The sequence below is a fragment of the Podarcis pityusensis genome (genome assembly GCF_964106645.2).
Source record: "Podarcis pityusensis genome assembly, chromosome: 8".
In the NCBI taxonomy this organism is placed as follows: Eukaryota; Metazoa; Chordata; class Lepidosauria; order Squamata; family Lacertidae; genus Podarcis; species Podarcis pityusensis.
In genome coordinates, this window is record NC_138033.1 from 2212370 (window position 1) to 2279716 (window position 67347).

At 48.7% G+C, this 67347-nt stretch overlaps 2 protein-coding genes across 4 annotated transcripts in view; both read right to left on the minus strand.

The window, feature by feature from the left end:
- Window positions 1-203: 203 nt before the first annotated feature.
- Window positions 204-39397, minus strand: LOC308484370 (neuroglobin-like). 3 transcript variants are annotated; one of them, XM_081019268.1, is made up of 6 exons: window positions 38978-39397; window positions 29931-30210; window positions 5045-5152; window positions 2490-2610; window positions 1691-1771; window positions 204-678 (listed from the first exon to the last, which is right to left on the minus strand). In XM_081019268.1, exons 2-6 carry the CDS (start codon window positions 30152-30154, stop codon window positions 553-555), a joined length of 660 nt encoding a protein of 219 aa, XP_080875394.1. In that variant the 5' UTR covers window positions 30155-30210; window positions 38978-39397; the 3' UTR covers window positions 204-552. The 3 variants fall into 3 exon arrangements, with proteins under 3 accessions (XP_080875394.1, XP_080875395.1, XP_080875393.1); XM_081019269.1 differs by lacking the exon at window positions 38978-39397 and adding an exon at window positions 35752-35834; XM_081019267.1 differs by lacking the exon at window positions 38978-39397 and adding an exon at window positions 34818-35099.
- Window positions 39398-48195: 8798 nt separating this feature from the next.
- PLEKHG2 (pleckstrin homology and RhoGEF domain containing G2) overlaps window positions 48196-67347 on the minus strand; it is a 68867-nt gene continuing 49715 nt past the window's right edge. The window contains exons 13-18 of the mRNA XM_081016704.1: window positions 66447-66546; window positions 65155-65256; window positions 63645-63661; window positions 62157-62420; window positions 59595-61026; window positions 48196-55624 (exon numbers count right to left, since the gene is read on the minus strand). Coding sequence (XP_080872830.1) covers window positions 53562-55624; window positions 59595-61026; window positions 62157-62420; window positions 63645-63661; window positions 65155-65256; window positions 66447-66546 — 3978 coding nt within the window. The 3' untranslated portion in view covers window positions 48196-53561. The remainder of the gene's footprint in view (window positions 55625-59594; window positions 61027-62156; window positions 62421-63644; window positions 63662-65154; window positions 65257-66446; window positions 66547-67347) is intronic.

Sequence of the window (67347 nt, forward strand, 5' to 3'; positions counted from 1 at the left end):
TTTTTTCAATTTCGTTGTTCCGTATGGGACAATGACAATAAAGATTATCATACTGCATTGAAAATAACTTAGTGAAATTGACTTGCGAGGTGGCGTGTTGTTTGATAAGAGATTGAGTGTTTGGGAGGGGCTCATTTAATTTCATTGTACAAGGTTGTACAATTACAATAAAGGATTATTATTATTATTATTATTATTATTATTATTATTATCAGGAGCCCTCTGAAACAGCAGGGCAACATGCGCTCAGCTGAGCAGGACTCCATTCCTGCAACAATCCCTCCCAGACATAAATACGCATTTATAAAGCTCGTGGGAAGGAGATTGATGGATGATTGGTCCTTTTTTCAAGAAATCCTTGCCTCGGGTTTCTCTTTTAAAAATTATTATTACCAACCCCTGTTTCCAACAGAGACGGAATCACTGCAAAGGACTTTCCCTGCACCTGGGAGTTCCACTTGGAAGAGAGGAGCAAAAAAGGGGGGGAGTCCAGGGTGTGTGTGTGTGTGTGTGTCCATCGTTGAGTCACATCAAGAGCAGATTTTTGTCTTGCTAGTTTTTGTTTGGAGTTGACTCAGTGCAAGCCTTCTTCGAGGAAAGAGACTTGCCGGTTCCCGCAGTCTTCTCCTCCGTGTAGAAGCCTCGCCGCATGGTGGCCGCCAAATATTTGAAGAGGCTCTGGGGGGGGGGGAAGGGGGAAGAGAGAGGCAAACGTTTACTGGGTGAACCCTGCCCCCCAAAAGGGGGAGGAATGGGGGGGCATGGAGGGCTATGGCAGAACCAGGGGGTGAAACGGTAGGACACAGACGCAACACCCGACCGACCCTTGCCATTTTTACATCAATCTGAAATTTGCTATGGCCTAAATCAGATTAGGGGGACACGGGTGGCGCTGTGGGTTAAACCACAGAGCCTAGGGCTTGCCGATCAGAGTCAGCCCAGAGTCAGCCACAACTAGACCTAATGGTCAGGGGTCCCTTTACCTTTACGTCAGATAAACACCAGGTGCTAGATTCAGAAAGAAAACCCGCATGGAATGATTTAAAAAAGACACACCACATTCTTGTTTTAAGAGAAAAGAAGAATAGGATATTTCTATGGAGCGGAAATCTAATTAAGGGCCCATGAAATCAAACTTGATCATGCTTGTCCAACGGTTTGTCGGAAGGTACCCAAAAGAGGTGCCTCCTCATTGCTTTGGAAATAGCACATTGGACAGGCAAGCTCAGTCGCACACAGGTTTAATTGGGGAAAACGGCTTAATCGGGGATAAGAGGACCGGGGGGGGGGGGATAACATAGTTCTGTCCCATGCTGCTTTCATGCATTAAGAAAATAAATGCCCAAAACTGTTTCGTCTCATGCTGCTTGTGTGTGGGGTGTTTATTTATTTATTTCAGAAATACCCCCCCCCCAAAAAATGGTTTGTCAATTTGTACCAAAAAAAGAAAACACTGTTGCTGTAGGTAGGTTTTATTTTATTTGTTTTTTATATTTTGGAAATGTATATCCAGGTTTTTTCCCCTTTACATTTTTTGCCCCCCCCCCCCAAGAGAGTGGGGCCCTAAGCTAGAGCTTGTTTAGCTTTTACGTAAATCCAGCACTGGGCGTGACGGACTTAGCTCTGCTCATTTCGCTGGGTCTGCTCCGAGTGGAACTTAACTGGAGTCAACCCTGCAAGTTTCTCTTACCTGCCAAGCCTTCTCGACCTCTGGAGTCCAGTGTTCTTTTAGAATGGGCTGGACAGCTTGGATGAACTGAGCGCCTACGTACTGGGGGAGAAGTCCAGAGAAGGGAGGGTTATTTGGGGAGGTGAAAAGAGAGAGGAAGAAGAGAAGGCAGGTTGTGTTCCCTATCCAGCCCCATCTTTTGATTCTGGAAACGAGGAGCAGGCAAGAACCACCCAGCTCTGGCAAAATCTGGGGGTCTTTAATTCTCTTTTTCTTGGATGGTTTGGAAGCACAGCGCATAGAAATGGGTGAATCTGTCGTTTACCTTCCCGCCAGAGTGGTACCTATTTATCTACTTGCACTGGTGTGCTTTTGAACTGCTAGGTTGGCAGGAGCAGGGACCGAGCAATGGGAGCTCACCCCGTCATTGCGGGGATTCGACCCGCCGACCTTCTGATCGGCAAGCCCTAGGCTCTGCGGTTTAACCCACAGCGCCACCCGCGTCCCAGTAGCTGGATAGGCGTGTCTAAATGAAAATGTTTTTAGCAGCCACGGGAAAGCGTACAGGGAAGGCACCTGCCTGATATCAATGTGCAGGGAGTTCCACAGATGCCATCACACTGAAAGAACGATTTCTTCCAAATGTGGACCAGGTATTACCTGGCACCTGTAGCAATCCCAGTTCTGACTGAGGTGAAGTATCAATCAAGGATTTCCTGGCTGCTGCTTCCGGATCTAACAAATTCCTCTCCCGTTTTCCCCACGAACTATGTTGATCTGTGGAGCCGCAAAGGGGGCTGCCTGCCCCTGCCTTCCTCACCTCATAGTACTTGGGGGGTGCCTTGTACCGGAAGTGATTCCTGCCCAGCTCAAAGGCCAACTGCTCCAGTTTGTCCTCCTGGTCGAGCCGCGCCACGCTCTTCTCGATGAACGACATCACTCTGGCGACGGAAAGAGGACATGGAAGAGACAGAGAAGGAAGCTTGGCGTCAGAACAGCCACAGGTGGGAGCCCACAACGCGCATTCAGATACATGCTGTCTCTATGGGATGTAACAGAAACAATCTAGTACATTTCCTGTTTGCCCAGAGTGGACATGCAGGGGGGATGTTGGTCCAGCCAGGAGGACTTCCTGTCACACCTGGTCTGGAGCATCCTCAGGTAGAATGAAGCAATGATTCTTCAACATCATGGGTAGGCAAACTAAGGCCTGGGGGCTGGATCCGGCCAAATCGCCTTCTAAATCTGGCCAGCGGACGGTCCAGGAATCAGTATGTTTTTACATGAGTAGAATGTGTGCTTTTATTTATAATGCATCTCTGGGTTATTTGTGGGGCATAGGAATTCATTAATTCTCCCCCCAAAAAAATATAGTCCAGCCCCCCACAAGTTCTGAGGGACAGTAGACTGAAAAAAGTTTGCTGACTCCTGTTCAACATCAACTTCGTTGGACTGGTCATGTTGTGCGGATGCCTGATGATCGTCTTCCAAAGCAGCTACTCTATTCCAAACTTAAAAATGGAAAGCGTAATGATGGTGGTCAACAAAAGAGGTTCAAAGACTGTCTCAAAGCAAATCTAAAAAATGTAGTATAAACACTGACAATGGGGAAACACTGGCCTGCGAGCGCTCCAGTTGGAGGACAGCCTTTACCAAAGGTGTCTTGGGTTTTGAAGGCACTTAAACTCAGGACGCAAGGGAGAAACGTGCTAAGAGGAAGTGGAAGGATGTGTGGAAGGATGTGTGGATCCAGAATTGGCCTCCACAGTCACTTACGGACTCATTGTTAAAACTGTGTTTATGGAAGACAATCTTAGTTGGCTACGAGGGATCGCCAAGAAGAAGAAGAAGAAGAAGAAGAAGAAGAAGAAGAAGAAGAAGAAGAAGAGGAGGAGGAGGAAGAAGAAGAAGAGATGGGTGTGACCCTGTAAGACCCCATAAAAGGGCTGGTCACGCAGCCATCTTCCCTTCTGCTTCTTCGCTTTATTCCATCCTGATGCCTTTTGCTGTCTGCTGGTACTCAGCCAGCAACACATGGGCTCAATCATCAATAGGATGAACCCACACTCTCTTCTGTAACTACAAGCTTAAGCCTGCCTTCAGGATCACACTGTGGACTGAATGTGAGCAAACCTCTTATTACTTTTAAGAGAAGACTGGTGTGTCTTTATTCTTTTGAAGGGGGAACAAAGGGGATTTACTAGGAACTAATCAAATCTGGACAAGCCAGACTGGATTGCTTAAGTCAAGAGATTGTAATGAATTTACCAACTAGTCCATGGGGTCACGAAGAGTCGGACACGACTAAACAACTAAACAACAACAACAAAGTTTATTGTGCAACAGGTTCAAAGAGGAATTTTGAAACCTGAGGATGGGGTGACAAAGACATTTAAAACTTCCCCACCATATCCCAGAATACAGTTCGTACAGCATCATTGCTACATCTCTGATATGTCACAAACGGGGAGGGGTAGACAGGGGTTACACTAGTTTCACCTTGGCAAACATGTCCAGACAAGTCCTTGGTACAAGATTAGCATAAGGGCAAGATCCAGGTATAAGATTAGCATAGGCAAACACCTCTGAAGTCCCACCGCCCAAAGTACAAGAGAACTTCCTTTGTCTGCCCCCTTGGCAAGTGAAATATACTCGGAGTCGAGAGCGGATTTCATGCTCTTTATTCAGCTCATGGTGGTGAGGAGGAATGGAAGTTCCCCCAGAATGTCTGCTTTATACACATTATTTACACAATGGGCCCCACGTGATTGGCTAATTCCGGGATTCTCCTGTAGGCCAATCAGGTTGCAGATTCACTTCCACCTGGAGCTGGATTGGGTGGCTCCTGCGGACCAATCATACTGCTGCATTGTTCTAGGACCAATCAGACTGCTGCATTCTGGGTCCTATTGTTCTAGGGCCAATCAGACTGCTGCATTCTGGATCCTATTCAACTCAGTACTTAACAGCAAGTCTGGTGATGGGATCAGGCTTTCCTTGGCCAACAATCAGCTCAGCAATTGTCACCTCTGGCAACTTCCTGCAGTCCTTTTTCAAGGGGAAAATAGCTTTGGAATGGAGGAAACTGGCAAAGGAGTTGATTTTATATGATTTTTAAAGCTAGGTAACTTCCCTGAGCTGTCAAGTTGAAAGGAAACATTCAGGCATAATATTTGTAACATTTAACAACTTTAAAGATGTGCCCCCCCCTCGTAATTCCCATAACACCTACAAGGTGCTACATGAAGTTCTTCTATTATTATTATTATTATTATTATTATTATTATTATTATTATCATCATCATCATCTGTCCTGAATCTTCCGATTTTCAGCTTCAGACCCAGAGAAGAGGGGCTGTTTTTGGCGCTACCCACCTGAGGCCGTGGGCTTGCAGTTCCTTGCTCATCTTCAGCTGCTGCAGGTCATCGATGTCCCGGAAGAGGAAGAAAACGTCTTTGCACTCGGGGTGGGTCTCAAACAGTCTGCAGAAGGAATAAGAGGAGAAGCTTTAGTTCTCTGGGTTATCCAGAGGGAAGGCTTTCCTCACCGTAAGGCTCGCCCACCGATGCCACACTCCGACCACCAGGGCCGGATTTGGATGGACTAGAAAAAAATGGAAGAGGGTTATAAACAAAACCGAGTGAAGCCAAGGATGATGACGGAGATTTAAAATCCTGCAATTCACAATTTCTCCTCTAAAGGACCAGTTACAGATAGGTAGCCGTGTTGGTCTGCCATAGTCAAAATAAAAAATATTCCTTCTAGTAGCACCTTAAAGACCAACTAATTTAGTTCTTGGTATGAGCTTTCGTGTGCATGCACACTTCTTCAGATACACTGAAACAGAAGTTGCCAGATCCTTCTATATAGTGAGAAGGTGGGGAGGGGTATTACTCAGAAGGGTGGTGGGAATGGGTGATTGGCAGATAGCTGGGATGAGCCTGTTGACGACTCTTAACGACTGCAATAGGTCTTACAGGAAAAGGCAAGGGGTGAGAAGGTGAGAAATGGCTTAGTCATGTATAATGAGATAAGAATCCAATGTCTTTGTTCAAACCAGGTCTCTCCATGGTTTTAAGTTTGGTAATGAGTTGCAATTCAGCAGCTTCTCTTTCCAGTCTATTTCTGAAATTCCTTTGTAGCAAAACAGCTACTTTGAGATCTTGTATAGAATGTCCTGGGAGATTGAAGTGTTCTCCTACTGGTTTCTCTGTTTTGTGATTCTTGATGTCTGATTTATGTCCGTTTATTCTTTGGCGTAAGGTTTGGCCTGTTTGTCCAATATAGAGAGCTGAAGGACACTGTTGGCATTTGATGGCATACACAATGTTAGACGATGAGCAATTAAATAGTCCCGAGATGGTATGTGTGATGTTGTTGGGGCCAGTAATGGTGTTGTCCGGGTGTATGTGGCAGCAAAGTTGGCATCTGGGTTTATTACAGGCTCTGGTGCCAGTGTCGGTGTTAAGTCTGGTTGTAGTATTATTGTGGGTTAGGAGTTGTTTAAGATTGGGTGGCTGTCTGTAGGCAATGAAAGGTCTTCCTCCCAGAGCTTGAGAAAGAGAACTGTCATTGTCCAGGAGAGGTTGTAGATCTCTGATGATGCGTTGTACTGTTTTAACTTGGGAGCTGTATGTGATGACTAGAGGTGTTCTGTTATTTTCTTTTTTGGGTCTGTCTTGCAGCAAGTTCTCTCTGGGTATCAGTCTGGCTCTGTTGATCTGTTGTCTAACTTCATCTGCTGGGTATTTTAGTTCTAAAAAGGTTTGCTGTAGATCGTGTGCATGCAAACGAAAGCTCATACCAAGAACTAACTTAGTTGGTCTTTAAGGTGCTACTAGAAGGAATATTTTTTATTTTCCTCTAAAGGACGTAAGATGTTATGGTTGTAATACCGTGGTGGTTTTTAAAATTGCATAAAAATTAAAATTAACACTGAAAAACTTTTGCAATAACCGAACTTTTTTTAAAAAAATTTAAGAATAGCGCTGCAACTTCATTTTCCTAAAAAGTAATGCTTATTCCACGAAAGGTTTACAAAGTTTGGTTATTGCAAAAGTTTTTCAGTGTTAAAAAATGCACAAAAGTTAAGATTAACACTGAAAAACTTTTGCAATAACCAAACTTTGTAAACCTTTCGTGGAATAAGCATTACTTATCCCATTCTTTGGCGATCAGCCTTCTTTGTGGTCCAGCTCTCACTTCCATACATCAGTACTGGGAAAACCAGAGCTTGAACTATACGGACCTTTGTTGGCAAGGTGATGTCTCTGCTTTTTAAGATGCTGTCTACCTTTAAATACGGCCAACTCCAATCCACACAGAAATACGTGCTCCCAGGAGAGGGTGGTGTTGGATAGCTGATTCCGAGTTCTTTGCAGCTGATCTTTGTTCCTGCCACAAAGTCCTGCTTTGGGGAAATTAACAGGAAATGTCTAATGCGTTGCAGCTGGAATCGGTTCTGGGGAAATATGCAAATAATCCATTTGTTTTAAGAAGCCAAGAAGAGTTAAGTGGGATCGCCACAGTTCTTTTTTTTAAACTCAGCATCCTGACAGGAGCCACCCAGATGTATACTTGGGAAACCTACAGGCAGGAGATGATGTTCTGATGTGTGGAGGCTGCTAGCCATAGTTTCCCAGTGTGGATGTAACAGGAGAGAGAGGGATGGAGCTCCCCCAATGGTGTTCAGTGTGGGATGTGATCCATGAGAAGCAGTCAAGTATAACATTCCTTGTTTTCCTAGAGTGGACATGCAAAGGGATGTTTGGTCCAGCCAGTCAAAACTTCCTGTTCCTCCTGGCTGGAGCATCCTTCCTTTTGCATGTGATAGAAGGTGGGCGTGACCTAACCTGTCCAGGTAACAAAAGAACGAGTCACACAGCACACCTCTCTTTTTCACCTCCTTCATCATTTGATCAGCTTCTAGCTAGGACTGGATTATTCCCCCGATGGGGTAGATCCACATGTACATACAGTAGTACCTCTACTTACGTTCACCTCCGGTTACGTATCCTTTGGGATATGTACACGACAAACCTGGAACTATTTTTCCAGATTTCGTCGTACATGCATGCACAGAAGTGCTCTACGCATCTCACACATGCGCAGAAGCAGCACCTCTGGTTGTGAATTCCTCGGGATCCGACCGGAGCTCCAGAACGGATCCCGTTCGCAACTGGAGGTACCACTGTATTTGTAACTAAGTCTGCCTTCAGGGATCCAACTGTGAACTGATGTGAGTAAATTTATTTTATGACTTTGAATAAGATGGTGGCGTCTTTATTCTTTTAAGAGGGATTAAAGGGAACTTACCAGGAACGTACAATTCAATCTGAGACAGACTGAATTGTATAATACAGTGGTACCTCGGGTTAAGAACTTAATTCGTTCTGGAGGTCCGTTCTTAACCTGAAACTGTTCTTAACCTGAAGCACCACTTTAGCTAATGGGGCCTCCTGCTGCCGCGCCGCTGCTGCGTGCTTTCTGTTCTCATCCTGAAGCAAAGTTCTTAACCTGAGGTACTATTTCTGGGTTAGCGGAGTCTGTAACCTGAAGTGTCTGTAACCCAAGGTAGCACTGTAGTGAGAGGCTCACATGAGCCTGCAACCAGCTATCTGCTGTGCTTGTAAAAAGGGGAATGTAAACTCTGCTAATGAATAAGACTGTGGTGTCTTTATTTTTTTAAGAGGGATTCGAGGGAACTTGCCAGGAATGTACAATTCAATCTGAGACAGAATGAACTGTATAATAGTGAGAGGCTCACACGAGCCTGCAACCAGCTATCTGCTGTGCTTGTAAAAAGGGGAATGTAAACTCTGCTAAGAAACTTGCTAGTGCAAGTTAGGAAGGATATTAATAAACAATATATCCCCTCCTGCCACCCTCAACATTCCCACACTCAGTTCCTCCCTTCCAACTGTACCTTTTCCTGCCCACAACTGCTGAGATTGGGGCAGTATGCTTCTTTCTACCGGCCATCCCAGAGACATTAGACCTTTACTTTCCACGCTTGTCTGCAAATGCCAGGTGAGATTTGGGGACGCATCCTGGGCAAGGGTCACAGTCTGTCTACCGCAGCGCCTGGCCTGCAATTCTACATTCTGACTGACAATGGGGTGGTGCCATCGAGCCAGCAACCAAACAAGGCCAAGCACTGCAAGCAGCCAGAAACACCGCTTCCCTGCAGGCAGGCAGCAATGGCACTGGTGCAGACAACACTCAGGCCGAGGTAGGCAGGCTGGGAGAGAAGAGCAGGCAGGGGCCAAGGTGGTGCAAATGAGTCCCTCCCTGCTTACTCCTCTGCAGGTCCGCTTCCCAGGCAAACACAAATTGTATGGGATGGGGAGGTTTTGCTATGTTGTTGTTGTTTAGTTGTTTAGTCGTGTCCGACTCTTTGTGACCCCCTGGACCAGAGCACGCCAGGCTCTCCTGTCTTCCACTGCCTCCCGCAGTTTGGTCAAACTCATGCTGGTCGCTTCGAGAACACTGTCCCACCTTCTCGTCCTCCATCGTCCCCTTCTCCTTGTGCCCTCCATCTTTCCCAACATCAGGGTCTTTTCCAGGGAGTCTTCTCTTCTCATGAGGTGGCCAAAGTCTTAGAGCCTCAGCTTCAGGATCTGTCCTTCCAGTGAGCACTCAGGGCTGATTTCCTTCTGAATGGAGAGGTTGGATCTTCTTGCAGTCCATGGGACTCTCAAGAGTCTCCTCCAGCACCAGAATTCAAAAGCATCCATTCTTCGGCGATCAGCCTTCTTTATGGTCCAGCTCTCACTTCCATACATCACTACTGGGAAAACCAGAGCTTTTACTATACCTTTGTTGGCAAGGTGATGTCTCTACTTTTTAAGATGCTGTCTAGGTTTTGCTATCGGGTTGCCATATTTCAGAAAGTAAAACTGTTGAGCTTTTTTTAAAAGGGGAAACCACCGAAATTGTTTCGCTTTCTTAAGGAAACCCCCCCAAAAGCCAAAAAGCCATGATTTTCCGGTTGACTTGCCTAAGATCCAGGACAACCAGGTTGCCGGACGTATAGCAACCCTATTTTATAATAATTTTAGCATGAGAATTAGTACTTTTTATGACTTTGGTGGTCAACAGAATGGTCTGTCCTCCAGCTTGAAAGAAAGTGCTCTTATATTTTTGTTTTTGGTATTTCTTGAAGGATAGTTACACATTCTTACATATCAGAGATTTACAGCGCAGCTCCATACATGCCTCCTCAGAAGTATGTCCCCTTGATTTCAAAACATCTCTTCAGCCCTATGAGGAAGATTATTTCTGGTTTCATGGTACTTCATAAACAAGTTCTCACCCAGTATGGTAAATAGCAAAAATATCTCCCTGAGGGATGTATCTGCCTTCCATAATAACGACCAACACAAAGGTTAGGTGGAAACACATTTAGAACCTAAAGCAAAACAAGTAGGACCGGGAGGAAAATCTTCTCTTAATGTATTTTGCTGTCTGCTGGCCCTCAGCCAGCAGCACATGGGCTCAGTCCCCATACGTATAAGTTAAACAAGCTATAGCTTACCTTCAGTAGCTTAGGGCCTCATCAAACCTCAATCCGGCCCTGCCCATAAGGGATGAACTCACACTATGTTCTGTAAGGTAAAGGTAAAGGGACCCCTGACCATTAGGTCCAGTCGTGGCCGACTCTGGGGTTGCGGCGCTCATCTCGCTTTACTGGCCGAGGGAGCCGGCGTACAGCTTCTGGGTCATGTGGCCAGCAGGACTAAGCTGCTTCTGGCGAACCACAGCAGTGCACGGAAACGCTGTTTACCTTCCCGCCAGAGCGGTACCTATTTATCTACTTGCACTTTGTTGTGCTTTCGAACTGCTAGGTTGGTAGGAGCAGGGACCGAGCAACGGGAGCTCACCCCATCACGGGGATTCGAACCGCCGACCTTCTGATCGGCAAGTCCTAGGCTCTGTGGTTTAACACACAGAGCCACCCGCGTCCCTTACTATGTTCTGTGACTACTAGCTAAAGCCTGCCTTCAGGGATCATACTGTGAACTGAATGTGAGTAAACTTCTTGTTGCTTTTAAGGAGAGACTCTTGTGTCTTTATTCTTTTAAGGGGGATAAAAGGGGACACCAGGAATAATCCAATCTGCTTAAATAAAGAGATTCAAAGAAATGGAGGCAGTGAGAGATTTTACTTTCTTGGGCTCCATGATCACTGCAGATGGTAACAGCAGCCACGAAATTAAAAGACGCCTGCTTCTTGGGAGAAAAGCATTGACAAACCTAGACAGCATCTTTTTTTAAAAAAATATTTTATTAAGGGCTTTCTTGTTTTACCTAGACAGCATCTTAAAAAGCAGAGACATCACCTTGCCGACCAAGGTCCGTATAGTTCAAGCTGATCGCCGAAGAATGGATGCTTTTGAATTCTGGTGCTGGAGGAGACTCTGGAGAGTCCCATGGACTGCAAGAAGATCAAACCTCTCCATTCTGAAGGAAATCAGCCCTGAGTGCTCACTGGAAGGCCAGATCCTGAAGCTGAGGCTCCAAGACTTGAGGCCACCTCATGAAAAGAGAAGACTCCCTGGAGAAGACCCTGATGTTGGGAAAGATGGAGGGCACAAGGAGAAGGGGACGGCAGAGGATGAGATGGTTGGACAGTGTTCTCGAAGCTATGAACATGAGTTTGACCAAACTGCAGGAGGCAGTGGAAGACAGGAGTGCCTGGCGTGCTCTGGTCCAGGGGGTCACGAAGAGGCGGACACGACTAAACGACTAAACAACAACAACAACAAAGAGATTCAGACAAATCTGAAAACCAGCTTCCTGCCGTATCGGGGGGGAACTGGTTTGCTACATGGCTCACTAGCGTGAGTGAAGGAAGGGTAACATTTAATCAATATATCCTCTCCTACTATCCTTAACGTTCCCACAAGGACAGATGTAGATTCACTCCCCTTCAAGGGCTGGACTGGATTAAGGCAGAGGCAACTGTTGATTTGGCCTCTTGGCTTTCACTGACAGGGCAGCGTTTAATATCAAAGGCTGGGGAGGAGGCGATAAAACTCTTGCGAATGGCAGGCGGTGTTTGATTCTTGCAAAATCCCCCAAAGATTTGCCGTGGCTTTATTAGCCGTTATCTGTGATTTTTCCAACATGCTCAGGTATAAGTTAAATATGGATAAGGGGTTTACAGCAGAGAAGGCTCAGCAAGCAGGATATAAGCTTTGAAAATTGGATTGGAATTTAATAACGCGTCCTAATTAACTGAGGAGAAGGATTAGCTCAGACCTGAGCGAACGGATTAGATTGAATCAGGAGACAATGTTTGCACCAACCCAGGAGGATTTTGATCAGTGGGGGAAATTCAATCAGTCACGACCGCCTATTAAAATATCAGTTGTATGCCTAAATTCGTGTTATTTTTGCAGGGTCCCCATACGGCGGTAAAATGCGTCTCTGTGGCTGTGTACACCTCATAACTTTAAGGCGCATGATTCCGCCCCCTCCCCCCCCCCAAAAAAAAGAATCAAGAGAAGTGAAGTTTGTTAAGGGTGCTGGGAATTATAGCTCAGCGGGGTTGGTGCAAGCAACAGTTCCCAGCAACACGAGGTACTTGCAGACTGTCAGTTTTTGCAGGGGTGGTGTCAGGGACCGTGCTGAGGAGGGCTGCACTGAGGACAACAGTATAGATTTGGAACAGCGGTTTGCAGAGGGACATAGTTCAGAGGACAGAAGCTGGGAAATACTGGATGGGGAACAGCTGGGAGAAGAAACACTGGAAGATTCACAGTCTCTGGACAGCATTCCTCCGCTCTCGCAAAGGTCAAGAAGTGCTCGGAAAGTGGCAGAACAGAAAGCACACACAGCACAGAGGGAACAAGATCAGATTACAAGATGTAGACGTGACGTAGATTAATAGGGACGTAAGGCGGTGAAATCCTTAATTGGGAGCACCGCCATTCCAAGGAGATTAATAATAATAATAATAATAATAATAATAATAATAATAATTTATGTATACCCCACCTATCTGGCAGGGTTTCCCCAGCCACTCTGGGCGGCTTCCAACTGAATTTTAAAAATAATACAGCATCAAACATTAAAAACTTCCGCCTTCAGTTGTCTTTTAAAAGTAAAATAGTTGTTTATTGCCTTGACATCTGCTGGGAGGGCGTTCCACAGGGCGGGTGCCACCACCGAGAAGGCCCTCTGCCTGGTTCCCTGTAACCTTACTTCTCGCAGGGAGGGAACCACCAGAAGTCCCTCAGAGCTGGACCTCAGTGTCTGGGCTGAACGATGGGGGTGGAGATGCTCCTTCAGCTATACTGGGCTTTTGAGGCCGTTTAGGGCTTTAAAGGTCAGCACCAACACTTTGAATTGTGCTCGCAAACGTACTGGGAGCCAATGTAGGTCTTTCAAGACCGGTGTTATGTGGTCTCGGTGGCCGCTCCCAGTCTAGCTGCCGCATTCTGGATTAGTTGTAGTTTCCAGGTCACCTTCAAAGGTTGCCCCACGTAGAGCGCATTGCAGGAGTCCAAGCGAGAGTTAACCAGAGCATGCACCACTCTGGCGAGACAGTCTGTGGGCAGGGAGGGTCTCATCCTGCGTACCAGATGGAGCTGATAAACAGCTGCCCTGGACACAGAATTAACTTGCGCCTCCATGGACAGCCTTGAGTCCAAAATGACTCCCAGGCTGCGCACCTGGCCCTTCAGGGGCACAGTTGCCCCATTCAGGACCAGGGAGTCCTCCACACCCGCCCACCTCCTGCCCCCCAAAAACAGTACTTCTGTCTTGTCAGGATTCAACCTCAATCCTGAGATTTGCTCTTTGTTCTCTTGCTGCAATTCTTAGAGCTTCTAACTGGTAAGAAGACTCCTTTTCCTTTGTTCTGCTTGTCTGCTGACATGGGGGGGAGAAAGCCAATTCGCTGACACAGCCACATTTTGGGAATACTTTCCCCAAAGGTCAAACTTTTTGCAAGAAGGAATGCGACAGGGGAATCGCACCGGGAAATGAGAATGTAAGAACATAAAGACAAGCCTGCTGCGTCAGGCCAATGGCCCGTCCAGCCCAGCAGCCAACCAGATACCCAAATGGGAAACCAGGAAGCAGGATTCGAACACAAGACCCGCTCTCCCCTCCTGTAGTTTCCAGCAGCTAAGATTCAGAAGCAGTGCTTCCTCCGACTGTGGAGTCAAGATCATAGTTTGGGCGCTGAAATCTCAGGGTCTGGGGTACACCTAACCTGTTCCCCTCACATTTATTCGAGTCTTTGTTTTTATTGTGCCAGTTAATTTTCACTTGCCATTCGAATTCATCATTTTCAGTTTTTGGAAGCCAGCTTGGAGCTTTGTGGTTTAGAAGAAGGAAGGCTAAGGCTAATCTGACGAATCAATCAATAAATCAGCTGAAATATTATAAATGCCAGGCAGACAAATGACAACCACACACACATGTCCAGGTTTGTGAAATTGTTATGTACTGAAGTTCTCACCCTGGGCCAGCAGGGGGATACTGTAGATAGTTTCACTCAGGTCCACATATGCAAATAAGGGATCGAAAGTGACGTTCAGTGATTGGATAGTTACAGAAAGTGGTTACTATTGCGCTGTAGTGGAGCTCTATATAAGCAGGCTGGCTGAACCCTTCAGTTCAGTTCAGTTCTGTCCTGGCCTGTGAATAAACAAGAGCTGTTTGAAGAATCGCTATGTCGTCTGATATGTTCACCCACAACTTAACAGAAATAATAATGTTGGTGGAGAAGCATTGAACTGGGAGGGGTGGCTAACACCCCAGAGGACAGGATCACACTTCAAAACGACCTTGACAGATTAGAAAACTGGGCCAAAACAAACAAGATGAACTTTAACAGGGAGAAATGTAAAGTATTGCACTTGGGCAAAAAAAATGAGAGGCACAAATACAAGATGGGTGACACCTGGCTTGAGAGCAGTACATGGGGAAAGGATCTAGGAGTCTTGGTTGACCACAAACTTGACATGAGCCAACAGTGTGACGCGGCAGCTAAAAAAGCCAATGCAATTCTGGGCTGCATCAATAGGAGTATAGCATCTAGATCAAGGGAAGTAATAGTGCCACTGTATTCTGCTCTGGTCAGACCTCACCTGGAGTACTGTGTCCAGTTCTGGGCACCACAGTTCAAGAAGGACACTGACAAACTGGAACGTGTCCAGAGGAGGGCAACCAAAATGGTCAAAGGCCTGGAAACGATGCCTTATGAGGAACGGCTAAGGGAGCTGGGCATGTTTAGCCTGGAGAAGAGGAGGTTAAGGGGTGATATGATAGCCATGTTCAAATATATAAAAGGATGTCACATAGAGGAAGGAGAAAGGTTGTTTTCTGCTGCTCCAGAGAAGCGGACACGGAGCAATGGATCCAAACTACAAGAAAGAAGATTCCACCTAAACATTAGGAAGAACTTCCTGACAGTAAGAGCTGTTTGACAGTGGAATTTGCTGCCAAGGAGTGTGGTGGAGTCTCCTTCTTTGGAGGTCTTTAAGCAGAGGCTTGACAACCATATGTCAGGAGTGCTCTGATGGTGTTTCCTGCTTGGCAGGGGGTTGGACTCGATGGCCCTTGTGGTCTCTTCCAACTCTAGGATTCTATGATTCTATGAATTGTCTTTTGTAATGACCAGCCTTTATACTGTTGTTAAAATTGCCAGTTTAATCGGGTTCAATTTGAGCACGAAAGATGTTAAATTGTTTTTTTATACGCAACAACAGCGGCAAGAGTATTGTTAGTCCAGAAATGGAAACAAGAAGAGATTCCGACGAAAGAAGAATGGCAAATACAGTGGTGCCCCGCAAGACGAATGCCTCGCAAGACGAAAAACTCGCTAGACGAAAGGGTTTTGCGGTTTTTGAGCTGCTTCGCAAGACGAATTTCCCTATGGGCTTGCTTCGCAAGACGAAAACGTCTTGCGTTTTTTGCAAGTTTGTTTCCTTTTTCTTAACACCGTTAATACAGTTGCGACTTGACTTTGAGGAGCAACTCATAGAACGCGGTGTGGTAGCCTTTTTTGAGGTTTTTGGTGATTTTTGAAGCTTTTCCAAAACTTTTCCGACACTGTGCTTCGCAAGACGAAAAATTCGCTACACGAAAAAACTCGTGGAACGAATTAATTTCGTCTTGCGAGGCACCACTGTAAATTTAATGGACTATGCAGAATTGGACAAAATGACAGGAAGGATTCGAAACCTGCGGGACCAGAGATTTACAGAAGGTTGGAAGAAATATATGAATTATATGAAGATCAACTTTAGCCAACCAATTACGCTAGTAGGACTACAAGAAGTTTTGTAGGGAGAAATGTATGAAGCATTGCAATTAGAGAAATAGTGATATTAGTTATGAGCTAAATGTAATTGAAGAAGTGGGAAATGTGTGATTAGACTGGAAAATTTTCAGATGAGATTGATGGAAGTAAAATAAAATGTATAAGATGTTAAAATATGTTTAATTACTGTTGAAAATGATATGTTGAAAAATTTATGTATATATATAAAAAAAATTTGAGCACAAAATGCGAGTGGGCAGAACCTTTCGCAGAGAAAGAAAGAGGTTCCTTCTGTTCTATTTTGGAATAACCGCTTGCAAAGATCCCCAGCTCAGAAGGACATCTGTTTCCTGTCTAGTAACATGTGTGGTTTTCATCTTCTCTAAAGCAACATTTGAAAAATCACTGGTGAGAACCGGGCAGCTAACAGTGCGGTCCGAGGTGGGTTTAAAGGTAGTAAAGGTAAAGGGACCCCTGAGCATTAGGTCCAGTCATGGCCGACTCTGGGGTTGCAGCGCTTATCTCGCTTTACTGGCTGAGGGAGCAGGCGTACAGCTTCCGGATCATGTGGCCAGCATGACTAAGCCGCTTCTGGCGAACCAGAGCAGTACACGGAAACGCCGTTTACCTTCCCGCTGGAGCGGTACCTACTTATCTACTTGCACTTTGACGTGGTTTCAAACTGCTAGGTTGGCAGGAGCTGGGACTGAGCAACAGGAGCTCACCCCGTCGCGGGGATTCGAACCGCCGACCTTCTGATCGGCAAGCCCTAGGCTTTGTGGTTTAACCCACAGCGCCCCTAACAATAATTGACGACCCTCAAAAAGTGACAATGAACTAAAAACAGATTGAAACTCACATCAACTTTCTAAATAGCTGGGTAAAAGGTAAAGGTAAAAGGTCCCCTGACCGTTAGGTCCAGTTGCAGATGACTCTGGGGTTGCGGCGCTCATCTCGCTTTATTGGCCGACCCCTAGGCTCTGTGGTTTAACCCACAGCACCACCCATGTCCCACCGAGGTGGGTTTACTCAGCGGCAAATCCCACGGTGTTCCGTGGGACGTACTCCTGAGTAAGCGCGTGGGCTCGCCGCTTCAAATGCCTTTGAGGATCCGCCACTTCCAGGCCTGTCAATCATTTGCTGCCACGCAAATCAGGTTAAACGCTGGGGAGGAGGGCAAGGGGATTTAATGAGTGCTCTTGTGGGGAGAGAGAAATAGAAAAAAGAGGTGCTAATTAGGGAAGGGGGGCGGCTCTTGCATGTGGGCTGCCTGGGGTGAAGTCTGAGGGGGTGCTATTTACTTAGCCGCACCTGACCCAGTTGCAGCCTGTTAATTAGGGAGAGAGCGCAAAATATGGTCTGAAGCTCAACATCAAAAAAACAAAGATCGTGGCCACTGGTCCCATCACCTCCTGGCAAATAGAAAGGGAAGAAATGGAGGCAGTCAGAGATTTTACTTTCTTGGGCTCCATGATCACTGCAGATGATGACAGCAGTCACGAAATTAAAAGACGTCTGCTTCTTGGGAGAAAAGCAATGACAAACCTAGAAAGCATCCTAAAAAGCAGAGACATCACCTTGCCGACAAAGGTCCATATAGTTCAAGCTATGGTTTTCCCAGTAGTGATGTATGGAAGTGAGAGCTGGACCATAAAGACGGCTGATCGCCAAAGAATGGATGCTTTTGAATTATGGTGCTGGAGGAGACTCTTGAGAGTCCCATGGACTGCAAGAAGATCAAACCGATCCTTTCTGAAGGAAATCAGCACTGAGTGCTCACTGGAAGGACAGATCCTGAAGCTGAGGCTCCAAGACTTTGGCCCCCTCATGAGAAGAGAAGACTCCCTGGAAAAGACCCTGATGTTGGGAAAGATGGAGGGCACAAGGAGAAGGGGACGACAGAGGACGAGATGGTGGGACAGTGTTCTCAAAGCTACCAGCATGAGTTTGACCAAACTGCGGGAGGCAGTGGAAGACAGGAGTGCCTGGCGTGCTCTGGTCCAGGGGGGTCACAAAGAGGCAGACACAACTAAACGACTAAACAACAACAACAAAATTAGGGAGAGGGTGTAGGCAGCCAAGCAGCCGAAGGATGGAGAGGTGTTGATGGATTTCAAGCAAGCAGCTTGAGCACCCGAGGGAGCCCCAGCAGGGGGCGCACACGAGCCACACTTAAGCCCTTTGCAGCCCAGAGAGTTTTTTTAAAAAAATAAGAAATTAACCCTCCCTCCCACCTTTCCTTTCTGTCTCCTCTTCCCAGGGCCGGATTGAGGTTTGATGAAGCCCTAAGGAGCTCCTGAAGGTAATGGGGCCCTTTATACGTCCAGCTGTCCTTTGTCAGCAACAAATGGCCGCTGTTTTTTGTGTTGAATATATGCTATATGGTCATTTATGAACCTCATAGGTATCTGAAGCCATTTGCACATGTGGCCACACACACATATTTGAGCGGTTTACAACTGTACATAAAACCACAAAATAAAAACCACGGAAAAGTTAAAATCAGAAATCCACTAAGTATTATGGAAAGTTGTAGTCTTCATTGCCTCCATAGGGGTGGCAGAATAGGAAAGTTTCCAGCAGACGTTTAAAAGGCATTTACAGAAGGTGCCTGATTCCAGTGGCGGAGAGTTCCACAGGACTGGGCGGATGACACTAAAGGCTCAGTTCCTTATGGTTGTCAAATGAGCCTCACCAGCTCAGGGAATGGCCAGCGATGCTCCTTCAGATGATCTCGGTGACTGAGCTGGGATAGAAGGAGGTTCCCTGCGATATCCTGGATCCATGTTGTTCAGGGCCTTGTAAATTAATACAAGGACTTTGAACTTGGTTTTGTGGGCAGCCAGTATGGGGCCAGATTGAGGTTTGATGAGGCCCTGAGCTATTGAAGGTAATGAGGCCCTTTTTATGTCCAGCTGTCCTTTGTCAACAACAAATTGTTGCTGTTTTTTTGTGTCAGATATATGCTATATGGTAATTTTTGGACCGAATCTGTTAAGTTGTGGGAGAACATATCAGACGACACAGCGATTCTTCAAACAGCTCTTCTTTATTCGCAGGCCAGGACAGAACTGAACTGAAGGGTTCAGTCAGCCTGCTTATATAGAGCTCCAGTACAACGTAACTGTAAAATTTTTCTAAAACTATCCAATCACTGAACGTCACTTTCGATCCCTTATTTGCATAACTATCTACAGTATCCCCCTGCTGGCCCAGGGTGAGAACTTCAGTACATAACAGATTCGGTATCGCAAGCCATTTGCACATGTTGCCCTGCAACCCGTCCATGCAGAATGTTGGCACCCTATATATAGAAAGGAGCAAAGCAGGGATATTTTAGGGAGCAGGCAGGGCCCATGGCTTACATCCTAGGAGCCTACCCAACACAAAACATGGTTGCCGTAGGTAGGTTTTATTTTATTTGCTTTTTATCTTATATTTTGGAAATGTACATCTAGTGGGGTTTTTTTCCTTTAAATTTTTTTGGGCGCCCCCTAGAGAGTAGGGCCCTAAGCTATATGTAATCTGGCACTGCTCGCCCCCACCCTTCCTTTCTGTCTCCCCTTCGTCCCATTTTTTTACACCAGGGATTGTATCTGACCGGACTGCTGGGCCAGTTCAGAATTCTGCATCAGATTTGGCAACCAAGGGAGCCTCCATTTTTTTCAGTTTCAACCTGATTATAAACGTGTATATAGAGAGTTTAAAATCCTACCCATGTTAAATTGTTTTGTAATGATTTCCCCCTATGCTTTTAGCTTCTCTTGTTCCTATTTGTAAGCCTTAAGTCCCTGACAGGGGAAAACACAGTGTGTTTAATCATCATCATCATCATCATCAGTGCATTTTTGTTAAAAAAATGTTTAGGGGCACAGTCATACCTCATGTTACGTTTGCTTCAGGTTGAGCATTTTCAGGTTGCGTCCCACGGCGACCCGGAAGTACCGGAAAGGGTTACGTCTGGGTTTCGCGCTCGCGCATGCGCATGCGCACAAAATGACGTCCCGCGCATGCGCAGAAATGGTGAATCGTGACCTGCACAGACGCTGGTTGCGTTCCTTTCAGGTTGCAAACGGGCCTCCGGAATGGATCCCATTTGCAACCAGAGGTACCACTGTACTCCGATTTTTGACTCAAGAAAAAACACCATTTTATACTTCAAATCGGGAAAAATAAATACAGTAAATGGACAAAAGTACAAAGATTCACAAAATGTTTAGGGGTATTCATTTCTTTGGTTTCTGAATGTTGGAATGTCCAGGGCCAGAGTATTGTCGGCCCAGAAATGGAAGCAAGAAGAATTACCGACGAAAGAAGAATGGCAGACAAAATTAATGGACTACGCAGAATTAGATAAAATGACAGGAAGAATTCGAAACCTGCGGGACCAGAGGGTTACAGAAGTTTGGAATAAATACATGAACTATTTGAAGAGCAACTGTATGCTAGTAGGACCACAAGAAGTTTTGTAAGGAGGAATATATGAAATATTGCAAAGAAGATAAAATAGAGATGTTAGTTATGATACTTAAAAGCAATAGTGAAAGTAATAAATGTAAACTAAGTGGAAAAGGTTGGAAAAATTTTAGATGTGATTGACGGGAGTAAAAAAAATTGTCTAGGATATAAAAGTATGTTTTATAATTGTTGAAAACGATATGTTAAAAAACAAATAAATATATATATAAAAAGGAAGGTCCAGGGCTGATAAAAGAAAGTACCGTATTTTTCGCTCTATAAGACGCACCAGACCACAAGACGCACCTAGTTTTTGGAGGAGGAAAATGAGAAAAAAAATATTCTGAATCTCAGAAGCCAGAACAGCAAGAGGGATCGCTGCGCAGCGAAAGCAGCGATCCCTCTTGCTGTTCTGGCTTCTGGGATAGCTGTGCAGCCTGCATTCGCTCCATAAGACACACACACATTTCCCCTTACTTTTTAGGAGGGAAAAAGTGAGTCTTATAGAGCAAAAAATATGGTGCTTTTTCAGTGCACAGTTAAACTGTGGAACTCACTGCCACCAACTCGGATGGACAAATTCATGGAGGAAAGAAAGGCTACTAGCCTAAGGTTACCAGATTCCCCCCCCCCCCAATGAATCCGGGGACACTTTTCAACTTCAATGGATTTTGTATAGGGACTGATTTGTAAATCCGGGGACTGGATCACAGCGATTCTTCAAACAGCTCTTCTTTATTCAGATGCCAGAACAGAACTAACTGAGGAGCTCAGTCAGCCTGCTTATATAGAGCTCCAGAACAATCGTAACTGTTGCAACTTTCTAAAACTATCCAATCACTGAACGTCACTTTTCAATCCTTCATTTGCATAACTATCTACAGTCTCCCCCTGCTGGCCCAGGGTGAGAACTTCAGTACATAACAGACTGCTCTGCCTCTGTGGCCTGAGTCAGCTGAGCTTCTGAATAGCCAGTTGTTGGAAACAGCAGGAGGCGAGAGGGCTCTTGAGTTCGAATCCTATTTATGGGTTTTATCAGCTGCTTTTAAAATGAGGCTGCATTTTAAATTGCATTTTAACCTGTATTTTAAATTGGTTTGTTCCCCCCCCCATTATGTTTTTACTGTGATTTTATTGGTGTTAGCCACCCTGAGACTGGCTCTGGCCTGGGAGGGCGGGGTATAAATATTATTTTTTATTATTATTATTATTATTATTATTATTATTATTATTATTATTACAAGCATCTGGTTGGCCACTGTGAAAACAGGGGGAGACATTAGTCTGATCCAGCAGATTCTTCTTGCTCCCCCACCGCCCCCAATGTTGAGGTCGGGTCTGGGCCCAGCGGTGCAAATTGGGAGACCCCAACAGCCTCGGAGAATCCTAGAGTTGGAAGAGACCACAAGGGCCATCGAGTCCAACCCCCTGCCAAGCAGGAAACACCATCAGAGCACTCCTGACATATGGTTGTCAAGCCTCTGTTTAAAGACCTCCAAAGGAGGAGACTCCACCACACTCCTTGGCAGCAAATTCCACTGTCGAACAGCTCTTACTGTCAGGAAGTTCTTCCTAATGTTTAGGTGGAATCTTCTTTCTTGTAGTTTGGATCCATTGCTCCGTGTCTGCTTCTCTGGAGCAGCAGAAAACAACCTTTCTCCCTCCTCTATGTGACATCCTTTTATATATTTGAACATGGCTATCATATCACCCCTTAACCTCCTCTTCTCCAGGCTAAACATGCCCAGCTCCCTTAGCCGTTCCTCATAAGGCAGCGTTTCCAGGCCTTTGACCATTTTGGTTGCCCTCCTCTGGACACTCCAGCAGCTTCTGATATTTGCCTAAGAACTTGGCACGCTCGGTTCCGTCGCAAACAAATAAAAAGTTTCTTCCACAAACAAGAGATCAGGGCGATCCCACCCTGTCTGAACGAAGCGGAGGGCAGGTCAAGTTCCTGAACGGGGTGGGAGGGAGAAAAAATATGGGCTGTCTCCAGATCCCCTGCCTGAAAAGCCCCTTCTCTCCACTGCCTCTCTCCCTCTCTCACACACAGACACACACAGCCACCTGCAAAACTGCTTTCCTGAAAGCCAATTCGATTTAGCCAGACACAAAACAGATCCCTGGAAAAAAACAACAACGCATTGCTCAGCGCAGGTCAAAAACAAACACGCATGCCAAGATCGGCCTCAAGGAGGCTGCACCAGACGGTTAAAAGCATGTCCCCAACAAGAACCCTGGAGAAGGCAGTTTGTTAAGGGTGCTGGGAATTATAGTTCTGCGTGATGTAAATGTTACGAGAATTGCAAGATATAAAACAAACGTTCATAAATGTACGAGGCAAACACATACATAAATATAGAAACCACGTGTTTGAAACAGTACAGTGGTACCTCAGGTTACAGATGCTTCAGGTTACAGACTCCGCTAACCCAGAAATAGTGCTTCAGGTTAAGAATTTTGCTTCAGGATGAGAACAGAAAAGGCGCAGCACAGCAGGCCCCATTAGCTAAAGTGGTGCTTCAGGTTAAGAACAGTTTCAGGTTAAGAACAGACCTCTGGAACGAATTAAGTACTTAACCAGAGGTACCACTGTACAGGAAAAACAGTCCTAAAGCCATTTTGACTCTTTCACTGACCTCAAATATTCCTCTGCAGTTTGGATGGAAATGGGAAAAACCTCCCCATTGTCTCTGCGCTCACAAATCCTGTCTTAAGGGCGTATTTGGGTATGCATAGGGTGAGCCTGTGTCCTGGACTCAGGAATTACCATATTTACCATCACAAAAGAATATCCAGGTAATGCAATCAGTGACCATTATCAGGTATCCTGGCAGACAGGATTTCTGCTGTAGACCACCTCCTTCTGTGATGTATGTATGATGTTTTTGGGGGTGGTCTTGGGCTGCAGGGTGGGCAAATTGAAAAGTCTATATAAGGCCTTGCGCACCATTGTTCTGGGTTCCTCCTCCCTCCTGCGTGGGGCACAGGTGAGGACCCTGTTGCAACAGCTTTAATAAATATCAGGTTTACTAGCTGCTTTGCTTCTCAATATTCTATGCTTAGCCTCCGTTATTTTCTCCTACCAATAGGGAACCTACATAAGGACTCTATATACGGGCTTTTGGTTACCCCACAAGGGAAAAGGAGCAGATTTTTTCCTTATAAGATAAACTACACTTCCCAAGGTTCTTTTTTGGAGGGGTACTAGAAAAGGCTCGTTTCAGCTCAAAACGCCTTGGTTCCTCTCCTTTTGCTCCCCATCGCTAAGGCGGCCCCACACCCTGCTGCTGCGCGTAAATACCTCTGAGCATGTGTGAAGTGCATTCCCCCCATACTACTACTACTACTAATAAAATTTTATTTATATCCCGCCCTCCCCAGCCAAAGCCGGGCTCAGAGTGGCTAACAACAATAAAAGTAACAGCATTCTAAATTCATTCTAAAATCAATTCAAAATCAAACTAATAGCAACCATTGGGCTAGAGTTCTTTGAGGATTACAGAAGGAGAGAGGGGTCAGGCTGTGCCTTGGCCAAAGGCCTGGTGGAACAGCTCCGTCTTGCAGGCCCTGCAGAAAGATGTCAAATCCCACAGGGCCCTACTCTCTTGTGACAGAGCGTTCCGCCAGATCGGGGCCAGTACTGAAAAGGCCCTGGCTCTGGTTGAGGCCAACCTAACCTCTCTGTGGCTCGGGACTTCCAAGATGTTTTTGTTTGAAGACCGTAAGGTCCTCCGTGGGACATACCAGGAGAGGTGGTCCCGTAGGTACGAGGGTCCTAGGCCGTATAGGGCTTTAAAGGTCAAAACCAGCACCTTAAACCTGATCCTGTACTCCACCAGGAGCCAGTGCAGCTGGTATAGCACCGGGTGAATGTGATCCCGCAGCGAGGACTCCTTAAGGAGTCTCGCCGCAGCATTCTGCACCCGCTGGAGTTTCTGGGTCAGTCTCAAGGGCAGCCCCACGTAGAGGGAGTTACAATAATCCAGTCTGGAGGTGACCGTCGCGTGGATCACAGTGGCTAGGTCAGGGCGAGAGAGATAAGGGGCCAACTGCTTAGCTTGGCGGAGATGGAAAAATGCCGCCTTTGTTATAGCTGCAGTCTGCGCCTCCATAGAGAGGGAGGTATCGAAGATTACACCCAAACTCTTAACGGATGGTGCTGGCACTAACTGTGCCCCCGCAAGAGATGGGAGTTGCCCCCCCCATCCCATATCATCCGGACCCAGCCAAAGGACCTCTGTCTTCGAAGGATTTAACTTCAACCGGCTCCCACGTAACCATCCAGCGTGCCTGCTTTATTTGTACATCTAAAACAAAGAAGTTCTTCCTTGAAGGCCGAGGGCAGGTGGTTCAATTGACCAATGCGCACTTCCTCTTGCAAGAAGTTAAAAGCATAATCATCCACACACCAGATCAAGGAAGGAAGGCTAACGGAACAGGTTGAGAAGGAAGTCACCTCTAATTGTCTACATGGAGCTGCTCATCTGCAAACTGGATTGCTATCTTCACAGCACGCTCCTTAAGCCAGTCTCAGAATTCCTGGTTTCAATGGGTGGGGTGGGGAATACATTGAGACAGAAATAAAAGATGTTTCTGCAGTGTCACTATTCAAGCACATGCACCAGAAATGTAGGCTAAATTGGATTAGCAAAGTGCAACAAAGCCACTTTAAAAACAACAACACAATTCTGGATTTTTTGCAGTTAGGGAAGTGAGCGGGAAATGCATCAAAAAGCGTTGGATGAACGGATTGCTAATAGAAATCCCGTGTGATGGGAGGGCGTTCCACAGAGCAGGTGCCACCACCGAGAAGGCCCTCTGCCTGGTTCCCTGTAACTTGGCTTCTCGCAGCGAGGGAACCGCCAGAAGGCCATTGGAGCTGGACCTCAGTGTCTGGGCAGAATGATGGGGGTGGAGACGCTCCTTCAAGTATGCTGGGCCTTTGAGGCCATGTAGGGCTTTAAAGGTCAGCACCAACACTTTGAATTGTACTCAGAAAAGTACTGGGAGCCAATGTAGATCTTTCCGGACCAGTGCTATATGGTCACGGCTAAACATGAGGAAGAACGTTCCAGCAATAAGAGCTGTTCAAGAGTGGAACGGACTCCCTTCGAAGGTTTTGGGCTCCCCTTCCTTGTTTTTAAGGAGATCTGTCCTGGATGCAGAGGGTTAGGGCTGGATCAGGGCCAGATTGAGGTTTGATGCGGCCCTCAGCTCCTGAAGGTAATGGGGCCCTTTCTATGTCCAGCTGTCCTTTGTCCACAACAAATTGTCACTGTTTTTTGAGTTGAATATATGCTAGATGGCCATTTATGGACCTAATAGGCATCTCAAGCCATTTGCATGTGTTGGCCTGCAACCAGTCCATGCAGAATGTGGGCACCCTATATATAGAAAGGAGCAAAACAGGGATATTTTAGGGAGCAGGCTAGCGGGCGGGGCCCAGGACTTACATCATAGGAGCCTACGCAACACAAAACACGGTTGCTGTAGGTAGGTTTGGTTTCATTTGTTTTTTATCTTATACAGTCATATCTCGTGTTACGTTTGCTTCAGGTTGAGCGTTTTCAGGTTGTGTCCTGCGGCGACCTGGAAGTACTGGAAAGGGTTACTTCTGGGTTTCACCGCTCGCGCATGCGCAGACACTCAAAATGGCATCATGCGCATGCACAGAAGCGGAGAATCGCGACCCGCACACACGCAGACGCGGGTTGTGTTCTGCTCAGGTTGCGAACGGGGCTCCGGAACGGATCCCATTCGCAACCAGAGGTACCACTGTATTTTGGAAATGTACATCCAGTTTGTTTTTTCCTTTAATTTTTTTGTTTAGCTTATACGTAAATCCGGCAATGGATTTACAGTTCTATGATTTAGCAAAGATGGAGGACGCCTGCGAAGGAGGCATCTCGCCTGAAAGAAACTGACACCCCCCTCTTGAGCAGTTGCCCATTTTTACTTTGTTTTAAAGTCCTAAAGTGAATCGCCCGCTTGCCAGGGAAATGCACAAACAACAACAAGAACAACACCCCCCGAGTGAACATCCAGGCAGGCGGCCTGCTTGCTCTCACCATTACCCTGGAATCAATATTGAGGCATCCTGAGCGCGGTAACCGCAAACGCCCCATTTTCTCTTGGAACCAATCCCTTCTGATGCAGATAGAGAGCACAGCACAGGGAAAACAAACTCAAGAAGGTCAGTGGCAACTTGCTCCCAGCATCTCTGGATCCCTAAGGATGTCAGCAAACAAAAGGGAGGTCGTCACGGCGACGGGAAAGGGAGTCGCCGAAGGTTTGTTCAGTAAGGGTGTTGGGAAAGACTTCTGCCTGAAGCCTCAGGAAGCAGCTGCTGGCTAGTGTGGGCAACCCTAAACAGCCTCGGTCCAGTATATCTGAAGGAGCGTCTCCACCCCCATAGTTCTGCCCAGACACTGAGGTCCAGCGCCGAGGGCCTTCTGGCGGTTCCCTCCCTGCGAGAAGTCAAGTTACAAGGAAGCAGGCAGAGGGCCTTCTTGGTGGTGGCACCCACCCTGTGGAACGCCCTCCCATCAGATGTCAAATAGAACAACAACTACCAGACTTTTAGAAGACATCTGAAGGCAGCCCTGTTTAGGGAAGCTTTTAACACTTGATGTATTACTGTATTTTAATATTGTGTTGGAAGCTGCCCAGAGTGGCTGAGGAAACCCAGCCAGACAGGTGGGGTATAAATAATAAATTATTATTATTATTATTATTATTATTATTATTATTATTATTAACAGCCTGGGTTAGGGACGAATGCTTGTGTCAAGGTACCCAAAAAGAGAAGAGGAGCCTGATGGATCATTCACTCCAGCACCCGAATCTCACAAGAACCTAGGTCTCTAGATAGACTGCTCTTGGCCTGGAGGTTCCATCAGGAACGCCTGACTCCTGGATCACGCCAAGGGCCCATCTTGTTCTCCCAGGGAACCAGGTGCCCCAATGAGAAACTTCCAAGCAGTACCCACAAGAGCACTATCCCCTCTTGTGGTTTCCAGCAACTGGTACCCAGAAGCACTGCCGCCTTTGGTGGTGATGGCAGAGCAGCGCCATCATGGCCAGTAGCCATCAATAGATGGTGAGCACCACTGTTTCCTGCTGGAGGGAGTTCCGTCGTTGAACTACGCAATGCTGGGGTGCAGAATGAATAGGGCCATGCGCCTGATCTGATTGATGCCTCAATCCTCAACCGAAATCAGGGCAATTTGGGTGGATCCTGGCTTCGGCCGAATCTGGTTCAGACAGTGCCATTGGCCTGCCCAGAGAGATCCAGGGCTCTCAAAAGGTGGGAGAGGGAACAACACAACAAGACGGAAGAAGTAAAAAATTGAGATCACGCATGGGTGAATGGGAGTGGGGGGGTATATGGGAATTTATAATATCATTTATAATATAAATTTTCTAATCGTGTTGTATTTATATACAGCAAAGGGAAGTTTAGAGTAATTAGGTATATTTTAATTCAGGTTACTTATGCAATAGGTTAGAAAATGAATATGGATTCTGAATTTGATGTTTGTAATTCTCTTTGGTTTTGGAATAATAAAGAATTTTTTTGGGGGGGGGGAGGTGGGAGAGGGAGTCGCAGGTCCCCTCTGCAAAGAACAACACAGGGCTCTTGGAAACGATGCCTTATGAGGAACGGCTAAGGGAGCTGGGCATGTTTAGCCTGGAGAAGAGGAGGTTAAGGGGTGATAGGATAGCCATGTTCAAATATATAAAAGGATGTCACATAGAGGAGGGAGAAAGGTTGTTTTCTGCTGCTCCAGAGAAGCGGACACGGAGCAATGGATCCAAACTACAAGAAAGAAGATTCCACCTAAACACTAGGAAGAACTTCCTGACAGTAAGAGCTGTTTGACAGTGGAATTTGCTGCCAAGGAGTGTGGTGGAGTCTCCTTCTTTGGAGGTCTTTAAGCAGAGGCTTGACAACCATATGTCAGGAGTGCTCTGATGGTGTTTCCTGCTTGGCAGGGGGTTGCACTCGATGGCCCTTGTGGTCTCTTCCAACTCTAGGATTCTATGATTCTATGATTCTATGATTCTATTCTCTTTGCAAAAGGGCTTTGAAACAGGCCCGCACTGAGCCTTGGCTATGCAAGCGCCTCTTTCCCAAGCAGGGGAACAAACCTGCAAAGCCAAAGCGAGCAGGATTGAACCCTCTGCTCACCAGGGTCCAATCCTGCTAGTTGCAGGGGTCTGCTCCAACGCATTCCCCACAGCTTCATGAAATAGCAGAACTTTTTTCCTCCTTTTTTTTTGAGAACTTGGGTTGTACCTTATCATATCACAGAATTATAGGATTCTAGACTTCGGAGGGGGTCCTCCATTTAGCCCAACGCCCTGAAAAGGAAGAATCACAACTAACGACGAGAGAGGGCCATTCAACCCCTGCTTAGAAACCTCCCATGGAGTCCACCGCCTTCCAAGGAGACCGTTCCACTGTCAGTTGGCTCTTAATGCATCAGCCGCACCTGTGGGATTCCTATGCATCACAAGGATGTTCAGTTCTGACCAGTTCAGTTCCAAATGAATCCGAACTTCAAAGTCTAAAATCCCTGGTAGAGGAAAAGGATCCTGAGATCACGTTAAGGGTAGCCAAATTCTGCGGGATTGCCATAAAACTTAGGGAACAAGCTGTGCTATCATAATGATTAAGGCCTTAAATGATAAATTTAGGTTATATTGTAGTGACTAAGTTTTAATTTCTATGTTTTTAAACTGTTGCTATACAGTCACGGGATGCAGGTGGCGCTGTGGGTTAAACCACAGAGCCTAGGACTTGCCGATCAGAAGGTCGGTGGTTCGAATCCCCGAGCCGGGGTGAGCTCCCATTGCTTGGTCCCTGCTCCTGCCAACCTAGTGGTTCGAAAGCACAAAGTGCAAGTAGATAAATAGTGGGAAGGTAAACAGCGTTTCCATGTGCTGCTCTGGTTCGCCAGAAGCGGCTTAGTCATGCTGGCCACATGACCCGGAAGCTGTCTGTGGACAAATGCCGGCTCCCTCAGCGAAAAAAGCGAGATGAGCGCCAGAGTCGGTCACGACTAGACCTAATGGCCAGGGGTCTCTTTACCTTTTTATACAGTCACACCTTGGGTTACAGCCTCTTCAGGTTGTGTTTTTTCGGGTTACGGACCGCCAAAACCCGGAAGTACCAGAACGGGTTACTTCTGGGTTTCGGCGATCGCGCATGTGCAGAAGCACTAAATTGTGCTTTGCGCATACGCAGAAGCGCTGATTCACAACCAGCACGTGTGCAGACGCGTGTTGCGAACGCTGCAGGTTGCAAACGTGCATCCCGCACGGATCACGTTTGCAACCCGAGAGTCCACTGTATCTGTATTGCCCCTGTTATATCTAATTGCAAATTCAAATGTCTCTCCGTTGTGTTTTACGACTTCCTTGATAGTGTATGTGAGCTGGAACTGGTCTGGGACCGAAATAATAAATTCGAAAGGAAACCCTCCGTGCCACACACACACACACACAGCCGGCCCTTACCTGATGAAGACTATGACCCCGACCCTTGCAATGTCTTTGTGCAGGATTTTCCAGGACTCTCGGATCAGGGCCTTCTGAGACTCTGAAAGCGAGAGCCGCTCAGGGTTTTCCCCGCACTCAGTCTCCTTGCTCCAGTCCAGTCTGCCTTCCACAAACGACCCTCTCTTTTCCACGTCAAAAGTTGGCTCCGGTGTGACGCCTGGTCCAGATAAGGCACACCCCATCTTTCTCTGGGGGGACGGATTCTGGCACCCTGGATCCTCCTGTCCCTCCACGCCAGCTAAAGCAAACAGAAATTTTTTATTTCAAAGATAGCTGGAGACGGAACAAACAGGCATTAATTGAATCAGCTCTCGGGGGAGAAGGGAGAAGCGCTGGTGATGGTTTCGTGGCACACGTTGTTCCCGCTGAAAATTGTATGCGAGCAGGAAACGGTCCGCCAGGCCCACTTTGTTTCACAGAATTGGAAGGGACCCCGAGGGTCATTTAGTCCAACCCCCTGCAATGTAGGAATCTTTCCCACAACTCTGAGATTAAGAGCTTCATGCTCTGCCCACTGAGCAATCCCACCTAAGCTAGTTTCAGTTATATTCCTATCCAGACCTCTCCCTGAAGAGCGGGGGGGCAGAGTCTCCCCACCCCACCCCAGATAACCTCATCACAACCTTGCAAGGTAGGCCAGCTTGACAGACGGCAGAGACCCAGGACATTCAAGGGCTGGACAGTGATTTGAACCCAGGGCTCAGGTTAAAAACACTCATGCACACACTCAACTGAATGAAAAGGGTAGATGTTCGTGTGGAGGCTGTAAAAGGGCAGATTCCATGCTAGGGATCGTTATGAAAGGAAATGAATATAAAACTGCTGTTATCATAATAAGACCATTATGCAAATCTATAGCGCATCTGGAACACTATGTAGCTTTCTGGTCGCCTTGCCTCAAAATGGATATTGTAGAGTTGGAAAAGGGAACCAAAACGACCCACTTCCCTGTGAGAAAAGGTTGTTGCGTTTGGAACTTAGAATAGGGTTACCAGACGTCCCTGGTTCCCGGGGACAGTCCCCGGATTTGCAAATCTGTCCCTGAACAAATTCCATCCCCGGAATGTCCCCAGATTTGCAAATCTGTCCCCGGGAAACGTGGCAGCGGCAGCCTCAGCAACCCGGAGCCAGCCTGGTGGCACAGTTGGCTCTGGCTAGTTATAGGAGCCGTTCGCTGCCCGCTGCCATGGCACCCACCATTTTTCCTGCACCACGGCAGTGAGCAGCTCCTGAAGCCAGCAAGAGCCAACTGCGCTACCAGGCTGGTCCCTCCTGGGCAACGGCCGTCTGCCCATGACTCCTGAGCCTCCCCAGATCTGTCAAAACAAAAGGGGAAGGGGGCAAGAGATTGGGGAAGGCTTGGGAGTCACAGGCGCGGTGCGCACCATTGCCCAGTCTCTGCGCATTTGTTTCACAGGGTGCAAAAGAAGGGCTTTGCACCTTTATACAATATGCATGTGTGCTTGGGCCCAGGATCTTTTGTCTCACCATCCCCACTACTGACTCCCTGCTGCTACTCAGATTAAAAAAAAAGAAGGAAAAAAATGTCCCCGGATTCGTTGAAAAAAATATCTGGTAACCATAACTTAGAATCAGAGTTGAGACCCTGAGGGTCATCCAGACCAACCCGCTGCAATGCAGGAGTCTCAACTCAAGCATCCATGACAGATGGCCATCCGACTTCTGCTTCAAAACCTCCAAGGAAGAAGAGGCCACCAACTGCGGGAGGCAGTGGAAGACAGGAGGGCCTGGCGTGCTCTGGTCCAGGGGGTCATGAAGAGGCGGACACAGCTAAACAACAACAACAACATGTTTTTATACTGTATTTTATGCTGCTTTTATAATTAAGTGTTTTAAATTTGTTGTTAGCCACCCTGAGCCTGGTTTTTGAACTGGGAGAGGGTGGGGTATAAATAAAATAAAATAATAATAATAATAATAATAATAATAATAATAATAATAATGTGCATATTTTAAATTGGTTTCTCTTCTCATTGTAAGCAGCCCCCAGGTTGTACACAGAGCAGCGTGGGAATGCCTCAATTCAATAAACGGAGGGTGCATGTTGCAATTAAAAGCGTTCCTTGCACTTTGACAAAGAGCTTGAGGTTTTGCAGTGGGGGGGTGGGCGGTGGATGGGAAGCGGTTGGCGCCAGCAGGGGGGCACTTCTTGCCTCCCACCCACTGGCTCTGCTGGTACACATGGCCACTTGGGAGCCGCTGCCAGGCTGCGAACGGAAGCCTCTGAGCTGCTGGAGAAGATCCATGGAGAGGCACCGGCAAACAAGAGTGTTCGGCTGAAGCGGTGCCAGTTTCCGTCCGGAAAAGTACGAGGATGGGTGGGAGAGACCGGGGAAATCTCCAAGGACCCAAAGATGGAGATGGGAATGATGGGGGAACCCCAAAGCTCGCAAGGAGCATCTCAGGCCCCAAATTTATGGGGCGCAAAATTAGGGTGGACTCTGGCAATGTTACAAGGTGGGCCCTGGAGTTGTTGTTGTTTAGTGGTGTCCGCCTCTTCGTGACCCCCTGGACCAGAGCACGCCAGCACTCCTGTCTTCCACTGCCTCCCGCAGTTTGGTCAAACTCATGCTGGTAGCTTCAAGAACACTGTCCAACCATCTCGTCCTCTGTCGTCCCCTTCTCCTTGTGCCCTCCATCTTTCCCAACATCAGGGTCTTTTCCAGGGAGTCTTCTCTTCTCATGAGGTGGCCAGAGTCTTGGAGCCTCAGCTTCAGGATCTGTCCTTCCAGTGAGCACTCATGGCTGATTTCCTTCCGAATGAAGAGGTTTGATCTTCTTGCAGTCCATGGGACTCTCCAGAGTCTCCTCCAGCACCAGAATTCAAAAGCATCCATTCTTCGGCGATCAGCCTTCTTGATGGTCCAGCTCTCACTTCCATACATCACTACTGGGAAAACCAGAGCTTTAACTATACGGACCTTTGTCGGCAAGGCGATGTCTCTGCTGGGCCCTGGAGACGGAGGTTAATTGGGAGGGCAGACCAGCCTTGCTCAGAGTGTCTTTGCTGTGATGTGCAGCCAACTTCTTAATATTTTTTTGAAGTTATTGATAAGGGTGCTCTTGTGCACCTGGAGATTCAAGCCCTTTCTCCACCTGGAGACTTCAGACCCGGAGTTCTGGAAGTCCTAAACCACATCCTTTCTCCTCAGGTGTGCCTCTCCTCAGCCCTCGTCTCTCTGCGCCATTCTTGCGTGCTGTTACCTGCCTGTAAGGTGTGGCTGTGCCTCTTCCCAAACTGGACTGTGAGTTGTTTTTTGTAATTTAAATTTTTTTATTTTAATATAATAATTCAACATTAATACATACATATTACAAATATACAGACAAACATACATTTCATACAATCCTTAAAAATATTCATACATACCCACACTCAATCCCACACATACTTCCTTTTCCCACCACCACCCCTCACCCCACCCTTGTGTTAGACTTTCAATCTACTCAGTTGCAATTTATTTCCCCTTCTATTACTTTCTTTCGCACACTTTTAAACCAACTTTCTACTTCTCTTTCTGTTACACATTGTTATCCATCTTATTTAGTATTTCATTATTTATAACAGAACTTATTTATTCTAACAGGAGTTCTGATTTACACTATGGTTTTGCAAGTATCCTTTAAACACCTTCCAGTCCTTGTCTATCTTCTCTTTTGAGATCCTTCCAATTTCTCCCATTGTTTTGGATATATTGTAATACTCCAATAATTTGGCAAGCCACTTTTGTCGGTATTATACCACTTTTCCAATTTGGGAAAATGGAAAAGTGGACCGTCAGTTGTGTGCCTGTGTGTAGCTGTAGAAACTCGTGTGTGGCCAGAATTCAGCCAACAGAACAAAGGCAAGAGTCACGCCATCTCCCGTTAGAATGCAGCCGTCGAGGGGTTTGCGCGCACAGGAATGTGTCCCCCGACCTTAATTTCTCGCATTGCACTGTGACAAACCTGGGTTTGCCACTGAGCAGAAACTCAACACGCACCAGGAGACAGATGCGCTTCTGAACACCCGACTGACACCCCCGCATACTAAATGCTTCAGGCTACACCAAAGAGACATAATTTGCGAACAAGTTGGGTAGGAGATAGGGACGCGGGTGGCGCTGTGGTCTAAACCACAGAGCCTAGGGCTTGCCGATCAGAAGGTCGGCGGTTCGAATCCCCGCGATGGGGTGAGCTCCTGTTGTTCGGTCCCTGCTCCTGCCAACCTAGCAGTTCAAAAGCACGTCAAAGTGCGAGTAGATCAATAGGTAACGCTCTGGCGGGAAGGTAAATGTCATTTCCTTGCGCTGCTCTGATTCGCCAGAAGCGGCTTAGTCCTGCTGGCCACATGACCCGGAAGCTGTATGCCGGCTCCCTCGGCCAATAAAGTGAGATGAGCGCCGCAACCCCAGAGTCGGCCACGACTGGACCTAATGGTCAGGGGTCCCTTTACCTTTACCTTTAGGTAGGAGATAAAGGAGGAAATGTTGACATGCAACCAGAGATCTCTAATATAATCGCTTTTTTCAAATGGTCTGGGGTTTTGTTTTTTTTAACAGATTAATCAACTCAATTTTTTGTTGATTAACAACCAGCTGAAGCCAGGAAGGGAGCAGTCTTTTGTTTCTGGTGTGTTAATGTAAGGAATAGTGAAAGAGAAATATTCTTAAAGAATGGATACCTTTTGTTGTTAATGATGATGATTAACAGCCAGGACCGTTTATTAACCGGAGGCGTGGGCGCTTTGGTCCAGCTCGTTTACATCCCGGGCTCGGCGCTGCACCTAAGTAAGAGGCTCCCGGATCGCAGCCCAGGCGCCCTCCCGCGCCCGGCGCCCCTTACCTGTCCCCGTCGGGGGAACTCCGCGCGACAGGAGTACCAGCAAGATCAGGTGGCTCGCCAGCTGTGCCATCCTCACTCGGCTCCGGGATCGCACTGGGCGCTTCCCTGCTCCTCTGGCAGACTCCGCAGGGGGGCGGCAGGCGGCGAGGTGGCCTTGCGCCCGCCCCGATTGCGCCCTCCAGGTGCCCAGGCAGCCCCGGAGGGAGAGGATGCGAAGGTGCTTCCCTGAGCCGGACGCAGCGCGCTCCGATGGGCGGCTGAGAGGAGGGGAGCCGGGAAGGGAGCGCGCCCTGACTCTCCTTCCCGGACACTCAGCCTGTGGCGCCCTCCAAAATCTGGCGCCCCTGCGCCACTAATCTCTGTGGGTAAGACGTCCCTGTATCATAGCTGTCAACTTTTCCCTTTTCTTGCGAGGAATCCTATTCGGAATAAGGGAATTTCCCTTTTTTAAAAAAGGGAAAAGTTGACAACTATGCCCTGTATAGCAGCAACAACAATATTTAATCAAGCAAAGGAACCTATAGTGAGGCTTTTCAGGGTTATTAGAAAGTAACCGATTCATCACTTAAGAAAGCCAAGGATCAAATTCCTTAATTGGCAAGGTTCTCAACCTGTGGGTTCCCCCAGATGTTGTTGGACTACAACTCCCATCATCCCTAGCTAGCAAGGCCAGAGCTCAGGGATGATGGGAGTTGTAGTCCAACAACATGGGGGGGGCCGACGACCCACAGGTTGACCAGGTCTGTGCAAAGCACGATACTGCATATCACTTAACAAATGTAAGAAGAATTTGCTAGATTAGGCCAATGACCCATCTAGTCATAGAATCATAGATTTGTAGAGTTGGAAGGGACCTCCAGAGTCATCTAGTTCAACCCCCCCCCCCCCCGCGCACAATGTGGGAAGAAGCACCTGTCCCATCTGGGGATCGAACCTGCAATGTTGGTGTTCTCAGCACCACTCCAGGATCCTGCTGCCACCCAGAAGGCTCTTCTGGGAAACCCACAAGAAGGATGCCAGCACAATTAGCAACTCTCCCTTCCTGGGGTTTCCAGCAGCTGGGATTCAGAAGCAGGGCTGCCTCGACTGTGGAGGCAGAACAGAGAAGTCCTGGCTAGCAACCATCAATTGTTGTTGTTGAGTCGTTTAGTCATGTCCTCCTCTTCGTGACCCCCTGGACCAGAGCACACCAGGCCCTCCTGTCTTCCACTGCCTCCCGCAGTTTGGTCAAACTCATGCTGGTAGCTTCGAGAACACTGTCCCATCATCTCGTCCTCTGTTGTCCCCTTCTCCTTGTGCCCTCCATCTTTCCCAACATCAGGGTCTTTTCCAGGGAGTCTTCTCTTCTCATAAGGTGGCCAAAGTCTTGGAGCCTCAGCTTCAGGATCTGTCCTTCCAGTGAGCACTCAGGGCTGATTTCCTTCAGAATGGAGAGGTTGGATCTTCTTGCAGTCCATGGGACTCTCAAGAGTCTCCTCCAGCACCAGAATTCAAAAGCATCCATTCTTCGGCGATCAGCCTTCTTTATGGTCCAGCTCTCACTTCCATACATCACGACTGGGAAAACCATAGCTTGAACTATACGGACCTTTGTTGGCAAGGTGATGTCTCTGCGACCATCAATAGCCTCCATGAACTGGTCCACTCTTCCTTCAAAGTCCTACAAGCTGTTGGATATCACTGTCTCTAGTGGGAGGGAGTTCCATAGTTTAACTCTCTGCCCTAAATCTCCCAAGGTTGAGCATTTTCAGACGTCCACTTCCAAGCCACATCAGGGAGACAAGGGGGCAAGGATGGGGCTGACAGGTGGGTCTTGGGGACTGGGTGAACCCCGGAGCAGCGCCCAGGCTGAAGTCCTCCAGGGGAGGTTTTGCTGAACTGCCAGGAGGGCTAATAATAATATAATAATTTTTTTTATATACCCTGCCACTCCCGGTTCAGAAAACTGGGCTCAGGGCAGCTAACAACAAATTTAAAACACTTAATTGATGCAACAAAAATCAGCATAAAATACAGTATCAATAACAATAAATTCAGAATTCAAAAATCATTTTTTTGGGGGGGGGGGGAATCCGTCCAATAAACATTAGATGATCACCAGGGCTAGCTGGCTAAGTTAGTCCTATTGGGCCAGCGAGGAGACCAGGGGAGAATTAGTTGTGGGGTTCCAGAGCGGGTAATCTTCATAAAAAGGGGAGGGGGAGGTAAGGAAGGGAAATAAGTAAGAACTGGAGGAGAGGTCAGCCTCTGATCCACCCAGTGGCACAGAACACAAACTCAGACTTAGGTTGCAATCCTGTGCACACTTACTTAGGAGCAAGCCCCACCAAACTAAATGAATTTGCTTCTGTTTAAAGCTAGGGACGTGGGTGGCGCTGTGGGTTAAACCACAGAGCCTAGGACTTGCTGATCAGAAGGTTGGCGGTTCGAATCCCCTCCACGGGGTGAGCTCTCATTGCTTGGTCCCAGCTCCTGCCAACCTAGCAGTTCGAAAGCACGTCAAAGTGCAAGTAGATAAATAGGTACCGCTCTGGCGGGAAGGTAAACGGTGTTTCCGTGTGCTGCTCTGGTTCGCCAGAAGCGGCTTAGTCATGCTGACCACATGACCCAGAAGCTGTACGCCGGCTCCCTCGGCCGGTAAAGCGAGATGAGTGCCGCAACCCCAGACTTGGCCAAGACTGGACCTAATGGTCAGGGGTCCCTTTACCTTTACCTTAAACACACATAGGATTGTGCTGTGATGCAAGAAAGGTCAAGCTAGAATAAAATTCACAAGCAAGGGAAGATTCACTTTGCTTCCCACCCCTGTCAACATTCTGCTTGTAACTTCTGTGGAGCACAGAGACTTGTTCCCCCACTTTTGGGGTATGTGTGTGTGTTTATCTCCAACTCCTCGAAAGATTCCATCAACGGCGTCTCCAAAAATTTTTACATCACTTGGGAAGACAGGCGAACTAATGCCAGTGTACTGGAAGAAGCAAAGATCACGAGTGTTGAAGCAATGATTCTTCAACATCAACTTCGTTGGACTGGTCATGTTTTGCGGATGCCTGATGATCGTCTTCCAAAGCAGCTACTCTATTCCAAACTTAAAAATGGTAAGCGTAATGCTGGTGGTCAACAAAAGAGTTTTAAAGACTCTCTCAAGGCAAATCTTTTAAAAAATGTAGTATAAACACTGACAACTGGGAAACACTGGCCTGCAAGCGCTCCAGTTGGAGAACAGCCTTGACCAAAGGTGTCCTGGGCTTTGAAGACACTCGAACTCAGGACGCAAGGGAGAAACGTGCCAAGAGGAAGGCACGCTTGGCAAATCCACACCGTGATCACCTCCCACCTGGAAACCAATGTCTCCACTGTGGAAGGATGTGTGGATCCAGAATTGGCTCCACAGTCACTTACAGACTCACTGTTACAACCGTGTTCATGGAAAACAATTCTACTCAGCTATGAGCGATCCACAAAGAAGAGGAATTTGCCCAATAGACCACTATTTATATCGGTGATGGCAGAGAAAGTGATACTATCTTAGAACAGCAAGAGAGGCAGTGTGATGCAATGGTTAGAGTGTCATAGAGTAGTACCTGGGAACCAGGGTTCAAACCGCTCACTCAGCCCTGAAGCTTGGGCCAGTCACTGCCTCTCAGCCTGACCTACCTCTCAGGGTTGTTGTGTGAGCATAAAATGGGGAGAAGAACCATTTATGCCCCCTTAACCTCTTTGGAGAAAAGGGTGCATTAATGCAACATAACTTCAACAAATATTGCAGGTTGCGGGGGGGGGGGGAGAATCTCATTCCCTAGCAATGCAACAGACCGAAAAGCGCCCACTGTCCACATTTAATTTGTAAGCTTTCTGGGGCAGAGACCTGTTCCCTGCTTTGTGGGGGGGGGGGCGCTATGTGGGCTTATTTTCCCGTGCCTATCTATGAAATTAATGCAATGTTAGAACTGCAGCCAGCGGGGCAGGGGGAGAGCTCTCATTGCCTGGCGATGAAACAGACCCCAGAATGCCCACTGTCAACAGTTAAGTTTGCAAGTTCTCTGGCGCAGATACTTATTTCCGCCTCGGTTTGGGGTTGCAGCCAGCCCTGGGGAAGGAGAAGGGCAAAGACTCTCCTTTCCTCAGCCTTGATAAAAGACCAAAAAGTGCCCACTTACCCGCGCAAGTTGTTCTCCGCAAGGGCTGGGGGAAAAAACACCCGGTTCAGCAACTCCAGGAGGAAATTCCAGAGCGAGGAAAAGCAACAAACTGTCTTTGGAAGGAAATTCCCTCCTGCGCTGCTGTGATTCCTGCTCACAGTCTTTTCTCTCTTCTCCAGCAGGTGAATCCCATATGCAGCCTGCAGATCAAGCACCCGAGGGCAGCTTCAGGATCTTAGAGCCTGCCTCGTTCAGACCCGCGCGCCCTCCTTCCTCTCCCGAGACAGCAGAATAACGCCATCATCATCGCTTAGCTCGCCTGCTGCTGCTCTATTTAAATACAAATGGATCATTCTCCCTTTCATCTCCACCTGGAGCAATGAAAGCAGAGGTTCAATTAAGGCGCAGAAGAGATGGAGGGGGGAAGGTTTGCCGGCGCCCATCTGTGCACAACAAGCGCGTTGGAGAGGATTTCCCCCTCCCTCCAGGGGAATAAGGGCTGGCAGGCAGGAGGGCTGGGCGCCAGGAATGGGAGAAAGGAAGGAAAAGGAGCGTTGCATTTTGGCACCCGGGTGGGCTGCATTTCCTGCACCCCACGCCTTGTGCTGAGCATTTGCCAGTGCCGGATTTATGTACAGTGGTACCTCGGGTTATGGGACGCGGGTGGCGCTGTGGGTTAAACCACAGAGCCTAGGACTTGCCGGTCGGTGGTTCAAATCCCCACGATGGGGTGAGCTCCCGTTGCTCGGTCCCTGCTCCTGCCAACCTAGCAGTTCGAAAGCACGTCAAACTGCAAGTAGATCAATAGGTACGGCTCCAGCGGGAAGGTAAACGGTGTTTCCGTGCGCTGCTCTGGTTTGCCAGAAGTGGCTTAGTCATGCTGGCCACATGACATGGAAGCTGTACACTGGCTCCCTTGGCCAATAAAGCTAGATGAGTGCCGCAACCCCAGAGTCGGCCACAACTGGACCTAATGGTCCGTTTACCTTTACCTCGGGTTACAGACGCTTCAGGTTACAGACTCCGCTAACCCAGAAATAGTACCTCGGGTTAAGAACTTTGCTTCAGGGTGAGAACAGAAATCGCGCGTCGGCAGCAGGAGGCCCCATTAGCTAAAGTGGTGCTTCAGGTTAAGAACAGTTTCAGGTTAAGAACGGACCTCCAGAATGAATTCAGTTCTTAACCCGAGGTACCACTGTATAAGCTAAACAAGCTACAGTTTAGGGCACCACTCTCTTGGGGCCCCCCAAAAAAATTAAACAAAAAAAACCCTGGATGTACATTTCCAAAATATAAGATAAACAACTTCTTACTTCTTTTCAGTTCAACAACTACTTTGATAAAATGCATATCTTGTGATGTGCCGATGGCTTGAGATACCTATGAGGTCCATAAATTGCCATCTAGCATATATTCATCACAAAAAACAGTGGCAGTTTGTTGTTGACAAAGGACAGCTGGACATATAAAGGGCCCCATTACCTTCAGTAGCTTAAGGCCTCATCCAACCTCAATCCGGCCCTGCCCGCACACCTAGCATTGTGGTCCTGATCCGGGTTCAAGAGAGTGTCCCCAGGTGCTGTGAGCTGCAACACTGTACTGTGGACTCCCCACTTGGGCGAACCTTGCTTAAAAGGAATTCCTACTTCTTGGGGAACACTGGGAAGGAAAGGAGAGAACGAGGGAGTGAGGGATTTCTCCTAAAGGCACCAATTTCCCTTCCTGCAACTGGCAATGGGCAGCCCTTTTTCTTGAGTAGGTGTGCAAAGGATCCCTCAGCACGAGCGCTTGAGCCAGGAAACCCTCAATCAGTACTTCACTTCTGTCAGAACCGGCATTGCGACAGGTGCTACAGAACACATAACAGGAAGCGCTTCTTTTCACAGTGCAGAGTTAATCTGCGGAACTCCCTCCCACAGGAGTGGGATGCAAGAACTCCATCTTTTAGTGTGGCAGCCCCTACACTTTGGATCTCCCTGCCGATTGACATTAGGCCTTCACCGTACTATTTTGTTGCCTGCTAAAGTCCCCACAGGGACGTGGGTGGCGCTGTGGGTTAAACCACAGAGCCTAGGACTTGCCCATCAGAACGACGGCGGTTCGAATCCCCACAACGGGGTGAGCTCCTGTTGTTTGGTCCCTGCTCCTGCCAACCTAGCAGTTCGAAAGCACGTCAAAGTGCAAGTAGATAAATAGGTACCGCTCCGGCAGGAAGGTAAACGGCGTTTCCATGCGCTGCTCTGGTTTGCCAGAAGCGGCTTAGTCATGCTGGCCACATGACCCGGAAGCTGTACGCCGGCTCCCTCGGCCAATAAAGCGAGATCATAGAATCATAGAATCCTAGAGTTGGAAGAGACCACAAGGGCCATCGAGTCCAAGCCCCTGCCAAGCAGGAAACACCATCAGAGCACTCCTGACATATGGTTGTCAAGCCTCTGTTTAAAGACCTCCAAAGAAGGAGACTCCACCACACTCCTTGGCAGCAAATTCCACTGTCAAACAGCTCTTACTGTCAGGAAGTTCTTCCTAAGGTTTAGATGGAATCTTCTTTCTTGTAGTTTGGATCCATTGCTCCGTGTCCACTTCTCTGGAGCAGCAGAAAACAACCTTTCTCCCTCCTCTATGTGACATCCTTTTATATATTTGAACATGGCTATCCTATCACCCCTTAACCTCCTCTTCTCCAGGCTAAACATGCCCAGCTCCCTTAGCCGTTCCTCATAAGGCATCGTTTCCAGGCCTTTGACCATTTTGGTTGCCCTCCTCTGGACACGTTCAGAGGTGAGCGCCGCAACCCCAGAGTCGGCCACGACTGGACCTAATGGTCAGGGGTCCATTTACCTTTTCAAAGTCCCCACACCCCAGAAAGAAGGAATCCACATGTTATTGGCTGGGTGTATGGCAATGTTCTTTTTCTTTGATATATCAAAATAAAGTGAAACTACATGCCAATAAAGTCTTTGCCATCTGATTGATATTCTGAGGCTCTGGTCAGTTTTTCCATGAGCCTGACAGACCACAAAGGATTTCCAAGTGTTTTCCAGCTGCAAGCTCTCTTTTGGCCACAACCAATAAAAGAGTTATAAAGTATTTGTGGTGCAAATCTTCCAGTTGGCCCACAAGTAGGGATGGAAGGATCTGTCAATTTCTCATTTCTTCCCGTCTTTAATTCAGTTCCCCACATTTTGCAGCGATTTGACTTTTATTTATTTTGGTGTTTTATTCAGTATATATATACACACACCAAAATGCCGATACATTTTCACTGGGACATTTTGGTGTGAACTTGTAACAAGCACACATTTCTTATATGCAGCTTTGACTAATATTCTGGGAGCAATTATTCTCACCAATATAAATATTCATCTTTATGTATGCGTTCCTTAACTGATGGGTTTTTGGAAGCGTTGTGTGGCTGGAGAACGGCAGTGCAAAATTCGGAGAAACACCAAATTTGGAGGAAGACTGCGTTTCAATCTCCGCCTTGTTCTGGAAAGTTTGGGAAAGCTTGCATTTAAATGCAGACTGGCTCGAATTTGTCCCCCACCCCTACGTCCGCAGATGTCCTTTCTGTCTGCACTTGCAAAAGGATTCCGGGTGCTTTTGGCTATTTTGTGTGTGTGCGTGGTGGATCAGGAAAGCGGCTGCAATGGAGATCATGTTCCATGCTCAGCCAAGCACAATGTTCTGGCTTCTGTCAAATTATCAAAATGTTCTCCAAGTTTGCAGCGTCATTTAATACGGAGTGGGGGAACCTTCACCCTCTTTGACCAGCACTTTGCTACACGACGGCAAGCTCTCTCAAGCCTGATCTCTTTCCCCAGTGGAGCAATTCATGGAATCATGTTTCCCATCCGGCCAGCCCTTTTGCACAAATCTGAGCAGGAAACACTCAGAATGAGAAAGGGAATTTTGGCAGGACGGTCGTTTTTTAAACGCTGCCTTCTTACCCAGCCATGACACGCTGACCTTGAACCACCTTGCCAGGCCCTACAGAACCGCGGTTCAGAAGGGGGAGTGAAGTGCAGTTTTTAAAGAGCCTTTTTGGGGGGTGGGGACACATGCGAGCGATTTGTGATGAATTCAAATTTCGCTTATGTTGGAGAGCGGTGTTTGTGCGCGGACACGGAGCACTTTGGGTTTTCTGTAACTTACCGTATTTTCCCGTGTATAAGGCGCCCCCGTGTGTAAGACACCCCCTCTTTTGGGGGGCTCCAAACTGAGGAAATGGGGGGATATTGCCCAGACTTGTTGAGTTTTTTGGGGGGGGAAGGCTGCCAAAAATCGCTCACCCGCAGGACTGCAACAGCCAATCGCGTATGCAACCACAAAGCCGCAAATCCAGTGCACAATCGCTGATGGCAAGCACCAATCGCCCGCCCGCACCATGGCCCCACCCCTATGGGCAGTTCACCCTGCCCCTATGGGGCAGTCCTCACCAGGTGCTGGAGAGGCTTCCTCCACTGCTTGCTGGACTAGATGAGGCCGCTGGCCTGATCCAATAGGCTTTTTAATGTGCACGTGCTTTTATAAATTTTATTGAATTTTCCCATTTTAACACTTTCCTAAAAACATTACGTGGAACTCCCACCCCACGCCCCTTCCATGGTGTTCTATCTATGCTATCGTTTAAATGCTGCACATATATTTTTAAATTCTTAATCTCTAGGTTTAATCATCCTAAGTATTCGTCTCAATATTTCGGAGCTGTTCATATTTCAAATCATGCTCACGTTTTCATAATACTGTTGTTGTTGTTGTTTAGTCATTTAGTCGTGTCCAACTCTTCGTGACCCCCTGGACCAGAGCACGCCAGCACTCCTGTCTTCCACTGCCTCCCACAGTTTGGTCAAACTCATGCTGGTAGCTTCGAGAACACTGTCCCACCATCTTGTCCTCCGTCGTCCCCTTCTCCTTGGGCCCTCCATCTTTCCCAACATCAGGGTCTTTTCCAGGGAGTCTTCTCTTCTCATGAGGTGACCAAAGTCTTGGAGCCTCAGCTTCAGGATCTGTCCTTCCAGGGAGCACTCAGGGCTGATTTCCTTAGAATGGAGAGATTTGATCTTCTTGCAGTCCAGGGGACTCTCAAGAGTCTCCTCCAGCACCAGAATTCATAAAATATTCTACGAGATACTTCCATTTGGCTTTTTGTTCGTTACTTAGTTTGTTCTGGTTCTTAAGCAGAAAGTCCTCTGGGATTCGCTTGTAAAGGATGCCTGATGCTGTTGTCATGGCATTTTTGTGGGCACAAGGCCTCTGCCTTCTGGCTCAGCCTCCCTCTCTCTTCCTTATGCAACAGATGGACTAATGGCCCCTTCTCCCAGGTAGCACAGGAATGCAGGAACTGGTACCCAGAGAGGCAGCTTCGCCTACGGCAACAGAATCGCCCAGGACTTGTGTTCCAGGAAGCTACTGGGAGCTTTTGCTTGAGGATGGAAGTTTATAAATTGACACGTGGCAGTAAAAGAGCAGATACAGAAACGTCCCCCCCGCCCTTCTCAGAACACCAGAGCTTGTGACATCCAACGAAAATGAACGTTTGGAAGATTCAGGACAGAGAAAATAAAGTCCTTCTTCATGCAACACACAGTTAAACAAGAACTGCCAGTGGGTTGTAATCCACTGGGAGCAGTCAAATACAACATTCCTTGTTTTCCTAGTTCGGACATGCAAGCGGATGTTTGGTCCAGCTTCCTGTTCCTCCTGGCTGGAGCATCCTTCCTTGCATGGGAATAGTGGGTGGGTGTGAACTTACCTGTCTGTGATGGCCTGGGATTCGGACTCGGATGCTGAACCTGAGGGATCCCAGCCAGCACGGGATTCCCCGCCTCCAGAACCAGCTGAGCCGGGGCATGAGCCTGAAGGGTCCTCACCTGTGCTGGGTCCTCAGGTGCAGGCATCAGCTGAGTCTGCTCTGGCTCCTGTGGTGATGGAGGACCCATTGCCTGCAGGTGCTCCACTCTCAGCCCCATCAGGGGAAGGTGAGGTTGCCTCTGGGTCCAGTAACCCTCCAGCCTCTCCTGAGCTGCAGAGGCTCAGGGCAGAGAGGCGGAGGGAACTAAGTTCCCGCAGGAGGAGTGCTCGCCTCCAGGCCAGGAGAGGCAAGTCACCAGAGGATCGGGGCCGCCCTATGCCTCGGGGCAGATAAAAGCCGGCCAGCCCCAGTCCCAAGTTGGGGGAGCAACATTGTTGGATGGAACCCTGTCCTGCTTTCCTGCCTGAGCTCCTAACCAGCCCTGGCTCCCTGCTTGCAAGCCTGTTCCTGACTTCACCCAACTCCCTGCCCTGCACCCAGTTTCAGCTACTACGGACTGCCTCCATGTTGCACCTTTGACTACAGACCAGACTTGGACCTCGCCTCTCGGGTAACCCACGGGACCAGCACACCGTCCAGGTAACAAAAGGACGAGTCACACAGCACTCTCTCTCTTTCCCTTCCTTCTTCGTTTGATCAGCTTCTAGCTAGGACTGTCCTGCTAACTCCCAGCTAGCAGAAGCATTGGGACTATTCCCCCATATGGGATAGATCCACATGTACATATTTGTAACTAAGTCTGCCTCCAGGAATCCAACTGTGAACTGATGTGAGTAAAGTTCTTTTATAGACTTTGAATAAGATTGTTGTGTCTGTCCTCTTTTCGGAGGGATTAAAGGTCGGCGGTTCGAATCCCCATGACGGGGTGAGCTCCCGTTGCTCGGTTCCTGCTCCTGCCAACCTAGCAGTTCGAAAGCACATTGAAGTGCAAGTAGATAAATAGGTACCACTCCAGTGGGAAGGTAAACGGTGTTTCCGTGCGTTGCTCTGGTTTGCCAGAAGCAGCTTAGTCATGCTGGCCTCATGACCCGGAAGCTATCTGTGGACAAATGCCGGCTCCCTTGGCCTATAGAGCGAGATGAGAACGCAACCCCAGAGTCGTCTGTGACTGGACGTAATGGTCAGGGGGCCCTTTACCTTTTAAAGGGAACTTACCAGGAACTTACAATTCAGTCTGAGACAGACTTAACTGTACAATAGTGAGAGGCTCACACGAGCTTGCAACCAGCTATCTGCTGTGCATGCAAGAAAGGGGAATGTAACTCTGCTACATGAAGAAACTTGCTAGCGCAAGTTAGGAAGGATATTAATAAATAACATATCCTCTCCTGCCACCCTGAACATTCCCACATTCCCTGCCACAGGAGGCAGGGATTGCAACCATCTTGGATGCCTTTCAAAGAGGATCCATAGAGTGCGGCTGCCATAGTGCCTCAAAGTTCACCTGCAGACACCCAAACCACATCCCAGCATGACACTCCCCCCCCCCCACTCTCACATTCTCTCTCTCACATTAAAATGTCACACATTAAAACCTTTCCTAAACAGGGCTACCTTCAGATGTCTTCTAAATGTCAGGTAGTTGTTTATTTCCTTGACATCTGATGGGAGGGCGTTCTACAGGGCGGGCGCCACCACCGAGAAGGCCCTCCGCCTGGTTCCCTGTAACCTCACTTCTCGTGGGGAGGGAACCACCAGAAGGCCCTCAGAGCTGGACCTCAGTGTCCGGGCAGAACGATGGGGGTGGAGACGCTCCTTCAGGTATACTGGGCCTTTGAGGCTGTTTAGGGCTTTCAAGGTCAGCACCAACACTTTGAATTGTGCTCAGAAACATCCTGGGAACCAATGTAGGTCTTTCAAGATGGGTGTTATGTGGTCTCGGCGGCCGCTCCCAGTCCCCAGGCTAGCTGCCGCATTCTGGATTAGTTGCAGTTTCCGGGTCACCTTCAAAGGTAGCCCCACGTAATGTTCTTCTGTAGGAGATGGGTCATCGTGGAGGAGAAACCTCCCCCTTGATTCCCCACGCACCTTCTCTGGGGAAAAGGCACAACAGGAGTGTTGTGAGGGGGAACTGGGAAAATGCACAGAGGATAAGGCTACCAATGGCTTTGACATATAAAATGTTACCTGGCTCAGGACCTCATTCCTCAAGGACTGCCTCTCCTCATACAAACTGACCCACACCCTGCAATCGTCACCTGAGACCTTCTTCATGTGTCTCCCCCATGAGAGGTCCAGAGGGTAGCAACACGAGAACGGGGCCTTTTCTGCAGTGGCTCCCCATTTATGGAATGCTCTCCCTAGGGAGGTTCACATGGCACCTTGTTGCAGAAAAAAAACCAAACCCCAATCATTCAGTTTGTACAAACACCACACACACACACACACACACACACACACACACCCACACACACACACACACACGACATACGTGACGTTTCTGTTATAAATTCATGGTAAATCAACCGTACATCGGATTTACACCGGTCCACTTTTATTTTACTCCATGAAGGAAGGACTATCAAAGGGGGGTGGTTTGATACAGGATGGCCATAATCCTTTGAGCGTACTAACATGTACTCAGGAGCCCTGCCCAGTTGGCATGGCAACCTTGATGGTCCCAGACAGAAGACCATCAAGGACACAAAGAACTTGCATATGGGAGTGGATTCAACAGGGACTGGAACAAAGGACAATGATCAGATCTTCCCTCTGGGGGCAGGAAACTGCCAGCTCCCCTTTGTCCTCTGGAAATGACTCATGGGGAGGGGGAAAGGAGGAACCGGCCAGGTGACAAGATATTCAGGTTACTTCCACAACCCCTCCTTTTTGCGATGTGTCAATGATGTAGTTGTGATGTAGTTCTAGGGGTGTAGTTTGGGGGATTAGCAGCTAATAAAAGTTTGGGTTCTCTCTTGTTCTGGGCTTCCATCTTGTTCCACCTGGTGGCAGGTGGGAGTCCTGTCGCGACAGTCTTCAATCAAGACCAAGCCTCCTGGCTGCTGTTTTGCTCTGGTATTCCTGGCTGGGGTCCCTGTTTTTTGTCCAAGGGAGCCCTCAGATTTCCCCGTTAACACCTTCATTACATGTCTTTCTTTTTTAACCAGACCTTTGGTTTTTAAATATCTCTGGCCGTTTTGCATGGGTCCTAAGGTAGCTTAGAAGGTGTTTATTTGCTGGTTTTAATATATGCATGAGTTTGTTCTTTTGCTTAAAATACTGCAACTCTCTTTGAGTTGCCATAGCAAAAAAAAGGAATGATAAATCTAATAAATGATGATGGTGGCGGTGGTGATTTCATTTCAGTGCCCAAGATAAAATCAGTGCAGGGGCAAGCAGAAGACTGGCCCAAATGGAAAATAAAAAAGGAAAATAACCTGAAGAATTTTTCAAAAACACAAAGGAAAAGACTGGCTCCAGCTTCGTGGATAAAAAGTTTCCCATTTATTTGCTCTGGTGATGCCACTCCTTTTCAAAAGAAACAGCTCCACGTCATATTATAAATTGATTTTATGTACACCCCACGAGGGGGAAGACAAAGGGGAGAAAGACATCAATATATAAAAGGAGGAGGCCGGTGTTATCAATGTTTATTTACATGGGTGGGGAGATTTAAAAAACCAGTACCCATTCTGAGGAGGTCGAAAGGAACACCCCCCTTGCTGTTAAATTAAACACACACACAACCGTGCCACTATAAATAGACATTTTTGTAAAACACGCGCGCACACAAAATCTGTTAACCAATGGGGATTCCCTAGAAAAGGCAGCGTGCAACCTTGAATAAAAAAAGTGCATACGTTCATTTTCTCGCAAGGTTTAAACTGAAGCAACTTGGAAACTTCTGGGCGGAAGGCAGCAAAAAAAAAGGGAAGTGGTTTCACATCCGAAACGTTTGAAGAGCAAAAAACTGATTCTGGAGTCCTGGTCGCTGAGCCAATCGCCCGGTTGCTCCTCTGATCCACAGGATCACAAGACCGTTGCATACCTCTGGCAGAAAATCCAGACTAGACCCCCACCCCCCTCACACTCAGACATACCCACCCGGGTTCAAATGGGGCACAAGGCAGCCCCAACCCCATTTGTTAAAGTAAGGCTTGTGCAGGAGGTCTTCCCACTAGACTAGTGGTTCCCAGAGTGGGGGGTGGGATTACCGGTGTGTGTGTCTGTGTGTGTCTAGGTAAAGGTAAAGGGACCCCTGACCGTTAGGTCCAGTTGCGGACGACTCGGGGTTGTGGCACTCATCTCGCTTTACCGGCCGAGGGAGCCGGCGTCCAGCTTCCAGGTCATGTGGCCAGCAAGACTAAGCCGCTTCTGGCGAACCAGAGCAGCGCACGGAAACGCCGTTTACCTTCCCGCCGGAGTGGTACCTATTTATCTACTTGCACTTTGACGGGCTTTCGAACTGCTAGGTTGGCAGAAGCAGGGACCGAGCAACGGGAGCTCACTCTGTCGCGGGGACTTGAACCACCGACCTTCTGATTGGCAAGTCCTATGCTCTGTGGTTTAACCCACAGCGCCACCCGCGTCCTTGTGTGTGGCTCTAAGAAGGTATAAATGACTCTCTGGCATCACTGATCAACTTCATCAACTGTGTCAAATTAATTAAGTGAAAGCATTCAGACTGGATTCTGAATAGGTGTGCCATTGATTGCTACTGTTTTGAACTTTATTGCATTATCTTCCTTAGTGCACCGTGCAAACCACTACTCTGAATGCTTTTTGCAGGGTCGGGGAGTAAAGGAACCCAGGAAGGCGGTGGATGGAAAAAGTTTGGGAACCACTGGGCTAGATTGTGCCCCATGAATCAGATCCGGATCACACTCATTTTGGGAACCCCATAATCCACAGGGTGCAGCTGCCATCATGCCTCACATGAACTCCACCCCGTTCTCCACCAAATTCTCTTTCTCTCTCACAAATGTACCTGGCTTGAAACGCTTCCTGATCCCCATTGCCCAGAGCCCCTCCTTGTTCCCTCCTTCTCATTGGTCAGATAAAGGCCCCTTTCCTTCCCAGTCCCCAATTCTCCCTTCCCCAAGGTAATGGGGTCAGGAGCCGTTGTATATTTCCCTTGGCGATTTCTAGTTACTGTATTTTTCGCTCTATAAGACGCACTTTTCCCCTCCTGAAAAAGTAAGGGGAAATGTGTGCGCATCTTATGGAGCGAATGCAGGCTGCGCAGCTATCGCTGAAGCCAGAAGAGCAAGAGGGATCGGTGTGCAGCGATCCCTCTTGCTCTCCTGGCATCAGGGATAGCCACGCAAAGCCTCTTGAGCGCAGTGGGAGTGCTCCTGCCTCTTCACTCAAGAGGCTTTGCGTTGCTTTCTTGTTTCTTGTTTTCCTCCTCTAAAAACTAGGTGTGTGTTATGGTCGGGTGCGTCTTATAGAGCGAAAAATACGGTAGCTCATCGTTCTCCAACCTGGGCTCCTCCAGATGTCTCTGGACATTGCTTCTTCGCCTAATGAACTATGGAACTCCCCGCTGCTTGGTGATGATTCACCAAGTTGGATGGCTCTAAAGGAAGACTGGGCAAAAGCATGGAGGGCACAGAGAATGCTCCTGATGGCTACCAGTCACCATGGCTATGCCCTGCCTCCAATGCTTCGGAAGGACTGTTCCTGGAAACCGCAGAAGGGCTGTTGTGCTTGAATCCTGCTTGTGGGTTTCCCAGTAAAGGCATCTGGTCAGCCCCTGTGAGAACAGGATGCTGGACTAGAAGAGCCATGGACCCGATCCAGCGGCCAGGCTCTTTCTTGAGTTCCTAATGGAGCCCAGTAGTGATGTATGGAAGTGAGAGCTGGACCATCAAGAAGGCTGATCGCCGAAGAATGGATGCTTTTGAATTCTGGTGCTGGAGGAGACTCTGGAGAGTCCCATGGACTGCAAGAAGATCCAACCTCTCCATCCTTAAGGAAATCAGCCCTGAGTGCTCACGGGAAGGACAGATCCTGAAGCTGAGGCTCCGATATTTTGGCCACCTCATGAGAAGACAAGACTCCCTGGAAAAGACCCTGATGTTGGGAAAGAAGGAGGGCACAAGGAGAAGGGGACAACAGAGGACAAGATGGTGGGACAGTGTTCTCCAAGCTACCAGCATGAGTTTGACCAAACTGCGGGAGGCAGTGGAAGACAGGAGGGCCTGGCGTGCTCTGGTCCATGGGGTCACGAAGAGGCGGACACCACTAAACAACAACAATGGAGTCCCCAGGTCCAGAGGCAGTCTATCCTGGGTTCCTAGGGGTGTTTGACCACTGCGAGGACAGGATGATGGACTGGACGGGGCACTGGCCTGATCCACCAGGGGTCTTCTGGTGTTCTTACGTGGGGGGCATCTGAAGGGCATCAGGTAGTTTGGTCTACTTCCACCACAACTAGCTGGACTGGGGTCTGAGTCGATGGAGGCGCTAGGCTGCCTCTGGCACGAAGATACTTTTAGCCCTTGAAATTCCTCTGCTAGCGTCTTCCACAATTGTGGGAGGAGAACACTGACACGTCATTCAGTTCCTAACAGAGGAAATCCTGGGGTGTTTTCTTGGCCGTCCTGCACGACAGGGCCAGATGGTGCAAAGGAGAATAAAAAGGACCCTGAAAATATAAGAAATTGGGCATTACGCTGGCAAGAGGAGCCACTGGTGCTTGTTTTAAAGAGGAACCCGTCTGAAAATTTCTCAAAAACCAGGAGGACTTCTTGGAAGGGAGAGTCAAGGAAGTGGGATCCCCTCTTTGAAAGATTCTTGGAGGTTCTGTAAAACCACAACAGAAGGTCAGCTAGGCTGTGAGCCAGAAGAAATGAGGACATCTCAGAGGAGGCCAGCGTGGCTAACAAGCAGAGGCAAGGATGTTCTAAAAAGGTGCCAGGTCTTGGCCAAAGGAGAACAAAACTGAGAGGAAGCTCTGTCTGGCACAGCGGATATAAGTAGATGATACGGTTTGGGGTGGGGGAAATAATTTGTGGAGCATCTTGCTAAAACTGTTAAGAAACATTTTTGGGAAATACACCAAAAGCAGGAAATTGTCCAGGGAAATGGAAGGACCATTGGATGACAACAGAGTGGAAGGTTTGGTAAAATAAAAAAAAAGGAGAGAGAGATTGCAGAGATGTATTCATTGCCCGGGGTTGGAATAGATGACCTTTGGAGATCCCTTCCAACTCTACTGTTTTGTTATTCTATGAATGAATGACCTGCCTTTCTTTTCACAATCAGTGGAAGACGTTGGGTAGATACCCACACCTTTTCTTCTTCTTCCAGGGGACGGGGTATGTCTGAAGAAATAAGTAGACAGGGAAGATCAGAGATGATATTCCAGGGCAAACTGAGAAATGACAAATTCACAGGTCTGCACAGAATGGCAGTTCTTTGACTGAAAAGTGAACCTGCTGATCTCAACGAAAACGGACAGATTTGGCTGCTGAAATCATGTCAGTAAAAGTCAACTCTTTGCTGGGGAAAACAGGCAAAGTAATACCATTTTTTAATTTGTTTAAAAAAGGGTATTGGTGGGAGCAGGAGAGGGAGACAGATAATGATGAACCCATTAGCTTAACATTGGCCCTTAGAAAACTGGTGGAAAGCCTTATTAAAGAGAGCATTGTTAAGGATATAGAAGGAAGGAAGGAAAGATCAGCATGGCTTCTGCAAAGGAAACTCCTTCTTTCACCAATTTTTTTGGGGTTCTTTGGCAGGGCCAACAAGTCTGTGGGGATGGAATGGACTGCTGTGGTAGGAACGCACCGTATATTTGAGCTTCCCCAAAGCCCTGGGTAAACAAAAGTTCAGGGTCATGATCCCAACTAAATGTTAGGAAGACCGTTCTGACGGTGAGAGCTATTCTCCTTCGTTGGAGGTTTTTAAACAGGGGTTGGGTGCCCATCCGTCAGGGATTCCTCCATTATTGCAAAGAGAGAAAGGCAAATCCCGTTTTATCAGGAGTCGGACTGCAAACGAAACTGGCGATGCTATACACTGCCAGTTTACGGAAGTCCATGGCGCAGCCACATTCGGAACGCTGTTCCGCTCGCCTCAGAAAATAAAAATAAATAAACCATGGCTGGCAAACGGTCAGAAGGGGCCAACCGAGATATCAATTATGAAATTATGCAAGGTTGCAGAGGGACAGAGGAAGATTGTGGTCTCACGACAACGAACGGTAGATTACAGTTCCCAGGAAGAATCGTGGCCCCGGGAGGGAAATACGAGGGTCTCCTGTCAACGCTGGGCACCCATCGCAGACTAGGGCTCCCAGAATTCTGTGCGGGAGGGGGAAGCCATGACAGTTTAAAGGGGGCAGCACAGCGCTTTAAATGTACAAGGCGGATGCGGCTGTACAGTGGTTTAACAAATAATACGTCTTTACTGGGAGCTCTGGATCTCTTCCAAAACAAAAACCCACCTGTCCTAAATCTGGGGGGAGAAAGGCAGGGCAGTGGGGGCCAGAAACATGAGAAAATGACCCCCCTCACACACACACACATGCACCTGAAACAGTGACCCCAATTGTTTCGGCACCCAACTCACCTTTCTGGCTGCTACCAATGAACTGAAACTGACTCCAACGCAGGCGAATTATTCATTCCCAACAGAGTGAGGTTCAAAGAGGGGAAGGAGGAGAAATCACCTTTCCCTGTGGCATTTGGGGGGGGGGAGGGAGCTGCTTTGCCGATCTTTCGGACTGCACACCCACAATTCATCTCCCTTAAACTCTCCTGCCACCCCCGCCTTCTCACCCCCTCCCTGGGCGCAGTGGTAGGGCTTGGTCCTAGCCCCGGGCAGGACCCGGAAAGTTCACGTTTTGGGCCCCCCCTCTAAGGCACTGCCGTTGACCTTCCTGACGCTCGGCTGGTCCGGGGTGGGCAGCAGCGGGTGGGTCAGGCTGACCTGGGCGTTGCTGAAGGAGGCGATCCTACCGCTGCCACCAATCTGGATATTCACCGTTGTCGAATAACTGGCCCTCTGCTGGCTCTTCTCAGAGAGCTGCGCCGGGTCCGTGCTTACGGGGGAGTCCGATTCGGGGCAGCCCTCCCCCTCAAGCGGCCTCCTCTGGGAGCTCGGCCGGCACTCCCTGCCCACGTACTTCAGACACAGGCCTGGCACGTTGGGCCACTTGATGCTGCCAATTTCTTGGGAACCGGGGGAGCCTCTGGGCGTCGGAGCGGGCAAGTTCTGGGGAGCCCCCTTGGCACACCTTAGCAGCGCCTGGTCCCCGTTTACGGCCGGGCTCTCGGCCAGCCCGCCGCTGGGGAGGCTGTTTCCCCGCGGCCTCAAAGGAGGCAGCGCGGCCGGCCCCGTGGCACAGTCTGGCACCAACGGCACTGGGGAGGCAATGTGGGCGGGTGGCTGCCCGGGAGGCTGGGCACACAAGGGGGCAAAGCTGCAGGCCCGGGGCCCGCTTGGAGGCGGGGAGCAGACTCTGGGCTTTACGGGGCAGGGCGACTGCACCCTGGAGTTGGGCTCGGAGGCGGAGGAGAAGGGGACGCCGTTCTCGAAGGCCTGGGCTGCTGCGGACAAGGCTCGGCGGCGGGGAGGAGAGAGGGGCCCGAAACAGCGGGCCGGAGGCGCGTCTCTCGGAAACAAGGCCTCTGGCTTCCCCAGGTTGGCGTGGGCCTTGGGTGCCCCCTTGGGGAGCAGAGCCAAAGGGTTTGCCAGGGGTCTCGGGAGCGTCGGTCCAGAGGCGGGAGGCAGGAACGGCACCTGCATCTCCTCATGAGGAGGGCCGCCGTTTTTCCGCGCCAGGCTCTGGCTGATGCAGGAGGCCGCGATGTACCTGGAAATGGCCGCTGCGCTAGAGGAGAGGCACCTGCGGACCGGAGAGGCGGGGAGGAGCTTCGGGAGCGGGGCCGGCGCGCACTGCTGTGGTGCGGAGACCGGAAGATCTGTTGCCGCCTGGAAATCGGGCCGGGTCGGGGAAGCGGATTCTTGGACGGGGCAATTCTCCGTGCTGCGGGGCATCAGCGTCGGGGCCTCTGTGGGGCCTGAGGAAGCCAGTGGTAGGAGCACCGTGGCCTTTGGGGTAGAATCCAGGGCCACAGTTCTGTGAACGCCGGGCAGCATTTTGAAGGATTCGTTCCTTGATGCTGCCAGCTCTGTACGGACTTTATCGTTCTCCTGGAAAGGTGCCGAGCCTTTTCCTGTTGAACTGCCGGCTGCCGACAGCTGCAGCCCAGAGCTTGTATAGGAGGGGGGTCCTTCCTGGTTCTGGGGGGAGGCCTGCCCTGCTGGGGGAGCAGCTGGAGAACTGGGCAAACTGGGCTTCGGTTCCTCTACAGAGCCTGGGAAGACAGAAGAGTTTCTGGTTTCCAGGTCAGTGAGTCTCTGGGAGTCGTGGGAACGGCTGGGCACCCCTTGTCCTACGGCACCCGCCGGCTGCACCCCAGGCCCAGAAGATGACCGCGTTGTCTCTTCCATCTCCCCAGCCGGCTCTGACGCAGACGTGGTTTCCTCCGTGTTTGCGGCTCCAAGCGTGGTTCTCTCGGTTATGAATTTGGGGTGCAGGAGAGGCTCCCCCAATTTGCAAGCCTCTTTGGCCAGGGGATCCACAGCAGGTCTGGGCGACGGGGAGTGTCTGGGGCTTCCTGGCCTTCCTCTGCTTTGCTTGCCTTCTGGGAGCGCCTCCCTACCGGCAGGTGCCGAGGCGTCAGACCCGACACACGAAGGTTGGGGTGCGGGGCACAGAAGTCCCTGCCGTAGGGGACCCAGGAGTTCTGGGGAAAGGAGCGGGCAGGGCTTCTCAGCACGTAGGTCCAGGGCCGTCCCCCGGGTGGTGGCCGCGAGCAACGTGTTCTCCTGGACTCGGACCACGTGGTGCAGGGGCTCGTGGATGAGGACGTGGCCGTAGATTCGGGGCTCACCTGCAGAAGGGGAGAGAGGGAGAGGCAGGAGGCAGCGTGAAAAACCTGACTCCTCATTCAGGGGGAGATGAAATCAACTAGGGTCAAAAGCTTGCATTGGCTTAATCCAGGGGTCAGCAAACTTTTTCAGCAGGGGGCCGGTCCACTGACCCTTCGACCTTGTGGGGGGCCGGACTATATTTTGGAAACAAATATGAACAAATTCCTGTGCCCCACAAATAACCCAGAGATGCATTTTAAATAAAAGCACACATTCTACTCATGTAAAAACATGCTGATTCCTGGACCGTCCGGGGGCCGGATTGAGAAGGTGATTGGGCCGGATCTGGCCCCCGGGCCTTAGGTTGCCTACCCATGGCTTAATCCATAGATCAATCAACCTAAGCGAGGGTTGATTAATCTTTTTGGGGGGGTAGGTTTCTGACTGGAGATAGTGAGGGTTAAGGTCACCCTGGCCTGTTCACTGAGGCAACTGTGGTCATCTTTTGGAAATGGGCTTTCCTCCTAAAACATGCATTCCCTCCAACATTTCTCTGTTGGAAATAGGGACATCAATATTATTATTATTATTATTATTATTATTATTATTATTATTACCTTGCCCATCTGACTGGGTTGCCCTAGGCACTCCGGGTGGCTTGCAACATATATAAAAACATAATTAAACATTAAATGTTTTTTAAAAATCCCTATACAGGGCTGCCTTCAGCTGTCTTCTAAAGGTTGTATAATTACTTATCTCCTTGGCTTGCGGGCTGTACAACTCCATACCCTCCAACATTTCTCCAGTGAAAATAGGGACTTCTTAAGGAAAAGCATGACATTCTGGGATCAAATCAGAAACCGGGATGGCTTCTGTAGATCCAGGACTGTCCCTGGAAAATACCTGGAGAGTCTGCACACGGCAGCCTTTTTAAAAAGCGATTTTAGGTCCCGCATCCCTTCAAATTTTAGAGGCGTCCGAAACCCCTGCTTAGTTGCTGCTCTGCGATGCTATTCCCTAAGGCAACAGCCATCGCACCCTCTGGAAGCTTCTCTGAGCTTCCCTTTGCCCTGAGATGCAAAAGGAAACGCTTGTGATTTAAGAAAAAAATTCTGCCCCCCCCCCACTGGACGCAGACTGCAAAATCTTGGAAGACAGACACAAAAGTCCAAGGGAGATAAGAGACTCCAGCTGGCCTTGTTTTGCAGACATTTCTTGCATAGTGTGAGTGGAGAGGTCAGAAAACGGGGGGGGGGGGGGATAGGATGCCAAGCTCCCCACTGGCCAGCAGCTCCCCCCCCCCCGCCTCCCAATTTCACAACACGACTCCGAATGGCCTCCTGAAAATCAGGAAGAACAAAAAAGATCGGTAAGGGAGGCTTTAGGGCGGTATAATAGCAGGGGGTAAACCAAGGGCACAGTTTGCTTTTCAGATGGAAACCACCACACAACACACAACACACACACATCCCAAACTTCCCCTTGGATCCCAATTTCTGGGTCAGCTGATTCTGGCACGGCTTGCCGTCTGATCCTGGGGCATGTCGACCCAGCGTGTGGCAGCCCACAAAAAGACAAATTCCATGCTAGGGATCATCAGGAAAGAGAAAGGATTCAGCGGCGGAAAAAGGGGAAAGCTGCAACTTCAAGGAAAGGGCTGCCTGGAGCAAATCTTCCCGTTCCTCTCTCTCACTCCACATGCACAAATCCAAGCCGTCTCCGTTTAGCCCCCTGGATCTTAATTACGGCTCTGCTTTAATTAGAACATGAAGTGCTTAATTGCATTATGTAACCAGCTGCGGTGCTTTCAAGACGAGGCCAGGATCCGGGCGCCTGTTGAGCACTGCATCTCGCAGCCAGGGGAAGGAGATACTGCCCAGCACCAAAGAGAAATTTGGGGAGCTTGGGACGAGGGGAGGTGCAGTTCAGACAGCTCCACGCAACACTGTCCCTGCACTGCAGCGGGTTGGACTAGATGACCCTTGGGACCCTTTCCCAATGATCTGAACGCCCCGGCTCCCCTTGCCATGGCTGAGATGAGAGGCAGGTGTGCCAACGGCAAACATCTGGACAACCTAAATGCCGCTCTGGGGAGCATCGGGCTTGCAGAGATGGCCTGCTATGTACTGAGTTGAATAGGATCCAAAATGCAGCAGTCTGATTGGTCCTAGAACAAGAGGATTCAGAATGCAGCAGGGCTCAATTAGTGCCAGCGCCTTCTGTCAAGAGCTTGGAGGGCAGCTAACGGATTGAGATTGAATCCTGACAAGACAGATGTACTGTTTTTGAGGGACAGGAGGCGGGCTGGTGTGGAGGACTCCCTGGTCCTGAATGGGGTAATTGTGCCCCTGAAGCACCAGGTGTGCAGCCTGGGAGTCATTTTAGACTCACAGCTGTCCATGGAGGCGCAGGTCAATTCTGTGTCCAGGGCAGCTGTTTACCAGCTCCATCTGGTACGCAGGATGAGACCCTACCTGCCCGCAGACTGTCTTGCCAGAGTGGTGCATGCTCTGGTAATCTCCCGCTTGGACTACCGCAATGCGCTCTACGTGGGGCTCCCTTTGAAGGTGACCTGGAAACTGCAACTAATCCAGAATGCGGCAGCTAGACTGGGGACTGGGAGCAGCTGCCGAGACCACATAACACCAGTCCTGAAAGACCTACATTGGCTCCCAGTGCGTATCCGAGCACAATTCAAAGTGTTGGCACTGACCGTGAAAGCCCTAAAAGGCCTCGGTCCTGTATACCTGAAGGAGCGTCTCCACCCCCATCGTTCTGCCTGGACACTGAGGTCCAGCACCAAGAGCCTTCTGGCGGTTCCCTCCCTGCGAGAAGCCAAGTTACAGGGAACCAGGCAGAGGGCCTTCTCGGTGGTGGCACCCGCCCTGTGGAACGCCCTCCCACCAGATGTCAAAGAGAACAACAACTACCAGACTTTTAGAAGATATCTGAAGGCAGGCCTGTTCAGGGAAGCTTTTAATGATTAATAGGTTATTGTATTTCAATATTTTGTTGGAAGCCGCCCAGAGTGGCTGGGGAAACCCAGACAGATGGGTGGGGTATAAATAATATATTATTATTATTATTATTATTATTATTATTATTATTGACACTCGGGGTCCCTTCCAACTCCACAATTCTATTATTATATTATTAACCTATCCTGGGGTCCCAGCACACTGGGTTCAAGACCCGTGCTCCACACAATAGTTTGAGCTCTGAGCTGTTTTTCCTTCCCATTATTATTTTTTTAAATGTGGCAATGAGTGTAGCTAAGCCTTCATCACGCTCAGAAGGATGAGAGGGAATAACAAAATATGAACGATGCTTAAGGCACAGGGAATAAAAACCAAGAGCCCCTTATTCCCATCTCATCTCCCCTGTGGAAAATGACAAGAGGGGGACGGGGGACGGGGAGATTATAGGGAACTCCCCCCCCCCCCAAAAAAAACACCCAAAGACACTGCTAGATACTTTAGTGCGATTTTTTGGGTGCAAATTTGCCTTGATGGGTCCACAATTTGCATTTTTTAAAAATTGTGGACCCATCAAGGCAGATTTGCACAAAATGCATACGCTAATCTAGAATTTAAATGTCACAGAAGCCATCTCACATTCACCCCGCAGATAAATATGACCCAGATGACCCCCCAAATTCCCCCAAACTCACCATGGACCCAGAAACACTGCAGCCTCATTCCTAGCAAAGTCCCCTTCCCACGCCCCCCCCCTACACCTTGCGGATGAAAACAAGGAAGGCAGGTGGACAGCAGGGTCTTATCGGTGCTGGCCCCTTGCTTTGCTCAAAACCCCACCCAGAGGCACAAAGAGCAGCCTGTGGACTTGTTCCAAAACCCCGCACCCTGCGGATACACAAATATAACCCTGGTCCTGAGGAATGCTGGGAGAAAATGGCCACCTTTTCCCAGAATCCTCTGGAGGGGGCAGGCTAGTTTCGGAAGCGCATGACACACAGGGTTCACTCACAGTGGGGGATGGCGGCTCCTTGCTTCCCCTCCTGCACCCCGGCCAGGCTCCTGCCGAGGGTCCTCCGGTGGTGGGGGGCCCGGGGCCTCTCCAGCCCCCTGCCCTGGGCTTTCAGGCGGCTGATTTTCTCGCTGTACATTTTGGCCAAGGCCTGAACCTTGCTGATGATGCGCTCCGAGTTCTCCAACAGACACGGCTCCCCGTTGCTCTCGTAGAGGTCCAGGGCGGGCAGGTATCCCCGAGATCCATCGCCCGCGAAAGCCGCCTGTCTCTCCTTCGTCCCCGGACCGTGGGCTTCCTCCTCCGTGTCTCTGCTTGGTCCCGAGTGCGGTTCCTCCAAGTCCGAATCCTCCACGATGCACAAGGGTTCGGCGTAAACCGGCGTCTCCAGGGCGGAGGGCAACCCCCTACCTGCCCCCTTGCCCCCTTTCTTCAAAATGTCCAGAGTGCTCCGCTCCTTCTCCTGCCAAGCCCTCCGGATCTCTGCACAGGATTTGAACTCGGGTCCTGTAGGCTCCTCCTCCTCTTCCAAGCCACACCCACTTCCAGAAACGTTATGGGTTCTCCCAGATGGACTCCGCCCCTTCTCAGAATCCTCACAGCAGGCCTGAGGTGATTGGGCCTCGCCGCCGGCGGAATCTTCAGAGCCGCCTGGAGATTGGCCGCCGTCGGAGCGGCTCCTCCCCCTCTTGGAATGTCCGGGGCTTGCGGGCAGGTGGCTCCGCCCCTCGCCGGAATCCCATTGGCAGAAGGGCGGCTGGGCGTTACACGATTGGCTCCTGCTCCTGCCGGGACTCCCGTGGCCGCCGGCGCCCGGTTGTGGGCGGAGCTTGCCCAGCTTGCCCCCGCCCACTTCCGCGTCCCGGGCATCGTTCTGCCGCAGGATGCTGTTGAAGCGAAGAACGGACTCGCGCACCACGCCGGCGGGCACCGGAAGGGCGCCCTCCATCTTACTCAAACCCGGCACCTTGTTCATAGCCTCCGTCCCTTCGTAGTAGCTCTTGATTTTCTCAATCAGCACCCAGTCGTCCTTCGTCAAGGTGGAGTCATGCGTGGCTCCACCCTCTGCCTGCAGGGAGCTTTGGGCGTACGGCGCCGGCTGCTTCGATTGGCCGGGATCCTCAGGGGGCGGGCTTCTCGCACCCGCCACCGCCTGCCCCACGCAGCCAGCACCGCCACCCTCTCCTGGCTTCCTGCAGGTGTCCTCCAAGTTCTCCAGAACGTGGAGAGGAGACGGACCGGCGGACTCCTCCCGTTGCTCCTCTTCCTCGGAGGAGTCACAGGTGAAGGGATGACGAGGCATCGGAGGCGGCTCTTCCGGGACCGGGTCTCTCTGGGGGGCCTCTTCCCCCTCCGATCCGCGCTCTTCCACCGCCTCCTCTCCTGCCTTCTCCTCCAGCTCCTCCAACGGATCGCTTCTCAGGAGCGGATCCTGCAAGAGAACAACAAGGTGGATGGTGATTACGGCCCGGGGAACTCCCTGCCACTCCAAACACTCGAGGCAAACGAGGGTGAGACCACGATCCCCACCAGCTGTTATCATCCCAAACGCACCCTTGAGACTGGAGGCAAGTCTCCCTTCAGTAGAAGTACGGACTTAGCAAAGAACTCTTAACTTCAGGCTCCGCCGAAACTCAAATCCCACTGGTTTACCATCCCTAGTACTTCAAGAGTCCCATAAAAGCGCCTGGCTTAAAACCATCTATCAAAAACTTCACTCTTGTGGTCTGTCTCCACAACACCTACTCACTATGGGCCCCACTAAAGCAAACAGTCTTATTGGTCAACGTCCAGAACAACCCGGCCACTGTAAGGAAATTCTGCCCTTGGCATGTTCATTTTCCACCTCTCCCTTTTGATTCTCTAGTCCCGTATCTGCACAAACTTATTATCCCAAAATACAGACGTGCTTTTACACTTGCAAGACTGGATGTCTGTTCTGCCCGGACGCTGAGGTCCAGCACTGAGGGCCTTCTGGCGGCTCCCAGTCAAATATTAAAAACACAACACACCATTAAACATTAAAAACTTCCCTAAGTAAGCATAACGGTATGTAATGAATGAAGTTTTGCAGGGTTAAAGAAAGAGAAAAAATGGTGTAAAAATTATAAAGATAGAGGTAATCTACATTAGACACAACAATTTAGAAAGAGTAAAAATTTTGAGGTCTTAGAACAAAAGAACTAAGTCAGTATGTATTGGTAATGATTAGACTAGAACGATGATATGGTTTTATTTGTAGATGTGTGTTTTTGTTTTTTTGTCTTTTGTGTTCTTTTTTCTCTCGTGTTTTTTTTTCTTGTTTCTACTGTTTTATTTTGGATTCGATCTTTGTAATTTTTGTTGTAATTTTGCATTGAAAATAATTTCTTTTTTAAAAAAACTTCCCTAAATAGGGCTGCCTCCAGATGTCTTAATAATCAATAATTATGCATCTTCCCCCCCCCCCAGCTTTGCACAGAATCCCCAACTCCTATTGGAACCACAGAGCTGTAGAGTCAGAAGGTACCCCAAGGTCATCTAGCTCAACCCGCTTTCCCCCCTGAACCCCATGCCACTCACCTCCGCCCTCTCTTCTCCCAAAATTGGCCCGTCTTTTCCCGACTCGCCATCCAAGCCCCGTTGGCTGAGCAGTTCCAGGATTTCCTCCGTAATGGACAAATTTCCGGGGACCGGCTCTCCGGCCAGAGAGAACTCCGCCTCCCCTTCGTCCTGGTCCGACTCCTCGGCGTCCATCTCCGTACCGACAGACGTCACCGGGCAGGGGGGGCCGGGCGGCCCGAGGGGCTCGGCGGCCGGGAAGAGCTCTCCGTCGCTGTCAGCGTGCTGCGGAACGGGAATGCGGCGTTACGGCTGAGCTGCGCTGTGAGCAGCGGCGTCAACATAATGCAAGGCAGCCAAAAAAAGGGGTTTCTGCCCCAAGGAGGCTACACACTTTGGCAGAGGGGCAGCGGGAGGGAAGCAGGGGACAGCAGAGGGGAACATGCAGTTGGTCCGTGGCGAGCATTTAGGGAACATGTAAGGGACGCCGTGGCGATGTAGGTTAAACCACAGAGCCTAGGGCTTGCCAATCAGAATGTCGGCGGTTCGAATCCCCGCGACGGGGTGAGCTCCCGTTGCTCGGTCCCTGCTCCTGCCAACCTAGCAGTTCGAAAGCACGTCAAAGTGCAAGTAGATAAATAGGTACCACTCCGGCGGGAAGGTAAACGGCGTTTCCGTGCGCTGCTCTGGTTCGCCAGAAGCAACTTAGTCATGCTGGCCACGCAACCTGGAAGCTGTACACCGGCTCTCTCGGCCAGTAAAGCGAGATGAGTGCCACAACCCCAGAGTCATCCACAACTGGACCTAATGGTCAGGGGTCCCTTTACCTTTAACTTTTATTCTCATTAGCCAACGGCCATAGCAACATAAAACAAGCAATATATATAGAGACCAGGGCCCTGCAGGACTTGACATCTTTCTGCAGGGCCTGCAAGACAGAGCTGTTCCGCCTGGCCTTTGGGCTGGACTCACTCTGACCCTTATGTTTCCCTCCCCTTATGGTTTTGACTTTTAAAATGAGGCTGCATTTTAAATTGCATTTTAACCTGTATTTTAAATTGGTTTTTTTCTTTTTCTCTCTCTCCCCCCCCCCCACTTATATTTTTACTGAAATTTTATTGATGTTATCTGCCCTGAGCCTGGCTCTGGCTGAGGAGGGCGGGATATAAATAAAAATTATTATTATCATTATCATTATCATTATTATTAAGCTGCAGAGTCGCTGTACTGCAACGCGAGGCGTAACGGCAGCAAAAACAGAGTGGTCCCTGCCCCAAAGAGGTTGCCCATTTTGACAAGACGGGCGGGAGGAGGAATGCAAGCACACGCAGTTAAGTCACATTTCACATTTTGGGAGCCTAAGGAAAGATTCCTGAGTCAGGCCAACATCCCATCTAGTCCAGCGCCCGGTTCTCTCAGTGGCCAACCGGACGCCTCTTTGGGGAAACCCGAATTTGAGCGCAACAGAGATGTAGAGTGAGGAGGCATGCGTGGCAGAGAGCCACCTACCTTGATCTTGGCCACGTCTGAGAACGTCCGCAGCAGCGAACAGAGGAAAGGAAGAGGAGGAGGGAGGAGGAAGAAAAAAGAGAAGGAACCATCAGAGTCAGCGGCACAACAGCTGAATTTTGTTTAAAATGAAAAATGGGCAGGATCAATTCCAGAGGGGCAGCCGTGCTAGTCTGTTCCAACCAAAAAAAGGAAAAAACCCCAAAGTTTCCTAGTTAACCTGCCTGGTGGTGGTGCTCCCAGTAGCTAGAGCCCAGACCCACCAGTTAAAGATCAGTAAGAGAAACTTTCTTATAGAAACGGAAATCACAGAATCATAGGGCTGGAAGGGGATTTGATTTAAATCAAATTGATTTAAACCACAATTTAAATCACTAGTCAGTAAGACTTGATTTAAATCAATTTTATTTATTTTTTTTACAGAAAGACTCATTCTTGCTGGTATAATCTTAGTATTTCCAACCAGAGGAAGGTTTCATTTTTGGAATCATAAATTTTCAGAGTACAGTGGTGCCCCGCAAGACGAATGCCTCGCAAGACGAAAAACTCGCTAGACGAAAGGGTTTTTCGGTTTTGCGTTGCTTCGCTAGACGAATTTCCCTTTGGGCTTGCTTCGCAAGATGAAAACGTCTTGCGCTTTTTTCTTAAAGCCGCTTGAAGAGGCGCAGTTGCGACGGACTGTGCTTCGCAAGACGAAAAACATCGCAAGACGGAAAGACTCGCGGAACGAATTATTTTCGTCTTGCGAGGCACCACTGTAGTTTTTACAGTTATATCAAAAATTACCGATTTGGTTATACCATTAGAAATCCATAGACAGATAATTACGAAATTATGGTGAAGTTTAATAAGTTAACTTTTCTGCTGTGCTTTATTGGAAGGAGAAAAATAATCATTTCCTTAATAACAATTTATTTAACTAAAGCAATAGCATATGTATGCATATTTGTTAACTGATGTGGTTAAATGTTTGTTTGTTTTTTTTAAAAAAAACTTAGAGTTTTAGCACACATGAAAAACTTAAAACAAATTCTGATTTCCTGACGAATAGCCTTTGGACTATAGTGCAACTTAAATAGAAACCTATCTTTAGAAAGATTTTTCCTCCGAATGCATTGTATTTTAAAAATCTGATTTAAATTTTTAAAAATCTGATTTTAATTTTAAAAAATCCGATTTAAATAAAAAAATCAATTTTTTTTAAAATAATATTTTAATTTTTTTAAAAAAATAATTTTTATCCACCCTGCCTGAGGGTCATCTAGTCCAACCCCCTGCCATGCAGGGATCGAAACACACGGTTCCCCATCCAATCTGAAACCAGACTGGACCCTGCTTAGCTTTATTTATCGTTTTGCGCTGCTTGTTAAGAGCACAGCTTTTCTTGCAGCGCACTGCCCCCTAGTGCCGCTCTGGAGAATGCAGGGCACCTTTTGCAAAACCTCCATCCCAGCTTGCACAGAAATGGGAAATTCTCCGGAAAGAGAGAGACCTGTGTACTTTTCCTCACCAGACTGCCTGCGGCCGCGGCGATAAGAACCGCTCTTCTCCAGCTGCAAGATGGGGCAGCTCTGCCGCGCTCGTTCAGGGCTATACATGAACTCCGGTGGGTCTGGGGAAAAAGGAAATGAAAGTTTCGTCATGTCCAAAATTCACTCGCCTACTGAAGCTTGCCTGGTCTCCGTAGCAAAGGCACATGGTCTCAGATGCTGCTCTTTAACTCTGTCTACTAAATCAGTATTTGTCCATGGAGTTTTCTTGGCAGGGATACTGGAGTGGCTTGCTGGTTCCGGCTCCAGGTGGATCACGTTGGGTCAAAACTCTCCACTATGATCTGTCCGTCTTGGGTGGCCCTGCACGGCATAGCTCATAGCTTCTCTGAGTTATTCAAGCCCCTTCGCCACAGCAAGGCAGTGATAAAGAAGGCTGATCACCGAAGAATGGATTCTTTTGAATTCTGGTGCTGGAGGAGACTCTTGAGAGTCCCATGGACTGCAAGAAGATCCAACCTCTCCATTCTGAAGGAAATCAGCCCTGAGTGCTCACTGGAAGGACAGACAGATCCTGAAGCTGAGGCTCCAAGACTGTGGCCACCTCCTGAGAAGAGAAGACTCCCTGGAAAAGACCCTGATGTTGGGAAGGATTGAGGGCCCAAGGAGAAGGGGATGACAGAGGACGCAATGGTGGGACAGTGTTCTCGAAGCTACGAACATGAGTTTGACCAAACTGCGGGAGGCAGTGGAAGACAGGAGGGCCTGGCGTGCTCTGGTCCAGGGGGTCACGAAGAATCGGACACAACTAAACAACTAAACCACAACAACTAAATCAGTGGTCCCCTAATTTTTTGGAGGGGAGGCCATTACCCGTTAGGCCACATAAACTCATCCCCAGCGCCCTATAAAAGCCTTTTTCAGACGAGCAGGTTTGCACGACACACCAAGAGACATTATGATGCAATAACATCCTTCTGGACCATCTAGAGGGGCTGGGAGCTGGGGGCACTGTCATACAGTGGTTCCGCTCCTTCCTCCTGGGCCGTGTTCAGAAAGTGGTGGGGGGGATGAGTGTTCAGACCCCTGGGCTCTCACCTGTGGGGTGCCTCCGGGTTCTGTCCTCGCCCCCATGCTTTTCAATATCTATATGAAGCTGCTGGGAGAGATCATCATTTAAGTTCTCCCCTTAAATGTGAACTGCACCAAATCCCTTTCTCATCCCTCCTTCATGTGCACTGAAGGGGGCTGGACTAGATGACCCCTGGGTATCTTCCGACTCGACAATTCTGTGATTTCATGACTTCCTCACCCGATTGCCGCCGGTTTCGGCTGCACGCCACGGACTCATCACCCGCGTCGAAGTAAGGTCTTCTTGGAGGCCCCTGGGCTGGAGAAGACCTCTGGGGAGCCTGCAGCAAATGAAAATAAAGAATGCAAATACCTTGGTTCTCAAATGCCGAAAACCCAGAAATAAGTGTTCCGGTTTTTGAATGTTTTTCAGCTATTGTTCCCGGGCGCCTGCACCAATCAGAAGCCGCGCCTTGGTTTCCAAACATTTCAGAAGTCAAAACGGACTTCCGGAATGGATTAAGTTTGGCGCTTTTGTTTTTGCTATTTATTTTTGAGGTTTCGTCTTTGAGGCTTTTTCGGTTTGTTTGTTTTTGTGGCTGTGTGGAACCCAGTTCAGCTACTGATTGATTGATTGATTGATTGATTGTGTGACTGCGGAAATGATTAAGAAAAATATCCATCTAAACAATGACTATCCTCAGTGCAGGTAAGAAAAAATAATTATTTTTATTTTTATTATCTACAGTACTGTCTTATTTATTTTATAGTACAGTACACTGATTATTGCTTTCATTTTATGGGTCACTGGTCCTCGTTAGATAGTAAAATTCATGTTAAATGGCTGTTTTAGGGTTGTTTTTAAAAGTCTGGAACGGATTAATCCGTTTCTTTGGGAAAGCACGCCTTGGTTTTTGGAAACGCTTTGGTTTTGGAACGGACTTGCGGAACGGATTAAGTTTGAGAACCAAGACACCACTCTGTAAATATTGTTACACAACAAGGAGACAGGTGTCTTTGCTTTATGCAGAAGAGTCCAGAGCTAAAATCCTATGGAAATGAGAAACCTCAAGAGCAGGCATTCCCAAACTCAGTCCTCCAGCTGTTTGGGGACTACAATTCCCATCATCCCTCCTAAGACC

Coding starts and splice junctions, on each gene's coding strand:
- LOC308484370 (XM_081019267.1), bottom strand. CDS start 34,887: ATGGCACAGCTGGCGAGCCACCTGATCTTGCTGGTACTCCTGTCGCGC. Junction 30,211..34,817: donor AGTTCCCCCGACGGGGACAG/GTAAGGGGCGCC, acceptor TGTTTGCTTTAG/CTGGCGTGGAGGGACAGGAG. Junction 1,772..2,489: donor CACCCCCCAAGTACTATGAG/GTGAGGAAGGCA, acceptor CTTCTCCCCCAG/TACGTAGGCGCTCAGTTCAT.